At 52.5% G+C, this 64680-nt stretch overlaps 8 protein-coding genes and 2 long non-coding RNA genes across 34 annotated transcripts; 6 read left to right on the top strand and 4 right to left on the bottom strand.

Moving 5' to 3' along the window:
* Positions 1-2229: 2229 nt before the first annotated feature.
* LOC108582368 lies at positions 2230-6286 on the bottom strand. The gene is made up of 2 exons (XR_001895742.2): positions 6162-6286; positions 2230-3144 (listed from the first exon to the last, which is right to left on the bottom strand). It is a non-coding gene; the product is annotated as an uncharacterized LOC108582368 (long non-coding RNA).
* LOC101004755 lies at positions 5871-7136 on the top strand. 2 transcript variants are annotated; one of them, XM_009188595.3, is made up of 4 exons: positions 5871-5951; positions 6249-6316; positions 6557-6616; positions 6740-7136. In XM_009188595.3, the coding sequence occupies exons 1-4, from the start codon at positions 5871-5873 to the stop codon at positions 6894-6896; spliced, it is 366 nt and encodes a 121-aa protein (XP_009186859.2). In that variant the 3' UTR covers positions 6897-7136. The 2 variants fall into 2 exon arrangements, with proteins under 2 accessions (XP_009186859.2, XP_017805260.1); XM_017949771.1 differs by having other exon boundaries at positions 5892-5951; positions 6086-6316.
* Positions 7137-8432: 1296 nt separating this feature from the next.
* CCL27 (C-C motif chemokine ligand 27) lies at positions 8433-10021 on the top strand. The gene is made up of 3 exons (XM_021927433.1): positions 8433-9370; positions 9519-9651; positions 9838-10021. The coding sequence occupies exons 1-3, from the start codon at positions 9301-9303 to the stop codon at positions 9971-9973; spliced, it is 339 nt and encodes a 112-aa protein (XP_021783125.1). The 5' UTR covers positions 8433-9300; the 3' UTR covers positions 9974-10021.
* A 1-nt stretch (position 10022) lies between these two features.
* IL11RA (interleukin 11 receptor subunit alpha) lies at positions 10023-20441 on the bottom strand. Of its 10 annotated transcripts, none has more exons than XM_021927422.2 (13): positions 19692-20272; positions 16624-16723; positions 16276-16336; positions 15030-15199; positions 14751-14903; positions 14603-14654; positions 14351-14517; positions 13238-13401; positions 12003-12144; positions 11510-11629; positions 11303-11399; positions 10967-11049; positions 10023-10428 (listed from the first exon to the last, which is right to left on the bottom strand). In XM_021927422.2, the coding sequence occupies exons 1-13, from the start codon at positions 19836-19838 to the stop codon at positions 10412-10414; spliced, it is 1473 nt and encodes a 490-aa protein (XP_021783114.1). In that variant the 5' UTR covers positions 19839-20272; the 3' UTR covers positions 10023-10411. The 10 variants fall into 10 exon arrangements, with proteins under 10 accessions (XP_021783114.1, XP_021783116.1, XP_021783117.1 ...); XM_021927424.2 differs by having other exon boundaries at positions 13226-13401; positions 14603-14635; positions 14789-14903; XM_021927425.2 differs by having other exon boundaries at positions 14603-14635; positions 14789-14903.
* GALT (galactose-1-phosphate uridylyltransferase) lies at positions 20392-32349 on the bottom strand. Of its 7 annotated transcripts, none has more exons than XM_021927420.2 (12): positions 32271-32349; positions 25141-25249; positions 24672-24841; positions 24363-24438; positions 24225-24273; positions 23968-24097; positions 23758-23814; positions 23473-23595; positions 23033-23165; positions 22848-22931; positions 22368-22522; positions 20392-20503 (listed from the first exon to the last, which is right to left on the bottom strand). In XM_021927420.2, exons 1-12 carry the CDS (start codon positions 32283-32285, stop codon positions 20456-20458), a joined length of 1149 nt encoding a protein of 382 aa, XP_021783112.2. In that variant the 5' UTR covers positions 32286-32349; the 3' UTR covers positions 20392-20455. The 7 variants fall into 7 exon arrangements, with proteins under 7 accessions (XP_021783112.2, XP_009186860.2, XP_009186862.1 ...); XM_009188596.4 differs by lacking the exon at positions 20392-20503 and adding an exon at positions 21331-21550; XM_021927416.2 differs by lacking the exon at positions 20392-20503 and having other exon boundaries at positions 21557-22522.
* A 567-nt stretch (positions 32350-32916) lies between these two features.
* Positions 32917-35671, top strand: SIGMAR1 (sigma non-opioid intracellular receptor 1). 5 transcript variants are annotated; one of them, XR_001895744.2, is made up of 4 exons: positions 32917-33196; positions 33323-33476; positions 33653-33745; positions 34558-35671. XR_001895744.2 is itself a non-coding variant. In XM_003911561.3 (4 exons), the coding sequence occupies exons 1-4, from the start codon at positions 33046-33048 to the stop codon at positions 34782-34784; spliced, it is 672 nt and encodes a 223-aa protein (XP_003911610.1). In that variant the 5' UTR covers positions 32921-33045; the 3' UTR covers positions 34785-35671. The 5 variants fall into 5 exon arrangements, 3 of the variants coding, with proteins under 3 accessions (XP_003911610.1, XP_021783122.1, XP_009186864.1); XR_002517537.1 differs by having other exon boundaries at positions 34476-34584; XM_003911561.3 differs by having other exon boundaries at positions 32921-33196; positions 33323-33523.
* Positions 35672-40518: 4847 nt separating this feature from the next.
* ARID3C (AT-rich interaction domain 3C) lies at positions 40519-49583 on the top strand. Its single transcript, XM_003911584.5, has 8 exons — positions 40519-41385; positions 42214-42600; positions 44785-44857; positions 46597-46780; positions 46931-47220; positions 48102-48284; positions 48522-48611; positions 49073-49583. Exons 1-8 carry the CDS (start codon positions 40705-40707, stop codon positions 49171-49173), a joined length of 1989 nt encoding a protein of 662 aa, XP_003911633.2. The 5' UTR covers positions 40519-40704; the 3' UTR covers positions 49174-49583.
* Positions 44130-49958, bottom strand: LOC116270038. Its single transcript, XR_004177923.1, has 3 exons — positions 49873-49958; positions 49341-49525; positions 44130-44214 (listed from the first exon to the last, which is right to left on the bottom strand). It is a non-coding gene; the product is annotated as an uncharacterized LOC116270038 (long non-coding RNA).
* A 154-nt stretch (positions 49959-50112) lies between these two features.
* On the top strand, positions 50113-57099 carry DCTN3 (dynactin subunit 3). 3 transcript variants are annotated; one of them, XM_003911565.3, is made up of 7 exons: positions 50113-50262; positions 51875-51959; positions 52664-52750; positions 54518-54601; positions 55871-55929; positions 56541-56600; positions 56771-57099. In XM_003911565.3, the coding sequence occupies exons 1-7, from the start codon at positions 50167-50169 to the stop codon at positions 56858-56860; spliced, it is 561 nt and encodes a 186-aa protein (XP_003911614.1). In that variant the 5' UTR covers positions 50113-50166; the 3' UTR covers positions 56861-57099. The 3 variants fall into 3 exon arrangements, with proteins under 3 accessions (XP_003911614.1, XP_021783127.1, XP_003911615.1); XM_021927435.2 differs by having other exon boundaries at positions 56509-56600; XM_003911566.3 differs by having other exon boundaries at positions 56444-56600.
* Positions 57100-58468: 1369 nt separating this feature from the next.
* On the top strand, positions 58469-60144 carry RPP25L (ribonuclease P/MRP subunit p25 like). 3 transcript variants are annotated; one of them, XM_003911567.3, is made up of 2 exons: positions 58469-58583; positions 59304-60144. In XM_003911567.3, the coding sequence occupies exons 1-2, from the start codon at positions 58473-58475 to the stop codon at positions 59829-59831; spliced, it is 639 nt and encodes a 212-aa protein (XP_003911616.2). In that variant the 5' UTR covers positions 58469-58472; the 3' UTR covers positions 59832-60144. The 3 variants fall into 3 exon arrangements, with proteins under 3 accessions (XP_003911616.2, XP_021783126.1, XP_009186866.1); XM_021927434.2 differs by having other exon boundaries at positions 58550-58787; XM_009188602.4 differs by lacking the exon at positions 58469-58583 and adding an exon at positions 58592-58833.
* Positions 60145-64680: the final 4536 nt, after the last annotated feature.

Genomic DNA, 64680 nt, shown 5'->3' with positions numbered 1-64680 from the left:
GTGTCTTCTGAAAGGTCTATCTCTTGGGTCTGGCAGAACAGTTCTCTGGGTGACTATACACTGACCCAGTTCTCCTCCCTTTCTCACTTGGAATGCAAAATCTTGAGATAAGGAAGAGGTGACAGAAACAGATAAAGAACAGGCTCTGTTCTAGTCCCACCCCAGAAACAGAATATCCTTCAATGTTTTAGCCTAAGAAGTCACATTGCCCTAGGGTATAAAACCCAAGGCAGGCTGCTTTCCGGAGTCCTTGGCTGCAGTGCAAGTGGAGCATAGGCTGGGCAGCTTTCCTGAGCCTCGGGGCTGCCTCACAATTAATCCTGGGGCTCTGTTTCCCTTGCTGCCTACCTGTAAGTAATAAATCCATTTCATATAACTTGTTGGATATGTTCTCCCACTGGACTCAGACAAATTGTACACAGTGAGCCTGCTTCGTTTCCCTGTTACTCTGTGAGCTGACCAGACCCTCTCCTCAAAACTCCCTCTCAATTTCCAGGATAGGGAAGCTACAGTAGAGAATGGGGGTGTTCTAGGCCAAGTTGTCCTCCAGCTATTTTAACTCAGCTCTGGAGCACAGGAAAATGGGTCAATAAGGGAGAGGGACAGTGCTGGCTGGGCCAGGAGGGTGAAGTCCTAGAGGCCAGAGATGAGAGATAGGGGAGCTGAACCTGCTTCCAAAGAATGTTCCCTTTAGCTTCACTTTGCAAAGGAGGAATAGATCTCAGATGGTGGATATGTAGGCACTGTGATGGGCCTAGGGAGATCTGGAGAATCTGGGAGGGGACCTTCTCATCCTTACCCTGCTCCTGTGATTGTCCTCAGGGAATCTAGGAGGTGGCTATGTCCCATCTTTCCCACTCCTCCTACCCCCAGGTGTCTTAGTACTACAGAGAAGAGCTGGCAGTGAGGAACCTAGGGAAGAGACACATTCCTACCTTTGACCCTAATCTTGAACCAAACCCTGACTCCCAGCCTTGAGACCGATGGCTCAAATGCCTCCAAAGGAGCAACATCACAAACCTTGCAAATCTTCCCTTAACGGTAATAGTGCAAACTCTCCTACCCTTGTCCAAACTGCTTATTGCTGAGATTCTCAGAGCTAAAGCCAAAAAGTTAAAAACAGGTGCAGCCTACTAAGGAGAGTTGTGAAAGAGAAAAGTTTCCTCCACAAAAAGGGAGAGAGAAACGATGCGGAGATATTCAGTGGGAAGGTATTCTGCTATCAACTCATGGACTGCAATTCACTTCTGACACTAGCCACGGAGAGTTAGCACCAGACTCCACAGGTTTAAGAGAAAGGTCCCCAACAAGACTGTCCCCAATTTAGATACCAGCCACAAGTAGGGTCTCCAAGCCACCCACATTTCTGGCCAACTGGCTACAAGTCTGGGAGGTTCCCAAAACCCCTGTCAGTTTTGATAATTTGCTAGAATGACTCACAGAACTCAGGAAAGTGCTGTGTTTAATTAGTTTATTAAGGGTGTAAATCTGAAACAGCCAAATGAAAAGACACACAGGATGAAGTCTAGGAGGGTCTCAAATGCAGAGCTTTTCTCAGTGGTTTCTCCCTGTGGAGACATAAGGTGCATCACCCTCCTGGCACATCAAAGTGTTCATCAACCAGAAAGTTTTTTTTGAGACGGAGTCTCCCTCTGTTGCCCAGGCTGGAGCGCAGTGGCAGGATCTCAGCTCAATGCAAGCTCCGCCTCCCGGGTTTACACCATTCTCCTGCCTCAGCCTCCCGAGTAGCTGGGACTACAGGAGCCCGCCACCTCACCCAGCTAGTTTTTTGTATTTTTTAGTAGAGATGGGGTTTCACTGTGTTAGCCAGGATGGTCTCGATCTCCCAACCTAGTGATCCGCCCGTCTCAGCCTCCCAGAGTGCTGGGATTACAGGCTTGAGCCACCGCGCCCGGCCCAACCAGAAAGTTTTATGAGTTTTGGTGTCCGGAGTTTTTATTGAGATTTCCTTACAACAGCATAACTGAATTATTGGCCACATAACTGAATTCAATCTCCAGCGCCCACTTCCACCCCAGAGGTCAGCCTGGCCCAAAGCCCAACCCTCTAATCACATGGTTGGTCTTTATGGTGACCAACCTCTAACCTGAGTCGTCTCATCTCTTAGCATAAACCCAGGTGAGTTCCAAAGGGCTCATGAGTAACAAAGACACTATTACTTGGGAAATTCCACAGGTTTAGTCTCCCTCTCAGGAGCCAGGGACAAAGGCCAGTCAAATTCTTTATTACACACCAGAAGGGGAGAAAGTTTCTGAACATAGAAAATGAAAGTTTTAGGGGGCCATAAACAGGAGACAGCCACAGCCCCCTGCAGATCCACACACACTCACTGACCCTCAGTCTTCCAAGGACTCCCTTGCCCTCATGATCATGATCCCTCTCCTGCTTGCTCTTCCCATCCAACTTCACACAGTCTCACAGACTCCAGACAAGCAGAAGGCCTCTTGCTGCTCTCAGTGACTCTACTCAATTGTCCATCTCTGCTCATCCTCCATGGCCTCCTGTGTGGCACCACTCCTCTTCTCGGCATACTGGTTTTCTTGCCAGGAGTGAGTAAAATGGGGCAGGGGTTAAACGGTAAGGTGAGGGGCATAGCAGGGATCAACACGCAGGTCTCACGGAGTCTGTAAAGGAAGCTGAGTTCATGTTGTGAACCCAAAAGTATCTGAGACAGGTCTCAATCAATTTAGAAAGTTTATTTTGCCAAGGTTGAGCACACGTTCATGAGATGACACAGCCTCAGGAGGTTCTGACAACACGTGCTAAAGGTGGTCGAGGCACAGCTTGGTTTTATACATTTTGCGGAGACATGAGACATCAATCAATACCTGTAAGATGTTACACTGGTTCAGTCTGGAAAGGCGGGACAACTCGAAGTGGTGGCTTCCAGGTCATAGGTAGATAAGAGACAAAAGGCTGCATTCTTTTGGGTCTTTGATCAATCTTTCACTGACTACACAATTTACATGGAGTGGGCAGTAAAGGAATAGTCACACTGATGCCTTAGTCTGGCTCAGTGAATCTGCATTTTTGCATAAACAATAGGGCAGAAGAAGCAATTAGATATGCATTTGTCTCAGGTGAGCAGAGGGATGACTTTGCGATCTGGCCATTGTACTGCACCTGTGAAGATAAGCTATCAGTTTACATTGTCAGGGTGAAATTCAACACAACTGTCTTAAGGTAAAGATCTTGAGGCCCACAAGGAATTTCCCTGTGGACCAATTGTGAGGGAGGTAAGTAGTTTTTTTTTATCTTTGTAGTTATCTCTCTTAGGAATAAAATGAGAGGCAGGTTTGCCTGACACAATTCCTAGCTTGACTTTCCCCTTGGCTTAATGATTTGGGGGTCCTGAGATTCATTCTCCTTTCACAATGTCAACATCCAGGTCCAAGTATGAACCTGAGACTGTACATATGCCAAATGGATGTGCCCTTGTGATGACTGTACATCCTGTGTGACATGGGTATACCTGTGCATTGTGTGTATTCCTTTGCAGTCTATGTGTGTGCCTGTGTGGTGTGGGTATGCCTTTGTGTGCACCTGTGTGATATAGATGTGCCTGTACCCCAGCTGTTCCTGTATGTATCAGTGCCTGGATGGGTCCTGGAGCCATCTGGCTGCTCTTCTCTTTATAGGCTCTGTCTCTCTAGCCTGCTCTTCCCAGAGGAAGAAGAGAACAGTGCATGTGGGTGGAGTAGAGAGCAACACTAAAGCTCTGGACACAGATATCCCAAGTTCCAGTCAGGGCTGTGGCCTTCCCATCTTAAGCCCTAAAGCTAATACTCACTCCCTAGCTCTGGGTGATACCAACAATTCTGAGGACTCTGCCTCTTACCAAATCAACACCCAATTCCTGGGGACATTTTTGGTGCCTTCTGCTACCTCCTCTTCAGGGATGGCTGCAGGGCACTTTGTCCTATGAGTTGGGGTGGAGAATGTCCAGTCTCCTCCCCTCCCAATCACTTCCTCCATCATCCAGGTCTCCATTCACCATCTTACTTCCTTCACTTCTCCTTGCCCAATCCCTCCCACAAGGAATCCCCTAAAACAGGTTCCCAGATGTGGTCCCCAGCATCTGCCCCTCACACCAGGGCCTTTCAGGAAGATGAGTTCTATGGCTCCATTCTCTCTGACTCCAAATTCACCACACTGAGAGGCAGCCTCTAGACCAGCCCTGGATGGATTGTACCATCTGGAGACTGCAGAAGACCTCTGCCAAGGCAAGCCTGGCCCTCCCCAGTCCTGTCTGCCCCCTCTGAGCCCCATCTAAGATTACAGCCCATGGCCCTTTCTCTCCTTCCTTTCCCAGAGCAAGAGCCACAGCAGTTAGGCCATGGGAGTGCCAGAGAGAGCCCTGGCCTGGGAAACAAAGGACCAGAAGAGAAGACCAGGCCTCTAGTTCCTCGGCACCAGACCTGACTCAGCCAGGCCTGGAGTGTCAACGTGAGTGTGAATGTGAGTGAAAGGGTGAACGTTGTGAAAAGCACAGATTCACAACTCCCAGACTGCAGTGCTTCCAATAAAACCACCTAGCACCTATGAATCTGTCTGTCTTGCTATCTGTATGTGGCCCAGGTAGGGGAAGTCAACTATGAGAGGGAGAAAGAGGGCGAGATGGGTGAGAGAAGACAGGTATCCATTCCTCACATTTCAACCAGAGGAAACTTTCACCCCACTTATTTCTGGTCACTCCCTCCTATACAGTCGGCCTAGCCCCAAGACTGTCTTTCCCCTTACTCAAACCAACTATGGCTCAGTATCAGGCCTTGGCTGGGATGTTAGAGGTCTGGGGCAGCTATTTCCAACCTCCCACACTGGGTTAATTGCCCTTTCTTGGCACCTTCTACTTCTTCCCGCCAGTCTGCCCCATTTATTGTAAGAATCTGACTATTCTCTTTTGATCCTCCCAGCTCTACCCCTACCTCTCAGAGGGCAGAGGTGGTGCCTGTCTTGTTTGTTGTTTGTGGGGTTTTTTTGTTTTTTTGGTTTTTTTTTGAGACAGAGTCTCGCTCTGTGGCCCATGCTAGAATGCAGTGGCATGCTCTCAACTCACTGCAACCTCCACCTCCCAGGTTCAAGCAATTCTCTGCCTCAGCCTCCCAAGTAGCTGGGATTACACATGCCTGCCACCACGCCCAGCTAATTTTTGTATTTTTAGTAGAAACAGGGTTTCACCATCTTGGCAGGCAGGTCTTGAACTCCTGACCTTGTGATCCACCCACTTTGGCCTCCCAAAGTGCTGGGATTAAAGGCGTGAGCCACCGCGCCCGGTCACCTGTCTTCTTTACTACTACATTCTCATGCCCAGCACAGTGCCTGACACACAGATGGTCATTCAGCAAATATCTGTTGATTGACTGTAGGGAAAAAAAACATATCACAGGAAGATAGGTCTCAGGCCAGAGAGGAAGGGCAATGACCCTCTGGACATTCAGTGGCTTAGCTGAGGCCACTCAACCAGGTATTTCCGTAGCCTGGCCTTTTCTAGACTGGACTCTCTCTGAGGACCTATTCCTCCACAGCCCAGGGTCATACAAGACCTCTCTCGGCAGGCAAGAGAGGCACTTGGCAGGGCAGAAGTCAGGGACGGGTAGAGGAGACGTGGGGATTGGGAAAACTTTTCTTGCTGCCTGGTGCGGAAGCCTCGGCCTCCCAAGGTGTAGCTCCAAAACCTGACTCCACACCTGTAAAAGAGGGTCCTTTGCCCGCATCTTAAACAAGCAACTCCGCCCCTGGCCTCACACCCTAAGATGACGTTTCGACTTCGCCTCCTCTGGGAGACATGCAGACCCCACCCCTTCCGGGGGGCAGGCAAATCTAGTGCGCGACAGCATCCCTGTGACGTAATGGTAACGGTCCGTTTCCGGGGTGGAGCCAGGGAGGGCGGGAGTTTAGGCTGCGCTGACCCCTCTCAGCCCCCCCTCCAGGTGACCCCAGCCCCTGAAAATCCTCACCCAGGGCCCCAAATCTCCCAGCCCCATGACCGCCAAACCTCTCGCCCTGGCCCCCTAAATGCCCCAGGCCCCGGAGATGACCGGCCTCCTCACCCCTTAACTTCCAGTGCCTCCCAAATCTCCAAGCCCACCCTGTCCAGTGGTGGCAACTGAGGCTTCCCGGGGGCATCGGCCTCAGATTACCTGAGAACTGGGCAGCCTCGTCCTGAGCATGACGGAGAAGGGGACCTGGGGCTAGGGAATCCCTGATTCAATCATGCCGCTCCCCAGGAGACGTTCGGAGCCCAGGACATGTCGGGAATGAGGAGATACGAAGTGGCGCTGGAGGCGGAGGAGGAGTGAGTGGAGGCGGGTTCTGCGGAGGAGGAACCAGGCGGCTCCGGGGTGGGGGAGGGTGGAGTTCTGCGGGGGCGAGGGGTGGGCGGGGCGAGCCTCCGAGGGGCGTGGGCTGCGAAGGGTGCCGATTTTAGGGGCGGGGCGGAGCCTTCCTCGAGGGCGAGGCGCCGTGGGGCGGAGTCTGTGGGGTCAGCTCCGCCCCGCCCCGCCCCGCCCCGCCCGCCTCTGCCCTCTCTCTGCAGGATCTACTGGGGCTGTTTCTACTTTTTCCCCTGGCTGCGCATGTGGCGGAGGGAGCGGAGGTGAGGGGGCTGCGATACCGCGGGCCAGCCCCGGGCATGGACGAGACTCAGTCTCTGAGGACCCATCGGGGGGATTCCGGTAGCTCCCGCCCCGCCTCATGCCAGTGTCGGGTCGCCCCACAGCTCGGCGCACCCCGGGGAGCAGAAGCTGGAGCCTCTGCGAGGCCTGATGAGCTGTCTGTCCAGCGGGCTGGGCCCTGCTCCCCAGCGCTCGGGTCGTAGCCTCCCCCGCCGCAGCCCCACCGCCGCTGCCCAGCCAGCCAGTGCATTAAAGATTTAAACCGAAGCCCACCGTACTGACCTCCTGACTCTGCCGCCGCTGTCGCCATTCGAGCCGAGCGCCCCTCCCCACACTGGCTCTGTTCCGTACTGACAGGGCGTCCCTCCCTAAAAGGGTGCCCTTCCACGTCAAAGCCCCTCATCAGTGTCAGGCCTCCTGTTACTATCAATGACTGTCTCCCCCAACCCCATGCCCCAAAAACCCATACTGTGAATAGCCTATATGAAGAGAACTAAATAATCCTGCCTGTTACTCCCTTCCTCCGAGCCAGGACTTTGCCAACTGTCTGAAGAATCTTCTCTGCTGGGAGTGTATCTCAAACATTTTAAGCAGAGGTGTAGGATGCAGGCTGTAAATGAGAAGAGGGGGAGATTCCTAGAAGCTGCCTGCCACAGAGGAGGGACTTGGGTTGGTGACCTTTCCTGCAGTTCATACCCCAACTTTTGGCTCCTCCAGTCTGATCCCAAGTTTAGAGATCCTTGGCATCAGCCTACCTAGCAGTTCTTGCTCCCTCCCTAGGAGAGTTCAAGGGCCTCTGCTCTCTGCCGCCCCCTTCTGTCACCCAATCAGTCCGGGACCCACTAACTCAAGTGATGAGAATCAGAGGCTGCTATGTGGGCCTACCTTCAGTTAGGGACTGGACCCAGCACCAGAAAGGGCACCACAAGATTAAGTTAAAGAAAGAGACAGCCCAGTTTCTGGCTGGGGCCAAAGCTTTCAGCCTGCAGCTACCCCTGCTACTGCAGATTTTGGCTAGGGAGAAGACTTGGTCTTAAAGGGGAGAGGTGGGTGCACACCCAGAAGCATTTGCTTTCTGCCTTCCGAAGGCCTCTGGACCAAGTCCAGGAAAGACCACAAAGTATGTATCGCACAGCCAACTGATGGAGAAGGTCTTTGATAAGACCGAGGAACCTGGGAGATTTCCTTGGGATTTCCTCAGTGGCTACACCCAAGCCTTGGAGCGCAAGAGAAAGGCCTAAGCCCTATCCCAAGAGAAAGCCTACTCCATAGAGAGTGGCTGACCCTACAACAGATGACTGCAACAAGATAAGGGCTGGATTACTGCTTTATGACTTAGTTTATGTTTCAAATATAGAGCAGGACTTGCAGATTGAGATCCCTGGACCAGGAGTGGGAAATACTTCAAGGAGCCAGGGGCACTGAACTTGGCAGCATACCCCCACCCTAGGCAGTTCCCAGCTTCCTGGAAAGGACTGGATAAAGATGAATAGGAGCTTTGCATTGAGGGAGGGGGTAAAGAACAGCTGGGTATGGGATTAGGAGAGAAGTGGCTATAGCTGGAGGGTGGGATGCAGGGGGGGTATAGGAATTGGACATGAGGGTGTGACTGAACCTGGGTAGGGAGGGGGGATGTTCCTCCAGGCCCAGGAAAGGGCTGGAATTTGAGTAGAACAAAGATGTAATTGAGTACTTGAGTCTGATGTCTTCAACAAGTCAGGGACTGGATCTGGAGACCCCAGGCCCCTGCTGGCAAGAGGTTGGCATTCCTGGAACAGGACTAGACAAAAACAGGAAGGTAAGATTCATTGGGCCTTTTACCTGTTTTGACAACAGTAACCTAGCACCAAAGAGCTTTTATCTTCCCTCCTCATCTACCCCACCTTTCCTCCTTGTCTCATCATCCTGGGGAAAGCTGCCACACCTCAGCATCTCCAAAGCACCCTCAATATTACCAAAAAGGGCCTTCCCCCAGCTTCTCTGAATGTGGCTGGCCTCAGCCAAGACCCATCCTCAGCCAGAAGAGCCTGCTCTAGGAACGCATTCCCATCAGTTTCTCCTGATAAGACAGTCAGGTCAGGCCAGGAAGTGGGGAGAAGATGAAGGCAAGCTGGTGCTCGCCTGCCCGCTGCTCCCACCCCACCCAGAACTCCCCTATCAGAATCTGTGTGTGCTAGTGTGAATTTGCTTGTGATTGGATGACTGTGAAAACACAACTGGGTGGGATTGGGACTTTGAGTATAACTGGGGCTATATAATTTTGTCTATGGTTGTCTGATCACGAGTATGACTTTGTGAGGTTGATCGAGTGATTGAGGAGTGACTTCGAATGTGTGGCTATGCATATTTGAGTGTGAATGTCTATCATTAGAGGTTGCTGTGGATGCTTGACTGCCCTTACTCACTGTTCTATCAGTCCCTACATCACACACTAATCCTTCCCTCAGCTTCACTGCCCAGAGCTTAGGAACACATGGGAAATGGCTGTCCTAGATGAGGAAGGAATCTGTGGCAACAGACCAAGAATTAGGGCCCAGGAATGTCACAGGATACACAATACATCTCCAACCACCTCTGACTCACCTAGTGCCCCAGGTAAAAGGCACCCAGATAAAAGGTAGGGGAGGAGGAGAGAGAGAGAAGGAAGAGTCTAGGCTGAGCAAACATGAAGGGGCCCTCAACCTTCTGCAGTCTCCTGCTCCTGTCATTGCTCCTGAGCCCAGACCCTACAGCAGGTGAGTACTTGGGGGTATAGAAAGCTGGGGGTCTGGGTGAATGGGATGAAGTTGAAAAGAACCAGGAAATCCAACCTAACCTCCAGCTGTCTGGCAGAGAGGTTCTTGGTCAGGATCCCTCTGAACACATGGCCCTGTTGCCCTCTAGCATTCCTACTGCCACCCAGCACTGCCTGCTGTACTCAGCTCTACCGAAAACCACTCTCATACAAGCTACTGAGGAAGGTCATCCGGGTGGAACTGCAGGAGGCTGATGGGGACTGTCATCTCCAGGCTTTCGTGTGAGCTCCCACCCCTGACACCCCTGACTCTGACCTCAGTCCCAACCCCTAATGCTGATCCCAACCCCAGCCCTAACTGCTAATTCTGATGCAAACTCAGGTTTTCATCTGGTCCTTGCTCCTAACCCCTGGACCCTAATCTCATCCCCAAGCTATGGCCATAGCTTTGTACCTTTCTCTACCCAGGCTTCACCTGGCTCAACGCAGCATCTGCATCCACCCCCAGAACCCCAGCCTGTCACAGTGGTTTGAGCACCAAGAGAGAAAGCTCCACGGGACTCTGCCCAACCTGAATTTTGGGATGCTAAGGAAAATGGGCTGAAGCCCCCAATAGCCAAATAATAAAGCAGCATTGGACAATAATCTCTAAGTACAATCTCCAAGAACTTCCTTATTCTCTTTATTCACACCTGCACAACCCCTGCAAGGGGAAAGGCCAAGAGCCAAGGACCCACACACACTCCCCAGGCACCTACATACATGCATGCAGAGAATATATGTTCCCTGCCTCACAGACACATGGTCACACATGGACACAGATGTACACATTACACACATTCCTCGAGCAGAACTCCAACTCTGGGGTGAAATCAGAGGTACAGGAACCTTTCAGCTGGCAAATTTGAAATACAGGGTCTCACAGAAATGGGCTCCACACAGAACTTCCAGCTGAGACCCAACCATAGGGATCTACTGTCCATCCATCCACACCAGCAAGACAGAATTATAGGTGGACTCTGCCGAAGCCCTCCTGGGTCCTCTATAGGTTTGGAGCTCCTAAAAGAAGCAGGAGGCAAATCAGGACAGACAGTAGGACTGGATCTTGGCCCAGACACCCTGAGAATGAAGGAGGTGACTCAGTTCTAAGCTTAACACTCTGAAGATGAGTAGAGGAGCCCAGCTCTGAGGGAGCCTCTTCAACACGCTGAAGATAAGGGAGTGGACCTAGCTGTGGGCCCAGGCACATTAGGAATGAGGGAGGGGACCCAGCACTGATCCAAGACACCTGGAAAAAAAAGGATGAATATCCAGCTCTGAGTCTAATACCCTGGAGGAGTATTAATACTAATACCCTGGAGGGGAGTCCATCTGGGGTCCTTCCTCGGTACCCTGAGAAAAGGGGAAGTGACCCACTTCTTAGCCCAGGGACTCAAGAATGAAAGGCCTAGCCCTCAGCCTAGACATCATTAAAATGAGGAGACCCAACTTGGATTCCCAGCATTTTAAAAATGACTAGGGCAGCCAGCTTTTAATCTGGACACTCAAAATAGGGGCACACATATCCAAGTACAAATCTCCTGGATGTCCTACTCACCTGGACGCCTGTCCACTGGAATCATTGGGGCCAAGAACCCAGGCTTTGGGGATCCATCCTTCCCGCCCCGTCTCATCCTCAGCCTGGGGCATAGAAAGGTAGCTGTCTCTCCAACAATGTGGGGTATCTCAGTCTCCTCCAAAGGGTTTATTAGTAAAGGGTCAGGAGAGGAATCAGTTAAAATCAAGTGGGGCATGGGGGATGGAGGTGTGGGGAGGTAGTTCCAGAATCAGACAGGTTCAGTGGGCAGTCATGAAGGGTGGAGATGAATGTGGTCTATGGACATCAGAGCATTTGTGAGGATCAGAGGCTGAGGGACCGATGGCAGTCACTTACCAGAGCCCCAGTGCCAGGGCTCCAGCCATCAGTCCCAGGAAAGAAAGGATTCCCAAAGACGCCAGCACAGCTACCTGCTCCACAGAGTCCCTGTGATCTAAGAGGGAGGGCCACATGTTACTGAGAGCAAGGCTGACCAAGCTTGGTGTCCCCTTTTCTCTGGGGTTTTCACTCCTTTACAACTCTTGCCCATCTGCCCAAGCTCACCAAGTAGCCGAGGGTGTGGTTGGAGGGAGGGGCTTGGAGGAGCAGGGCTGTCCACCTGAGGCTCCACCTCTGGCTGCATGTGTAGCTGGCCCCAAGCTGGTACCTCCTTTGGTACGGTCCCTAAAGGAAGGCAAGACACAATAAGTGTCCATACGCTGGTGGGGATGGGGGTCACGTCCTGCGCTCAAGGCCAAGGCCTAGATTGGAAGTCAACCCTTCTAGGAGGAGGAGCCTGATAGGGCATGGCCAGTTCCTAGGGAGCATCGCAAGCTCCAAGCTTGTAGAAGTGGAGCCTGTAACTGCAGGGGTGGAGGCCAAGGGGAAGGACTTAAGCTAAGACAGGGCTGTAGGCAAACAAGAATGAAGTCTGGGACAGTAACTGCGGTGCCTGCATGGGCAGGGCATATGTCACCTGGCTGTCTTTTGGAATTGGTTCAGCTGATAGATGCTTTGGGGTGGGACCTCTGCCCTTTTCTTTGGCTTTGTTTCTCACCAGTGCTCGGAGTTCCCCAGGCCTCCGGGCTCCAGGTGCTCCAGGTGCCAGCATCCAGAAAGTCCCGGGCACTGACTCGTACGGCATGGGGCAGCCCAGCCACAGCATCTGTGATCATCTCCTCCAGTCCAGCTGGCTCCACCTAGGGGTAAACATGACTCATTGTTACCCAGCTTGTAAGTGCAGGGCCTTCCCAGCCACCGTCTGCAAAGAGCACCCCTTGCTCCCAGTCTCATCCTAAAGCCTAGTAGAGCTGTCCAGGTCTCATGTTGGGTGTCTGGTAGGGCTGAGTCTACACCTAGTGTTTGTAAGACAGCAGTAGTGATTACTTAGAGAGGCTGTGGCATCAGGCAGCCTGGGTTCAAATCTTTGGTGAACCACATATTGAATGACCCTTTGGGCCTCTCTGTGACTCAGTTTCTTCATTTGTAAAATAGAGGTGAATATACCTAAACAAAACAATGTATGCAAAAAGTGTAGCCAGGAACCCCACAGGAAGGCAGCACTAAGTAAATATTAGTTATTATCTGATGCTGCTGCTCCCCAGTCCTGATACCAGCCAACCTTTAACATCTCCTGAGATTCTAATTCACTGCTATCCTCAGCTGGGGATATGAGTGTTTGTAGGAGACGTGCCTCTAGGTAAGGCACTCCTTTTCCTAAGAGTTATTTTTAGGCTGGGCACCATGTCTCACACCTGTAATCCCAGCACTTTGGGAGGCCGAGGTGGGCAGATCATGAGGTCATGAGTTCGAGACCAGCCTGGCCAATATGGTGAAACCCCGTCTCTACTAAAAATACAAAAATTAGCCAGGCATGGTGGCAGGCACCTGTAGTCCCAGTTACTCAGGAGGCTGAGGCAGGAGAATTGCTTAAACCCAGGAAGCGGAGGTTGCAGTGAGCCGAGATCATGCCACTGCACTCCAGCCTGGGTGACAGAGCGAGACTCCTTCTCAAAAAAAAAAAAAAAAAAAAAAAAAAGAGTGATTTTTTTTTTTTAAAGCCATTGCTATCTTCCCACAGATGGGCTTCACATCTTAGTTATAGCCCCACAGGACAGACACTCCATCTGTCAGTCACCACTGCAACCCAGCACCCAGTACAAAGCCTGGCCCACAGGGAAGTGTTGGGTCTTCAGTGACCTGCCAGCGCTGGGAAGCTACACAGAACACCCAGGATCATGAAATCAGAGATAGGACCCACAGCCGCGGGTTGGGACGCACTCCAGGCCTCACCGTGGACCAGGCTGGATGCTGTGCCGGACGGTACTGCAAACGGAACTTGAGCAGGAAGTGGGGCTGGCGCGGCCAGGAGGCAGGGTATGTCCAGCTGGCTCGCAGGCGTCGGGGGAAACCTGGTACCGACTCTACCCGCAGGCCCTGGGGTGGGTCAGGGCGCACTAAGGGCGTCAAGACACAAAGTCAGGGTAGGCTATGGGTCCCTGTCACTTCCCTACCACTTTCCAAAGTGTGTGTTTAAAGGAGCCTTAGCCAGACACTCCTGAGAGGGGAGGGGAAATCTTAAACCTGATCATTCATTAGACTCAGACCGGTCATCTGTATTATGAAATGGGCTGAGGCTGGGTGTGGTGGCTCATGCCTGTAATCCCAGCACTTTCGAAGGCCAAGGTGAGAGGTTTACTTGATGCCAGGAGTTTGAGACCAGTGTGGGCAACATAGCAAAACCCTGTCTCCACAAAAAATTTTAAAAATTAGCCAGACATGGTGGCACATGCCTGTAATCCCAGCTACTTGGGAGGTTGAGGTAAGGGGATAGCTTGAGCCCAGGAGTTGGAGGCTGCAGTGAGCCAAGATCACGCCACTGAACTTCATCCAGGCTGGGCACAAAGTAAGACCCTATATCAACAAACAAAGGAAGAAAAAGAAAAAAAGAAACCACCTGAGATCTGTGGGTGGGCTTTTGAAATGCTTGTTGAGTGAATAAAAGAGCAATTCTTATTTTCATCCAAGGAAGATGAATTGGCCCAAATTCCAGCTAGAGTTTTAGTGTCCCACTCCCATGCACAGGTCAAGGAAGGAGGGGCTAGCAAGGCAGGACATGACATATGGCTGCATTCAGTACAGGGCCCAGAGCAGGGCCTGCTCTGCGGCTAGGCAGCCAGTCAGGCAGTGTGGGTAGCAGTAGCGGCCTCTAGAGTGTGTGCTGAAATAACCATGCCTCCTGGGCTCTGATCCCTTTGCCTTCTCAGGCTCCACAGGGCCTTCTGTGTGTGAAATGGCGTCTATGTTGGGAGGAAACTGTTTGGGATCTCTGGGAGTGGAGAGATCTGAGTCCATTTGGGGTCTCTGTGATGGGGGTCTGGGGGAGGTCTAGGGGTGGGTACTCACAGATGCTCTGCAAGCTCACATCCAGCAGGCGTGTGCTGGCGCCCAGTGGGTTCACCTCAGTCACATTAATCCGGTACTGGCTCCAGAACTCAGCCCCGTGGACAACACAGCGGGCAGCACCTAAGGGATCCTGTGGGCATGGCCAGGGCCCTGTGGATGGACTCCTCCTAGAAGGGAGGACATGGTCTTGGGCTCTGAAAATGCCTACTGTGGGACCCAGCTGGAGCCCCCACATGCTCCCTCATGTCCTACCTCTGGCTATCAGCTCCTAGAACTGTCTTCTTCCTGGTGGGGAGGGGGCCGTCTGAAGTCATGAAGGAAAAGAGGGCCTTTTGCCCTCTCTGAGGCTTTCCTCAGAAACTACCTCCCTGCTTCCCACACCCATGTTGTGCCAGCATACCCAAATGTGTAGGCATCCACACCCGATCACGCACACACCTGTAGGAGGTGAGGTAGCGGGTGGGTAAACCGCTGATCTGGCTGGGACTCCAAGTGCAAGAGAAGTTCTCATAGTCAGCTGCTTGGCAGGAGACAACAGGGCGGGCTGGAGGGTCTAGAGGCAGAGGGTACACCTGGAGACTGAGCAGTCCTCAGGTCCTCCTGGTCCCAGAGGGCTTATTCAGGTCCCATACTCCCTCAGGATCCTCTTGTGTCATCACTGCCACCCTCCCCAACTCACAGCCCAGCTGCAGGGTCACTGTGCCCCCAAGTGCACCATCCAGCGTCTGGCAGATGTAGGTGCCCTCATCAGTGCTGTCTGCCTGGGTCAGGACCAGTTCATGCCCTAGCCCAGAGTCAGGTCCCTGGAGCAGCCTTGGCTCCCCGTCCCGAAACCAGGACACTGGGTCCCTGGAAGTAAGATGAGGTGACAATGGACAAAGACAAGATGTCAAGCATAAGTCAGACCATGCCACAGCTCTCCATTGGCTTCTAACTGCATTTGCAATAGAACCCAAATTCCTTTTACTGGCTTTCAAAGCCCCTTGTGAGCCAGCCCTTGCCTTCCTTTCCTTCTTCAGCTCCTCTCTGTCTCCCCCTCACCCACTGAAAACTCCAGCTACATTGGTCTTCTTTCTATTCCTTGCGAGTATTGAGCTCATTCCCACCTCAGGGCATTTTGCACTAGCTGTTCCCTCTGTCAGGAGCACTTATACCTTAATGTGTGCACGGCTGCCTCCTTCCTGACCTTCAGAAATCAGCTTCAACATCACCTCCTCAGAGAGACGTTTCCTAACTACCAATTAAAAAGTAACCACAGGCCAGGCGCAGTGGCTCACGCCTGTAATCCAGCACTTTGCAAGGCTGAGGCGGGTGGATTACTTTAAATCAGGATTTCGAAGCCTGACCAACATGGTGAAATCCCGTGTCTACTAAAAATACAAAAAAATTAGCAGGACCTGGTGGTGCGTGCCTGCAATCCCAGCTACTTGGGAGGCTGAGGCAGGAGAATCACTTGAATCCAGGAGGCAGAGGTTGCAGTGAGCCCAGATTGCACCACTGCACTCCAGCCTGGGCAACAGAGTGAGACTGTCTCAAAAAAATAAATAAATAAATAAGGTAACCACTCAGTTGTCCTCTTCAACATCCCTCTCTTTGGCTTTTCTGCCCTGCAGGTATTACTATCTGGCAAGATTCTCCTTTGCTTATTGTCTTCCCCACTAAGATGTAAGCTCCGTGAAGGCAGGCACCTTGCCTGGCATTAGCACTGCTGTATCCCAGAGCCTAGAATAGACCTGGCACTTGGCAGGTGCTCAAAACATACCAGCTGAATTTTCTGTTGAATAAGGATGGTTAGAGGGTTAGGACAGATAAGAGAGGTGAGGATTACGGACAGAGCAGGCAAGGATGGGAGGAGTGGGACATGAGGACTAGGCAAAGTCAAGAAGGGGTCATGAGTGTCAGACCAACAGGCAGGGGGCACTTACCCAGCAGTCACTCCAGGACAACACAGCTTCACGGACCTGCCGGGCTGCCCATACTGGACCCCTGTGGAGGGCACTTCTGAGGTGAGGCTCTTCCTTTACCCCCCTCCCCACTTTGTGAGAATGGCAGATAAGAAGCAGACTGTTAAAACCTGGGTGGTGGGGGGCTCACTGGATCAAAGCATCATGTTATAATCTGGAGACAGAGGTCAGAGAACAGGGTAGAGAGGGGACCTAGGTTGGATGACAGGGGCAGCGGTGGTGTCACAAGTTAGGCATGGGAAGGGGCCACAGTGAGGGTGGCAAGTCACAAGTCAGAGTTGGGGGGTTGTAGAGCAGGGTTCTTCTCACCTGGGGGGCCCCAGGCCTGGGGGCAGGAGGAGGAGGCAGACACCAGGGCTGTAGCCACGGCCACCAGGACCCTGCTCAGCCCTGAGCAGCCGCTGCTCATCTGTGGGGAGAGGTAGAGTCAGAAATCCCCGACCCCTGAGAAGGGAGGCTAAAGCCTGGCTCTTCCTCTCCAAAACTGAGCCTTCCTAGAGAAAAACTGATGGATCAAGTGGGGTAAGGCTGTTAGAAATCACTGGGGGAACTGATCTGAGGTCCCCTTTCCCACCGTATACCCAGTGCTTTGCATGTGCGCACACACACACACACACGGACACACACACCCCCTCACACCCTCCATCTCAGTCCTGGGCTTAGGGCCCAGAACAAAAGCCGGAGGCAACAGACTGTGCCAGCAACTCCCCCTCCACCGCCCTTGGCGCCCACCCCTGGCACCAAGCACTGGCACCAGCTCAGCCACTCCCATTAACCCCTCCAGTCCAGCTGTTGGGAATTCTGGTATTTACCCCCACCTGGTCCAGGGCTTATCACCACCGCTGATTAACCCGGGCAGACCTTATCACCCTGGGGGAAGGCTGTCATCATGGATCTGAGCCCATCTGGCACTCCCACCCTGAGGCCTACCCCTGCTCTGGCTGCCAGGCTTCTCGCCTGAACCTGGCTCCTTGCTCTGGCTACTTGGGCCACTCAGCTGGGCCTGGCTCTGACACTTCGTTGGTCTCCAGTCTGTGAAGCTGGATGGGGCTAGGGTGCAGGCTGGGGCTGTGTAGTTAAGCAGATCCAGATGCCCTGGCTGCTGCCAGAGGCTGGGGGTGGGTGAGGAGCCAGCAGATGGAGATGGAGACAGGGTGGCGGGGAGGGGAGGGGAGGGAAGGGGATGGGAGGCTGAGAGGAACTGGGAGCCTGCAGGAACAGCCATGGGGGCCACAGCACCAAGAGATACTCAGAGATCAGGACTAGGAGGTGATGGGGCAGTGTGGGAAGTGTTGGAAAGACTGGATTGGGGTCGGCAGAAACTCAAAAAGCTAACAGTGTGTCTATATTGCAGGTGGGGGATGCTAGGAGAGAGAGATTCTGGACGAGGGGGAGCAGAAGGAGGAAGGCAGTGGTGAAGTGGATGGAGAAGGAAGGGGCAGACAGGGAAAAGGTTCTGGGTACAAGACCAGAAGAGGAAGAGCACGGACCCTTCAGGAGTAGTAGAGCAGAGCAGGGCCTCCATGTGTCTGTGTGTCTGTCTGAGTGTGTCCAGTTGGCTCACCCCTGGCCACCCAGCCACACTTACCCTGCTTAGCCCCACCCTACCTCGGTGATCCCAGCGGCAGAGTGTCCATGGCCTCCAGGACTTCCTCTCACCAGCTACAGCCCCCGTCTCCTACTCCACTCAGTTCTGGGACCCCAAAGCCATCCCCTCCTTCCCCTTCCCTGCCCCGCCCCCTCTAAGCCCTGGAGCTCCGCCGCCCCTAGCCAGGCCCCCTCCCCGCTTCTGCCTCCTCCCTCCTTCCCTCCCACCCAAGGCCCTGTGAAGGGAAGAGGCCTCCCCCAAGTCTGGAAAGGAAGCCACAGACACAGCCAAGGCCAGCAAGAGGGAAAGGAGGGTGGCTAATACTTATGTCCCTGTCAGTGAGAGATGCCCTGTGTTTTCACACAGCCAGACATAGTCACATTCACACATGGACTCATGACGCACAGTTAACAAAAGGGCATGCCTTTGAACACACGTGGACACAATCAAATGAAAAATCAGATACAAACTCCTCCTCTTTTCACTCCTCACCAAATGTTTCCTTAGGGCACAGCTGGCTGTGCTTCCAGGGGAAAGGAGGCCCCAAGTTGGGGGATATAAGGAGAGGCCAAAGAGTGCAGTTCCCCCTCCCCTGGAAGTTCCAGCCATTTCTCACCTCCCCCTCCACTCTTTGGGCCCCAGCACCAGGAAATGCCTTTGGTCCCTTGGTGCCAGATACACAAGACCCACAGTTACCCTCAGACGTACACACTCTCACATGCGGTCACTCACAGTCACACAGGCACAGCCACACAGCCTCAGACTCAGATACACTTACACATATTCATAAACTCACGCAGTCACACACATACACAGCCCCTACCAGGGCTCACAGCACCACCTAAAAGCAACTCCTCATCATGGTCTAAGCCCCCTCTCTCAGGGAGCTCTTAGCAGTGGCAGACCTGCATCTCATCACTGTTACAGGCCCCCAACTAGCCAAAGAGATCAAGATCAGCAGGGAAGGCAGGCATAGGGGCACAGGGAGAAACAAAGAGACAGGAGAGGCAAAACTGGAAATGCACCCACACAGAGACCAGGGGAACAAAGCTATGAAGAAACACGCAGAGATATCTCTAGTAAGACAGCAACAGGGAGAGAAAAAGGCATGTAAGGGAAACTGAGTCAAGCAGGGAAACAGAAAGTAAGGAGCAGTAGACCTGATGCTGGGGATTCTTGAGCAGAGGAAGAAGGAGGGGAAGCCACGTGTGTTGTGGGTGTGTCCGTCCATGCTGGACACTTAAGAGAAAGGTCAGTCCCATGGGCTCTTGAAGTAGGTCCCCCAATACATGAATACAGCTGTACTCCCACACGGTTTAAGTTAGGACCCAGCACACACACATAGTCACAAACCTCACTTTTGCTCTGCTACTGCTGAAGTCACACATTGGCACACACAAAGCCAGCCACCCACTCTCATGCTGTCAGACATGGTCTCAAACCCCACAGAGACCTTCCCAAAACACATTCCCTAATGTGATCACAGTCCCTCTCACACAAACACACAACCCAGTCCCACCAAAAATGTGCATTGACAGATACACACATAATCCCACACTTGCACAGCCACATGCAGCCCCAGCTCCATGCACACTGACACACGCAGTCACATTAGCTGACAGCTGCACCAAGTGACACTCAGAATCGCACACAATGATACTGTCACACAGACACAGACTCACAGGCACACACACACTGACAGTCGTCAGTCACTCTCGGCCTTTCAGATCATACATCACCCTGCCCCGCCCACTCGTGACAGGACTTTGGCGTCTACACCAGGCCTCACCTTCCGCGGCCGCTGCCGCCAGCGCCCTCTGCCCTCGCCCTCTGCCCCGGCCTCTACTCCCTCCCGCCCTGGGCCCCCGCAGTGGGGGCGGCTCCGCCCAGACGCCAATGGAAGGAGAGGAGTGAAATAGGGGGGCTCCTGGCCCATTGGAGACTCCAACTGCCAATCACCTCCACCCCCACCTCCGCCGGACACTTCCTGTCCCGTCCCGGACTGAAGAGGCTGCCGGGGACAGAGTCTGGAGCTGGATTCCTGGGTCTCCGCCTGAAGGCCTACCCACCCTGGAACAGCAGGACTGGAAACAAGAGCCACTGGCCAGGTGATTGGAGAAGCTGAAGGTGCCCCTGACTCCAGATAAGGAAGAAGGAGGGCTGTGTAGGGCAGTGGTTCTCAAAGTTTGCTGGATATTGTGGTTTGAAAACTGCAAAACCCCACCCCATACCAATTAAATCATAATCTCTGGAGGTTGGACCTAGACATCAGTATTGTTTAAAACTTCCCAGATGATTCCAAAATGCAGCCAAATCAGAGATGTAAGGTGTGTCGGGTATATGTATACCTCAAGAAACCAGCCACCCACCCAGGGCTCTCATCTACTCCCCAGTCACGGGAAGCTCGAGGGAAATGTGTGCATACTGTGTCTATCAGATCTTCCAGACCGGAGCAACACGCCCAAGTTCCAGGTACTTCCCCTTCAGGATCTCAGGGAAGAAAGATCCTGGTCTGGAAGGCAGGCAGCCAAGGTTCTCCTGGGCAGGATTCAGTCACTGTCCAGCCTTAGTGTGATTTCCCCACCCACAGGCTTGGTTCCCCTGGGAAAAGAATGAAGGCAAAAACCATTCTGGCCATCCCTGCATCATTCACAGTCCCTGTCTTCACCTTAAAATTTGGAGGACCCCAGGTGGCATCAGGTCTGCTGTGTTGCATAGACTGTTGTTCCCACAGCATTGCCAGGGAAACAGGTCCAGAGGGGACAGAATAGACCCCAGGTCACTCTGAGAGCCATACCTTCCTTCCAGGCCCTGGGGTTCCTAACTCTAGCAGTCCCTTCCCTGTCAGAGCTGTTTCTGTTTGTGCAATGATTGGGGCACAAGGGCAGCAGAAGTATATGGTGCCCGCACATGTGAGAGTCTGGAGGAGCCAAGGACACAAAGCCACGTACACGCTCCCTACATGCTCTCTACCCGCCCCTTTAGCCCCTGTGGGCTGGAGCAGAGCCAAGCTGCAGCCACTCACAAAGCCAGGGTTCTGGCCAGCAGCCCAGGATCTGGCCACTGACCACTGGGATCAGGATCTAGCTCATCCGCTCCCTGTCAAACCCCCAGGCCCAGGCTTGGAGCTGACACCCTAGGTGTGGTGGCAAAGGGGGCTCTGGCCTTCCCAAAGCCTCAGCCACAACCAAGACACAAGATTTTAAAACAGTTTCCTAAACTGGGATACTGTCATTACACCAAGAGTAAGAGAATCTATAGGCTAGATGTAATACTGAATATTAATTTTGTTCAGAAATTTGGGTGGAATTTTTGCATCAAGATTTTACACATTTGTAAACAAAGAAAAGTTGTAGCCGGAGCTATGCCTTTAGCTTTTAACCCTGTATCTCTGAAGGTTCACACTCCTCTGATACTAGAGTACGTGATTAAAGTTTGAGATGCACAGTTTTATTAATGCTATATCTGCCCAAATTCCAGGCCAGGATTCAAGGCCCTTTCTGCTTAATTCAGCAAGACTGTTGAAAAAAAAAAAAAAAAGGACTCAAGGCCCTGTGGTCGGCATGGTCAGGCGATGGTTGCTGTCTCCCTGTCCTTCTGCCCCAGGCTGTAATGAACATCAGGAAGTGCCCTTAGTCTCTCCGCAGCCTGGAAAAGGGACAGGGAGCAATTAAGGAGGATAAGGGCTGGGCTGCCAAGAATGGTGGTATGGACTTCTTTTCTTCTTTTTCTTTTTCTTTTTTTTTGAGACAAGGTCTCGCTCTGTTACCCAGGCTGGAATGCCATCATGCCATGATCATAGCTCACTGCAGCCTCAAACTCCTGGGCCCAAGTGATCCTATCTCAGCCTCCCAAGTATCTGGGACCACAGGTATATGCCACCACACCTGGCTAACTTTTTAAATTTTTTTTTGTAGAGACAAGGTCTTCCTATGTTTCCCAGGCTAGTCTTGAACTTCTGGGCTCAAGCAATCCTCCCATCTTGACCTCCCAAAGTGCTGGGATTAAGGCGTGAGCCACCACACCTGGCCAATGGTATGGAGTTCTGGGTGCTCAGAAGATACTTTGCTGGATATTGTGGTTTGAAATATGAATATGAAATATGAATGCCACAGGCCCACTGGGGGTGGGCCTGTGGAATTGTGAGGCTGGTGATAAGGACTGCTGGAGCCTCGAGGGGATGAAAAAGTTGAGCAGCTCCTGAGTCCCAAGGAATGCCCAGGTTGTTATGGGAACTATCAGGGTCATGACTGTTGGGATCCCTGGAGGAAGCAGGAGAGAAAGGAGATCTGAGGACCATACTCTCCTTCCAGGCCCTAGGGCTCCTAACTTTGGCAGTGCCTTCCCTGCCAGAGCTGTTTTCTGCCTTGTGCAATGATTGGAGCACAAGGGCAACAGAAGTATCAGGTGCCTGCACATACTGCATGTGAGAGTCTGGAGAAGCCAGACTGCTCTGAGTCCTGACCTGCTCAGGGGTGAGGTCCCTCTGAGCCTGAGCAAGCATTTCGTAGCCAACCATGAATTTCCGGACAGTGGCAGAGCGCAGGAGCGGAGGGTAGTAATGAGCGTGCAGCTGCCAGTGGTCCCAGTTGGCCCCGGCCTCGGATCCTGTGGGAGCCCCTGACAGAAAGAAGAGAGATAATGGGGAGAGAGAGCCCTTTTTCAGTTATCCAGCTTAGCCCCTACCCCCAAACCCAGCCAGGTGTCTGAAAACTACATCTCCCAGGATCCCTGCCTGAGAAGAGCTGGCAGGAGATTAGAAAGCATATTGGAGACATATTTTCACCAAGTTTGCTGCTCCACCCTCAGTCCCAGCATCTCTGCTCTTGCCACACCCCCCAGCAACTGTTTCAAGGCTTGCTCCTTTGGGGTTGCAATTCACTGGGTTGGGCCCCAGGCCCAGAAATAGTGTTGGGGCTAGATACAGGTACTTGAAAAGCCTCACCATGCCAGCCCATGGAGTAGGGAAAGGACGTCTCAAAGAGGTTGTCGTACTTGGTCAAGAGCTTCTTCATGATGGAGGCTAGATCTGGAATCAGAGCCTGACTCAGCCTGGGGTCCAGATGCTGACCCTACTGGGAGCAACCCCCATCCAGTGCCTAGCCCCAGGATCCTACTTGGGAGACTGACCATCACGCTCAGCAGGGGTCAGCTCAGGTAGCCGCTGCACATGCCGACGGGGCAGCAGCAGTGTCTGGTAGGGCCATGTTGCCCAGAAGGGGACCAGTACTAACCAGTGCTCACTGGTTAGGACCAGACGTTCCTAGGCAGGCAGAATGGATAGGAAGTCATCAAGATGACATAAGAGCTGGGGTGGGGTCAGCAAATAGGCAGGGGAAGCAGAAGAAAAGTATGTGCCCAGAATCTGATGCCTTCTCACCACCTCCACCACTAACCACCCGAGTCTAAATCACCATCATCTTTCATTTAGATTACTGGATTATTGCTAAGGCCTCCTAGCAAGTCTCTCTCTCTACTAGTTCCCCTCTAGCTTTCTCCTTTACACACCCCTCTCGTGGGGTAAGAAAGTTAGGGACTCCTTGGGAACACAGGGCTTGGCTCTCTCCCACCTTCCTGAGTAGCTCCTGGCGGCTATACTCCATTAGCAGGGGCTCTCCATGCTGACTCTTATAGGTCTGCTGAGATCGCTCCTCACGCTGGGCAATATCTGGCAGGAAACTGCTGGCCCACACCTGTCAAGGGGCAAAAGCAGAGAAGAACAGACAGGTCCTTTACTTCCAAGCCTCCACATCATTGGCATATTTCCTTTGTCCCATCCATTAATCCAGTTCCTGTGTCCACAGTGCTGGCTCAGACTCAGCCAAGAAACCCACTGGAGCCCCTGACACCCTTACCTGGCAGTGGGGATGGGGGTTGGAACAGCCCATCATGGCACCTTTGTTTTCAAAGATCTGTCAGATAGGGATAGGGAGCTTTGTTACCCAAAAGACACCAAGTCAGCTCCCTCCTGACCACATCCTGTGGAAACAGAAATGTTACTCCCCAGAACCAAAGCTTCATCACCCCCTCCCTGCCCATCCAGGGGAAGGGGCGACCTCACAAACCTGCACCCAAGGGTACTGGGCACCCAGCTCCTCTGTGACTGAGGCCCATGCGTCAACAACAGCCCGGATCTCAGGGACCGACATGAGTGGCAGCGTTACATCCGACCAGGGGTGGAAGCACATGACCTTACTGGGTGGTGGGGAGGGGGGTAAAGATAACTGAGAGGTAGGGCTTGGCTCTGCTATGGGCAGGGCCCAGCCCCAATGCTAAGTCTCCAACCCTGGTTTGAAAGTTGTAAGGGGAAATCCATAGTTACCAGACTCCTCGAGCAGCCTTTGCTTGGAAAAGGGGATGATCACTGGGTCCTGAGGTAAAGGAGTATGACTCTCTGCAGCAGAAGTCCCTCAAGAGGTCTAGCCACCCTCCTCCCCAACAGCAGCTGGAGCCAGGTTACCTGGACTGGGGGCATCAGGCTGCAGAGCTGGGAAGTCGTTGTCAAACAGGAAGGTGCTATTGTAGTGGGGATTCACCTACTGACAAGGATGGGCTAGAAGCACTCACTGCCCCATACCACCAGTTACCTGGTGGGCTTCAAAGACTGGACAGGCTACAAGTGAGTAGGCAAGGCCCACTCTAGGGGACCAAAAAGCTTGGTGGGATATGACCCAGAAGGAGGTTCACTACCCCTGTGGGTGGAGGACAGCTCTAAGAGGGAATTACTCCCTGTGGCCCAGCCTGCAGATGCAGGGCTCTACAGGCTTACCTCTCCATTGGCTCGGGTGGCCCCGGGACACAGAGGGTTGAGGGGGTCATGGCGGGGCACTGTCTTCAGAAGCTGGGGCTCCACTTGACCCTGCCAGGGCCGCTTCATGCGGTGAGCTGACACCAGCACCCACTCATCCTGCAGCGGGTTGTAGCGTATATGCTGATGGTCTAGGGGCAGACAGTTAAGATCAGTCCTCAGAGCTCTCTAGCTCCCTTTCTCCTGGGTCTCACCCACCAGCAGGCCCAAGCTCGGAAGCGTCCTCTCCGCCCCGTCCCGCTCAGGAGCTAGAGGCCCAGGATTGGACCTTCCCAACGCCAATTGGCCTGCAGCTCGTACAGAGGCGACTGTATGCCTTGTCGGTCTGGCTCGGGATGAGCGTTCCAACCTTAGGTGGGGGCGAGAGCTTCCTAAAGAAGGGGAGGGCTAGGCTCCGCGCCCCAGGGAGTCCCTGCCGCGGTGCAGTTACCGCTTGCCCGGAAGGTTGCTGCTGCGGCGTCCGCCTCTGACGCCTGCTGGCGCTGCTCAGGATCGGTTCCGCTGCGCGACATGAGGCCACCGGGGATCCGCTGGAAAATCTACAGGGCAGTGCCTCACCCTTCACTTTCTCCGTCTACACCGCCCCTCCCCGCGCCGCCACCGATGATTGGCCAGCCGCCAGCACGTGACTGACGGCTGCCCTGCCACCTGGGGGCGGGGTTCAGAACAGCTATGAACCCTGGGGGCCGACATTGATGATCCCACTCCACCCAGAGCTGGAGCCACTGCACTGGAAGAACCTCTGTGAAAGCTGCCTACTGCAGAATCCTTGGGCTCCAGGATGCCTACAAGACTTGCTTGCTGCAATCATTCATTTGATCTTTCATTCAGCAAATATTTACCGAGCATCTACCATGTGCTAGACACCTAGGCTGTGTGAAGCATTGGGCTGCGCAAGTCAGGCATGGCCTCTGCCCTGGATCAACAGTGCCTCAGTCACCTGCTCAGTGGCTGTAGTGGAGGAGAGGCAAACTTGGTGGGGCTGTGTGGAGTACTATATCCATATCCTATCCCTAAAAGCAAAAACAGATTTCGGAAAAAGGGCTGAGTAACCATATTGCCTTTCTTTCTCTCACTCTTGCTCTGCTTCTTCCTCTCTCTCTCTCTCTCTCCTACACACACCAAGACAGCACAAGAAGTGGGAGGGGTAAAAGAGCTATAAAAAATCTACAAATGGCCGAGCTCGGTGGCTCACGCCTGTAATCCTAACACTTTGGGAGACCAAGGCGGGCGGATCACGAGGTCAAGAGATTGAGACCATCCTGGCCAACATGGTGAAATCCCGTCTCTAGTAAAAAAAAGAAAAAAAAAAAAGCTGGGCGTGGTGGCGCACACCTGTAGTCCCAGCTACTCAGGAGGCTGAGGCAGAAGAATCACTTGAACCCGGGAGGCAGAGGTTGCAGTGAGCCGAGATCGCGCCACTGAACTCCAGCCTGGCAACAGAGCGAGACCTCGTCTAAAAAAAAAAAAAAAAAAAAAAATCTGAAAATGTGGGGAGTACAGGACTATCAGAAGCTCCAGCCATCATCTAGGTGGGGCCTAGTGTTTCCTTTACACATCCCCTTCCCTTTTCTAAATTTTCCTTGGATCGGACCAATTGGCTAACACTAGGATAAAATTCAAATGAATTCCTCCCCTGGTACTTTTTTTTTTTTTTCTTTGAGACAGAGTCTCACTTTGCCACCCAGGCTGGAGTGCAGTGGTGTGATCTTGGCTCACTGCAGCCTCCACCTCCTGGGTTCAAGCAATTCTCCTGCCTCAGTCTCCCGAGTAGCTGGGATTACAGGTTCATGCCACCACACCCAGCTAATTTTTGTATTTTTAGTAGAGATGGGGTTTCACATGTTGGCCAGGCTGGTCTTGAACTCCTGACTTCAAGTGATCCTCCCGCCTCAGCCTTCCAAATGGCTGGCCCCCTGGTACTTTTAAAGAGCCATCTAAATATTGTCTAAACCTCTTCCCCATTTCACAGTGGGGACCAGAGGACTCAAGGTCACCCAGAGAATTCGTGGCCAAGCTGAGATTTGAATGCGAGTTTCCAAGACTCTTCCCAGTGCTGTGAGATGCCTCTGAGACTTCAGTGGAATGTAGGACAGAAACCCAGTGACTTAGAAGTTGAGCCATAGCAGGGACGTCCCTTCCCCCAGTCCAGGCCAAAGCAAGCTAGGTGTTTTGCAATTGAGCTGCAAAAACTAGGTCATGGGTCATTTACTTGATCTCTGCCCTAAGGTCCTCAGACTGTAGGAGACAGGGAGCTGGGGACTGAGAAACGGGGATTTTACCTGTCCCACTGGCTGTTCATATTACCCAAAGAGGTGAGACAGGAACAGGAGATTTGCTTTTCTGTTCTCTCAGTTATATTTGAGTGACTAGAGTTTGTAGATAGCTCCACTTTCCCAAGAACACTAGTGCTTCAGTGCCACACCCTGAATCATGCTAACTAAATCCTGATCCCCATCAGGAACATCTTTCAGGAGCATCTCCATAACTCTCCTCTGACTCCCCAAGGTCATTTTTTGGAGGAAGAGGAGAATGACTAAGATGGGGCCTACCCAGCTCCCTCCCTCCCAGATCCCAGAGGTGTTGTTACAGTAAAGGGATCCCAATCCAGACCCCAAGAGAGGATTCTTGGATCTCATGCAAGAAAGAATTCAAGGTGGGTCCATAGTGTGAAGTCAAAGCAAGTTTATTAGGAAAGTGAAGGAATAAAAAAATGGCTACTCCATAGACAGAGCACCTCTGAGGGCTGCTGGTTGACCATTTCTATAATTTTTATGTGGTTTTTTTTTTCTTTTTTTCTTTCTTTTTTTTTTTTGGAGACGGAGTTTCACTCTGTTGCCCAGGCTGGAATGCAGTGGCTTAATCTTGGCTCACCGCAACCTCTGCCTCCCAGGTTCAAGTGATCCTCCTGCCTCAGCCTCCTGAGTAGCTGGGATTACAGGCACCCACCATCATACTCAGCTAATTTTTGTATTTTTTAGAGACAGGATTTCCCCATGTTGGCCAGGCTGGTCTTGAACACCTGACCTCAGGTAATCTGCCCATCTTGGCCTTCCCAGAGTGCTGGGATTACAGGTGTAAGCCACTACACCTGGAAAAGCTTTCTGAAAGACCAGATAGGGGAGCTGTAGGCCCAGATGATCCCAGAAAGCTGTTCCTGGAATGGGGAGCAGAGACCAAATTTGGGGGCTAATCCCTGCTGCTCAGGGTTCTTAGTGAGTTGTCCAGTCAGAAATGCCACAGAAGCCAGAACCAATACAAAAGTATGTTCCCTCAATCCTTCATTCTCCTCTAGATAATCCCTTCTTTATCCTTAATTTCTCTCCCAAGTTTCTTTTTTTTTTTTTTTTTTTTTTTTTAGATGGAGTCTCACTCTGTCGCCCAGGCTAGAGTACAGTAGTGCAATCTAGGCTCACCGCCTCCTGGATTCAAGTGATTCTCCTGCCTCAGCCTCCCCAGTAGCTGGGATTACAGGCATGCACCACCACACCCGGCTAACTTTTGTATTTGTAGAAGAGACAGGGTTTCATCATGTTGGCCAGGCTGGTCTCAAACTCCTGACCTCAGGTGATCTGCCTGCCTCTGCCTCCCAAAGAACTGGGATTACAGGCATGAGCCACCATGCCCAGCCTGCTAAGTTTCTTAAAAGCATAGGCCATCTTCCTGGCCTCTACTCTTAGCTGCATGGTATATTGTAACGCATCTTTTGCCCTATATTTGTCAGGGTAAGTAATCTTAGTTGCTGTAACAAACACTCCCAAAACTCAATGGCTTAGCACTACAGTCAATTCTGGGGATAACAGGGAGGCCTGTTCCAAGCAGGATTTAGGGATCCAGGTGCCATCCATCTAGTAGCTATGCCATTTCCTAGGGTCTCAGAATACTCCACTAGAGATCCTCTATAACTACAGTAGTAGATGAGGGAAGAAAGAAAATGTAAAGAACATCAAGCTGGGCATGGTAGTATGTGCCTGTAGTCCCCCAGCTACTTGGGAAGCCAAGGTAGGAGATCACTTGAGCCCAAGAGTTTGATACCAGTCTGGGAGTGACATAGCACAATCCCGTCTCTTAAAAAGAGAGAGAGAGGAAAAAAAAAAAAAAAAAAAAAACAGAATTTCAGAGGAGACTTTAGGAGCCAGCCCTGGAAATGTCATACATCATTTCTATTTCTATCCATATTTCATTGGCCAGAATGCAATCACATGACCCAGAGTAGACTGTGGAATCTAATCTAGCGGTCCAAGAGCAAAAGGAAATGGATTTGTGAATGTATAGCATTGTCTCTGCCACATACCCCTACTGAGAAGTCTAATTATCATTTCCCATCATATTATTCAATCTCTCAATTATACTTCACTGTGTTAACCCTTCATTCCATTACTTTCTTTTTTTTTTCAGACGGAGTTTTGCTCTCGTTGCCCAGGCTGGAGTGCAATGGCATGATCTCAGCTCACTGCAACCTCCGCCTCCCAGGTTCAAGCGATTCTCTGGCCTTAGCCTCCCAAGTAGCTGGGATTACAGGTATGCGCCACCACGCCTGGCTAATTTTGTGTTTTTAGTACAGATGGGGTTTCTCCATGTTGGTCAGGCTGGTTTTGAACTGCCAACCTCAGGTGATCCGGCCACCTCAGCCTCCCAAAGGGCTGGGATTACAGGCGTGAGCCACCGCGCTTGGCCCATTCCATCACTCTTGAGAAAGTAAAGAAACTTTTTATCTGAGAAATGCCAGCCCCTTTTAATTATCAGGCCCAGAGGCATTAAAATGTGACAGCATGGGCCTGGCACAGTGGCTCACGCCTGTAATCCCAGCAATTTGGGAGGTTGAGGTGGGCGAATCACGAGGTCAGGAGTTCAAGACCAGCCTGGCCAACCTGGTGAAACCCTGTCTCTACTAAAAATACAAAAAAATTAGCTGGATGTGGTGGTGGGCGCCTGTAGTTCCAGTTACTCGGGAGGCTGAGGCAGGAGAATTGCTTGAACCAGGAGGCGGAGGTTGCAGTGAGCTGAGATTGTGCCACTGCACTCCAGCCTGGGCAACAGTGGAGACTCCGTCTCAAAAAAAAAAAAAAAAAAAAAAAAAAAATTAGGTTAAAATAAAGTGACCGGGCACAGTGGCTCATACCTGTAATCCCACACTTTGGGAAGCCAAGGAGGGTGGGTCACCTGAGGTCAGGAGTTAGAGACCAGCCTCAACATGGCAAAAACCTGTCTCCACTAAAAATACAAAAATTAGCCACGCATGGTGACGCACACCTGTGGTCCCAGCTACTCGGGAGGCTGAAGGAGGAGGATAGCTTGAACCTGGGAGGCGGGGGTTGCAGTGAGCCAAGATCGCACCACTGCACTCCAGCCTAGGCAACAGAGTAAGAATCTATCTCCAAGAAAATAAAAAATAAAAATAAAAACCACTTATAAAATAAAAATAAAAAATGCTTGTATCAACACTCCCCAAGGCAACTTGGAAGTGTGTCCCGAGCAGTTGCTCTCTACCTTGGCCCAAATAAACTCTCTATATTAATTTTGCCTCAGCTTTTTCTTTTTTTCCTCACTGTTGTTTTTGTTTGTTTGTTTTTCTCTTTTGAGACAGAGTCTCACTCTATTGCCCAGGCAGGAATGCAATGGCACAATCTCCGCTGACTGCAACCTCCACCTCCTGGGTTCAAACGATTCTCCTGCCTCAGCCTCCCGAGTATCTGGGCCAAGTGAGTGGCACGCGCCACCATGCTTGGCTAATTTTTGTATTTTTTAGTAGAGATGGGGTTTCACCATGTTGGTCAAGCTGGTCTCGAACTCCTGACCTCGTGATCCGCCTGCCTCGGCCTCCCAAAGGGCTGGGATTACAGGTGTGAGCCACTGCGCCCGGACTGTTTTGTTTGAGACGGAGTTTCGCTCTTTCACACCCAGGTTGGAATGCAATGGCGCGATCTCGGCTCACCACAACCTCCGCCTCCTGTGTTCAAGTGATTCTCCTGCCTCAGCCTCCCGAGTAGCTGGGATTATCAGCATATGCCACCATATGCCCAGCTAATTTTGTATTTTTAGTAGAGACAGGGTTTCTCCATGTTGGTCAGGCTGGTCTCAAACCCCTGACCTCAGGTGATCCACCTGCCTCGGCCTCCCAAAGTGTTGGGATTACAGGCGTGAGCCACTGTGCCCGGCCCCTTTTTCTTTTTCTTTCTGGAGACAGGGTCTCCCTCTGTTGCCCAGGCTGGAGTATAGTGGCATGATCTTGGCGTATTGCAACCTCCACCTTCTGGGTTCAAGCGATTCTCCTGCTTCAGCCTCCTGAGTAGCTGGGACTACAGGCACCTGCCACCACGCCCAGCTAATTTTTTGTATTTTAGTAGAGACAAGGTTTCACCATGTTGCCCAGGGTAGTTTCGAACTTCTAAGCTCAGGAAATCTGGCTGCCCGCCTTGGCCTCCCAAAGTGCTGGGATTACAGGCATATGCCACTGCGGCCAGCCCTTTTTTTTTTTTTTTTTTTTTTTTGAGGCAGGGTATTGCTCTGTTGGCTCACTGCAACCTCCACTTCCCAGGTTCAAGCGATCCTCGCACTTCAGCCTCCTGAGTAGCTGGGACTACAAGTGTGCGCACCTTCTCCTGACTAATTTTTGTACTTTTTGCAGAGATGGGGTTTCACCATGTTGCCCAGGCTGGTCTGGAATACCTGGACTCAAGTGTTCCGTCTGCCTCAGCCTCCCAAAGCGTTGGGATTACAGGTATGAACCACTTCGCCCAGCCTCAGTTTCCTTCTTTAAGGTCAAAAACGTATGAGGGTACTCTTTTCCAGTTCCTTTGTGTTTTATATATATAACCATCACGTAAAATGCTCACCATGTGGGGCACTAACTGCTTTACAAATATTAACACATCTAATCTCATCAAAATGAAGATATGTACTATGAGGTAGGTACTTTTGTCCATTCCATTTTACCGGTAAGAAAACTAAGTTACAGAGATTTTAAGTAACCTGCCCAAGATCAGACAACTAGTAGGTAGCAGGAGCCAGGCTTTGAACTCAGGCAGTCCAGCTCGAGTTTATTTCTTAATCACTGCACAACGCTGCCTCTTTTCTCTTTTGTTTCTTTTCCTTTTTGCTTTCTTCTTCCTTTGCTTACCCTTTGCTTTTGGTGATCTCCAGGGCTCTGTCTTTAGCCTTATCTTACTCTATTCTCTCTCCCTGTGAGATTTTATCAATTCTTAGAGGTTTTCTGTAGACTCTCCAGTGAGATCCCTAAGCTGGGGAGTGGGACCATTGTTTCTACCCATATCCCTAATGGTCACTACAGAACTTGGCACATACAAGTGCCAACAAAATATCTGAATGAATGACAACTCCCAGCTCTACCTCCAGACTGGAGCTGAGCTTCCAGACCTGGATGCTCAACTGCCCACTAGACATGCAAAGGATGTTAGCCAAATAAGGGGAAAGTGGGGATAGGGTAAAGGGGGAAAGAGTATTCCAGGAAGAAGAGATCAAGCCCTACTAACTTCATTTCCAGAGTTGTTAAGCTCATTTCTTTCTTCCATCTCCACTGACACAGACCTTCCCTCTTACCTGGCCCATGGTCATGGTCTCCCTGACTCATCTTGCTCCCCTCCACTCGGCAGTCCTGTGCCACTCGGTGGCAAAATCTAATCCCCTTCCTCCCCTGCTGATAACCCTCAGCTGGTTTACAAGGCCTTCTCTCACATTTTGTGCTGCATAACAGAGAAGGAATTGTAGGCCCCTGAAGACCCCAAGCTGTCGCTCCTCGGGGGCCTTTGCTCTAGGGGCCGGTCCCTGCGAACTGGCGTGCCCCCTCTGCGCGCTCTTAAAGACACAGTTCAGGTGTCACTGCCTCTGGAATGCCCACCCTAGGGCTCCCAGCTTGAACTGCCTCCCCTCCCCTTCAGTCCTGGTAAAGGAGGGCCCTAACAATCGTTGAGTCCCAGAAGGCTCCACTTCCGGGTTCGTCTGCTTCAACCAGCCAGTGAGCTCGGGCGAGCCAGTCCATTCTGGGTCTCACTACCCCCACCCCTATCCGTATGTAGAGTGGCGCTAGGTCAGACCTCGCCTGAAGACCCTGCCATCTGCAGCTGGGCGACTTAGCCCCGCCCCCTCGCCGCCCTTGCGCGGCACCGCCCCACTCTTCCGTGCTCCCCCCGAAGAAATGGTTCGACCAAAGGGGCGGTGCCAAGGTGACTGGCCGCTCCTATTGGTCAGGGCGAACCGTACCACGGCGGTGGCGGGGGAGCGCTTCGTGGGCAGCCGGCGGGCTCCGAGGCGGTGAGTGCAAAGCCTCAGACCCCGGCTCGCTCCTGCGTTGCGCCGTGCTAGGCCGCCCGCCGGGATGCAGTGGGCCGTGGGCCGGCGGTGGGCGTGGGCCGCGCTGCTCCTGGCTGTCGCAGCGGTGCTGACCCAGGTCGTCTGGCTCTGGCTGGGTACGCAGAGCTTCGTCTTCCAGCGCGAAGAGATAGCGCAGTTGGCGCGGCAGTACGCTGGTGAGCGGGCAGAGGGCGGGGAGGGGAGCGGCCGGCCCGGGAGCGGAGCCTAGGGTTCCGAAGGCGCCATCCCCGGACCCAGGACCGGTGCCGGCCCTGACTCCGCCGCCCCTCTGCCTCCGCCAGGGCTGGACCACGAGCTGGCCTTCTCTCGGCTGATCGTGGAGCTGCGGCGGCTGCACCCAGGCCACGTGCTGCCCGACGAGGAGCTGCAGTGGGTGTTCGTGAATGCGGGTGGCTGGATGGGCGCCATGTGCCTTCTGCACGCCTCGCTGTCCGAGTATGTGCTGCTCTTCGGCACCGCCCTAGGCTCCCGCGGCCACTCGGGTCAGTGCTAGCGGCGGGCCGGATTGGGAGGCTGGGGTTGTAGAGGGGCCCATGCCCTCCTGTCTGATGTTTGGCTGGGCCGTGCGATGGCGCGAATACCCTGATAGTGTCCATGCGATTGTCACTCAGGGCGCTACTGGGCTGAGATCTCGGATACCATCATCTCTGGCACCTTCCACCAGTGGAGAGAGGGCACCACCAAAAGTGAGGTCTTCTACCCAGGTGGGTAAGAAGGCTCTGTCAGAGAAGTGAGTGCCTTCACGCGGGGGGTGCCCACAATTGCGGGGAGCATGGCATGGAAAAGTAGTGTGTTGGGGGGCCCTCCTCATAGTTCCCTTCCTCCACCCTCCCATAAGCCACAGGTGATTGGTTGGGGCAGAGCTGAGGGACTCTTGCTTTCCTCCGTCAAGGGGAAACAAAACATAACAACTTCCTGTTAAACATGTCTGATTTTTATCTGCCCAGGCACAATTTTGCCCAGACAATATTCCAACAACTGTTGGGGAGACAGTGGGTAATCAGAAATGCTCTCAATACTCCAAAAGACAATACAGACAGTTATCTTTTTTTTTTAAATAGTGCAACAATTTGCTTAAGAAATAGAGCATTGGACTTCCCAGTACATTTGAGGTTGGGTGTATGCATCGCAGGCATGGTGGTTGAACAGCTACACTTTTCAGATAAAGCCTCACAAGTCCTGGAACTACCCCTTTCCTAGCTACAAGCCCAGCCCAGGTTTAGCTAAATTTCTGCTTGTTTCGAGTGAGGCTTGGGAGTGCAGACTTCCATACAGTGGGCCCGTGGCCAAGCGAGGTAGCCGTCTATGGCTTCCCCCAAGAGAGGACATGGGTCAGATGATGCCACAGAACATTTAGGAGTAGCCGTATGGGCCAGCCCAGTGAGGTAGGGCCTTTTGTTTTTCTGAAGCTCCCTCTCCATTCCCCACCCCTAGTTAGTCCATGGGCCAGGAAAGCAGCAGCCATGGAAGGGCAAGGCAGAGCTGGCTCTTCACTTGGGTGCTCCCTGTCCCCCAGGGGAGACGGTAGTGCATGGGCCTGGTGAGGCAACAGCTGTGGAGTGGGGGCCAAACACATGGATGGTGGAGTACGGCCGGGGTGTCATCCCATCCACCCTGGCCTTCGCGCTGGCCGACACTGTCTTCAGCACCCAGGACTTCCTCACCCTCTTCTATACTCTTCGCTCCTATGCTCGGGGCCTCCGGCTTGAGCTCACCACCTACCTCTTCGGCCAGGATCCTTGACCAGCCAGGCCTGAAGGAAGACCTGTGGATGGACAGGAGCGGGCAGGCCCGCACATATCCACTTGCTGGAGCCCATGTTTACAGACAGGGACATACACCATGCAGATCCTGAATTCCTGCTGTATGAGCAGGGATATCCATGCTCATGTATCCAAACACAGAGAACCATGGGAACTAATGAGACACATATAGATACTGAGACCTGTGTGTACAGTAGGACCATGCACTCATACCCATCTGGATAGGGAGCCCCTGGTATACCAAGGGAGCCAGTTGTGTTCAAATACACACATCACAAGCTTGACTCACTAACTCAGGCCTTTCCAGAGCTCCACAGCTTCCCACCCCCTCCCCACCAAACTGGGGTTCTGGAGTTAAGGATGGGGGAGGGTATTATACTGCCTCAGTCTGACTCCTCAACCCAGCAGCAATTTGAGGGGATGAGGGGGAAGAGGAGCTGCCTTTTGGAGGCCCCCTTCACCTGCAGCTATGATGCCCTTCCCCTTCTCCCCTGTCCTCACCATATGCCTTATCCCCATTCTACTCCCCTGCTATGCAAGTGCCCCTGTGGCTTGTCCCCAACCCCCTCGGCAACCAAGCTCCGCTGGGGAACCAGAGTAATGTGAAGAATGCTTGAAGTCAGCATCTTCCATTCCAGAAAGGCCCCCATTCTTCCTTTGGGGATATGATGCAGAAGCTGGTTTCAGCCCAGGACCCGCCACTGAGGAGGGGATCTAGGCAGGTGGGCCTGATTCCAAGGGGGCCTTCCTGGCCTGGAGAAGGCCTTTTACACACACAACACACACACATACATCACAGTTTTCAGACAGCCCCTGCTGCATTCTCTGTCCATCTTTCTGTTAATAAAGATTTGTTGATCTGTTCCATCTTTTTGTGTGTCTGAGCAGCCGGAAAAAGCCTCTGACTCCTGGGGACCTCAGGAAGATCTCTCTCTTGCTGTGTGATTCATGGTTTTGTTTTGTTTTGTTTTTTTAAGAGATGGGGTCTCCTCTGTTGCCCAGGCTGGAGAGTGGCACAGCGACATGATCATAGCTCCCTGCAGCCTTGAACTTGTGGTCCCAAACAATCTTCCTGCCTTAGCCTTATGAGTAGCTGGGACTATAGGCAAATGCCACCATACCTGGTTAGCTTTTTAAATTTTTTTTAGAGACGGGGTCTTGCTATGTTGCCCCAGCTGATCTCCAGCTCCTGGCCTCAAGTGATCTTCCCTTAGTCTCCAGAGTAACTGGGATAACAGAAACAAGCCACTGTGCCTTACAAGACAGTGGCTTTTGACTAGTAGGGACTATATACTTGAGTGTGCCTTAGAATCACCTAAGACACTCTTTGAGTCAGTAGCTCAGACTATTGAGCTCCATTGCCAGAGATCAGCCTGTTCACTGATTCTCTCCAACACAGCTGTGAATGCCACAATTTGAGAAATTCAGGGCAGGGTGGCCTGGAGTGTGTCTTGGCCTTACCTCTGCCGGTGGGATCCTGGGAACAGTCCTAAGAATCTTCCCCTGGATGGCCACAGGGTGGCAGTGTGCACCCACTTTTTAGCTGAAAGGCATAGTTGTTCTCAGTTGGCTTTTTTTCGGGGCTCCCAGCGTGGTGTCTGCCCCCACCCAGAACAGGAGTTCCTCCAGTCTATGGTCTACCTTCTTCAGGACCCACCACTAATGTGGAGGCTCCCACAGTGAAAGGCAGGCACACTACCTGGCAGTATGTGAGGTAGGTAGGGCCAGGATTCAGGTAAGGCAAGAGAGGTGCCTAAAGTGCATTCATTCCCAGAGACCCTGCTCTTGCCTTAACTTCTGCATCCTACACACCAAGTATGCCTCACCCTCATCCTGGCCCTGTTCTGAGGGTAAGGCATAGATCACTCCTGCTTCTCAGGATTCCTGGTATTTTAAAAACGGAAGAAACATGGTTATAAAAATTAGATATTTTAAGATTTTAATGAACACAAATCTGAAAGACTATATGTATAACTGCATTTAGAAACAACAACTGAATGTGGAGTCCAGGTAAGTTGGCCATCCTGACCCGGACTCTTCACCCCCATTACCACCGTGTCAGGCATAGTAGGCTCTGGCTGGCTCCTATCCATTGACCCCAGGTTGCAAAGCCATGCCTCCTTGGGGGATTCCTACTCTGTAACCCAGCTCTGCCTCTAGGCTCAGAGTCCACATGTCAGGGATGACCCAGCTTGCCCTGTCATTCCTCCCAAACGTCCACAAAGGGCTAGGCTCCCAGGCCCCTCCTAGTCTCTGCTGCTAAATCTGTTGGTCATTTCATAATTCTCAGCTTTCATTTGACACAGGTAATCACTCTGAAGGCACTCTTAGCTTCTGGGACACTACTCTTCCTTTTCTGGATTTTTTTTTTTTTTTTTAGTAGAGACAGAGTTTCACCACATTGGCCAGGCTGCTCTTAAACTCCTGACTTCAAGTGATCTGCCCGCTTGGCCTTACAAAGTGCTGGGATTACAGGTGTGAGCCACTGCACCCAGCTACTGGATTCCTATCTCCTCATTCTCTGACTTTCTTGGGCTTAGTCCTCAAACCTCTTCTCTGTTTACACCCCTTCCCAGGTGATTCTGTGACTTTACCATCTATATATCTTGACTTCTAAATTTCTGTCTCAGCCTAAATCTCTTCCCTGAGCACCGGAGTTGGAAATCTTACTGCCTTCATCTCTACTCAACATCTCCACTTGACTGTCTAATAAGGTATCTCAGATTTGAGATATCCAAAGCAAACCAAATTCCCAACCCCACACCACCACCATCTTGTAGTCTTTACTCTCTGAATTAAGGGCACCTACATTTACCCAGCTGCCCAGAGTCATTTTGGACACGTCTGTTTCACGTCCCAGATGCGATCCATCATCAAATACTGTTTTTGTCTGCAGAATATATCCAGACTCTAACCGTGTCTTCTCACCTCCACTGCCCCCACCCTGGTCTAAGACACCATCATCTGTTGCCTATAGACTATCGCAATGGTCCCTTAACTGATCACACATGCATCCTGTGTGGAGGGTTCTCCTTGCAGCAGCCAGTCAGACTTTCACTCTCTGCCGAGACATATCCAATGGCTTTCCATCTCATTCTGTCCTTTCACTCCTTACAAGGGCCTACTCCAAGGCCCATGTTTCCTCTGATCAGACATTCCAACCGCTCACCCCTTCAGTCCCCCTATTCCGACCCAGTGGCCTCCTTGCTTTTCTTCCAACACATCAAGCAAAATTCTGTCCCAGGATATTTGCACCTGCTATTCTGACCGCAGTGCTCGTCCCAAGGTATCCACATAGCCATAGCTGTCTTCCTCCCCTCCTTCAATTCCTGCTCACTGAGTTCTTCAACACTTATATAATATTATCTCTTGCATGGTGATTTTAAATACCTTCACAAAATTTTTGATGCTCTGTCCTTCAAGAGATGAAGCCTAAATTCCTTCCCCTTGAGTGGGCTAGACTCAATTATGTACTTTCACAAATAATGTGGCAGACATAACAGTGTGTGACTTCTAGGACTAGGCCATAAAAAGCATTGCTGCCTAAAGAGTCTCTCTTGGATCATTCTGGGGGAAACCAACTGCCATGTTGAGAGGACATACAACCAATCCTATGGAGAGGCCCACATTGCAGGGAAACAGGCCCCCTGCCAAGGGCCATGCAAGTGAGCCATCTTAGAAGTAGATCCTCCAGTCCCAGTCAAACCTTCAGATGACTGCAGCCCTGGCCAACCTTTTTACTACAGCACCTTAGAGGATAATGAGTCAGAACCATCCAGACCCACAGAATTGTGAGAAAATAAATGTTTTTTGTTTTAAGCTGCTAAATTATGGGGAGATTTGTCACACAGCAATAGGTAACTAATGCCCCCCTTCTGTTCCCCCCAACGCAGCTACATTTTTCTGCATGGTGCTTATCACTATCTGACACACTGTATATTTCCCCCACTTAGAATTGTACCATTATAATAAGGACTTTGTTTTATTTGCTCCTGTGTCCAACAGTGCCTGGCAAAAAAATAAAAATAATAATAAATATGTGTTGGATGAATGAAGCATGGGTCTCTGAAGGTCTAGGTCTGTCTCTGTCTCTGTGAGGTATAGGACCAGACTGTGGGTGTGAGAGGCAGCCTTTCCTTTTCACAGACGAAGAGAGATAAACCAAGTCCCAGTCAAGCATATTCCTTCCCCTCAGCCCTTCCCAGTTGTAGCCCTCCTGGCCCAGACCCCAAAAGTGGATTAACTTCGCTTGATTGATTTGGGAGCTGTGGGAGTGACTGCCCAGTCCCTTGCCCGTCAATCCAAACCCTACAAAGCACTCTCCAAACACTCAGAACTGGAATTTCCCCAAGCCAATTCCTACCTTTCCAGGAAGACTCTGACCACCTACCTTTGTCCATGCACCTTCTCTGAACAGCCAGGGGAAGCTGTGGTGGGGGAAAGGGAGCAAGCAGGGCACAAGGGTTCTGTGGATCGCTACCCTCTGCTCTCCAGTCTTCCAGTAGACTTCCGGGGCATGTCTGTCTGCCTGGCACATTCACTGATTCTCCCCTCCCAGCATCAGGGAGGGTTGGGCAGAGGAGGAGGCTTGGCTCTGCCCCAGGATACTCACACCAAACAAAGCCACGGGGGAGGAGGCGTCAGTACCGACAGGAGCTTCTGGAGGCTGGGGGGTTCTGATGGGCTCAGAGGTCTGAAATCTGAGGTGGAGGACACTGGGGCAGCCAAAGGTATGAATGGGGCTGAGCCTCAGCATGGCCAGGAATGGGCCATAGGGAACCAGGACTTAGTGCTGCAGTAGGAGCTGCGCATAGAAGGGTGCAGAGAAGGGTGGTGGCTGGAGGCAGGGAGAGCAGGGAGGAGGCACCCACCATGGGATCCTGGTCAGAAGAGCTGGTGGTTTGAGCCAGAGCAAGCTGAGGCTGAGAGAAGTGGACTGATTGGGGGAGGACAAGGGAGGAGGGAGGACACAAAGGTCGCGTCAGGATTCCTGCCTTCTGGGTGTGAGGTCAGAAGACAGTCCCTGGTGCCACAGTTTCGTACCTATGCAGGTGTCACCCCTACAGACACCTGCTGTTCACTTACACACTTGGCATAACCTCACCTCGCTTTGGTAGGTGGTCCCCTTGGGCACAGGAAGAAATAGGAAGTATGAGGATGCCTGGGAGGAGTGGGGTTCAGGCTGTTCAGAGCAGAAATTCTGAGAAGCCTGCCACTCAGAACCCCCAAATAAGGAACGGCATTTCAGCATCTTGGGAATAGTTTGGGGGAGGGCGTAAAGCAGTGGGCTGAGGGGGTCTGGAGATACACATGTGGGAGTCAGGCATACATGGGTGGAGAATGTGTGTGAACATGGGCGAAGTGCTGTTCACTGTTGAAACAAACCTATGATGAGTACCAGAGGTTCATTACACTATTCACTTGTCTGTGTTTCAAAATTTTCATAATACAGGCTGAGCACGGTAGCTCATGCCTGTATTCCCAGCACTTTGGGTGGCTGAGGTGGGTGGATCACTTGAGGTCAGGAGTTCAAGACCAGCCTAGCCAAAATGGTGAAACCCCATCTCTACTAAAAAGAGAAAAATTAACCGGGCCTGGTGTTGGGTGCCTGTAATCCCAGCTAATCCCAGCTATTCAGGAGGCCGAGGCAGGAGAATCACTTGAACCTGGGAGGCAGAGGCTGCAGTGAGCCCAGATTGCGCCACTGTACTCCAGCCTGGGTGACAGAGTAACACTCTGTCGCAAAAAAAAAAAGGAAAAGAAAATAAAATGTCCCTAATAGAATGTCAAAAGAGACAAAACCTGTGTGTGGCTGTGTATCTGCATGCGTTGAGTGTGCAGTCAGCTTAAAGACCTCTGAGTGTGTGTGAGTGCATCCTTGTGGGTCCACCACCGTGTGCATGCATGTGTGCAAACCGCAGCATGCCTGCAGTTGGGGACAGCGCGTGGGCAGGGCAGGGGTGGTCAAGGCAAGGGGAGAAGCTTCTATTCTGACCAGACCCTCCACGCACACCCAAGCATCTTGCAGAGGGATTCCCCTCCTGATCGCAGCCTGCCCAGGCCATTGGCACTGTGGTGACCATGTCACCGAACATGTGAGACTGGGCAGCTGTGCGCCTGAACTTGTGACAAGGTGCGTTGGTGTGTGGACGCGGCTGTTTGTGTGTGGAAGCCCAGTGCTGAGTGTGGGTGTCGGGGCACGACTTGTGAGGCTGGGCGGGGCTCTGGTCCAGAGTCCGGTGGCGGTGGAGCCCTCACTTTCGCACGATTCCCCTGCAGCTCTCCAGCGCCCCCTGCCCCCGAAGCTGGCTGGAAGGAAGGTGGGAGACACCTGTTGGGTGGCTGAGAGCGGCAGAGTCCGCAGGGGCCTCTCCCCATGCGCCCCGCCCGCCCTGTCCGGCTCGGGTCCCGCCCCCGCGGCCGCCGCAAGCAACGCGGCGAGTGAGCGCACAGCGGCCAGAGGAGCGCAGGGCGGCGGGAGCGCACCGCGGGGACCCAGCCGAGGCCAGGGCCGCCAGGGAGGCGGGCAGAGCAAAGGCAGCGCCGTGGAGACGCCGGGGGCAGCGGGCCACGCCAGGCAGGTGAGTGCGGCCGCGGGGCCCCCGGAGCGAGGGAGCGGGGCGTCGCGACTCCGCCGCCTCCTGCCCATCCGTGCCCGTCCCAGGCTCTGCCCCACCGCCCTCCATCCCGGCGACTCCTTGGTCCCTGTCCTCTGCCCCTCTCTCCGGCTGTTTTCCCCGTCCTGTCTCAGTCGGTCCCTCTCTATTTCACTATCTCTTTCTAATTTCTCTTTTCTGTCTGCTTCCTGCTGTCTTGGTCTTTTCCTGTCTCTCAACACCTGCCTCACTATTTGTCTATCTCCGCCTCTGTCTCTCCGTTTCTGTCCGTCTCTGAGTTACCTGTCACTTAGGTCTTTTATCTCTTGCTCCTCTACCTCTCTTACCCTCCCTGTCTCTCTACCCAATATTCTATCTCTCTCCATCTCTGTCTCTCTATCCTGTCTCTGCCTGATATTTCTGCCTCTCTGCATCTTGGTCCCTCTCAGTCTCTGTGTCACCCCACTTCTTTCTCTCCTGTCACCCTGTTCCATCTCTATTTTCACATCTTCCTGTCATTGTCTCTGTCGGACATCCCCCCTTCTCCTTTTCTTTCTCTCTCCCTCCCTTCACCATTTCCCGATGTCTCTTGGTCCCTGTCACCCTCTCTGATCTGCTCACTCTTCCAGTCCTCAGTCAATGGCCATTTCTGATTCCCAGGGTCTGGTCCTGTTTCTGTTCACCTCTGGGAAAGCCATCTTTCTGCCTCTTTCCTTGTGACTCCTGCACTTCCCTGAATCCATGACCACCTCCCCCTGTGTTGGGGACTATGGGGGCAGCAGGGCCCAGCACCCATAATTCCCTCCCCCACAGGCGGCCCTTTCCTCGGGGTCCCGCCTGGTACCAGGGCCCCCTTCAGCTGGGGGACTGCGCCTGGAAGCTGTCATGGAGGCCCTGCAGAAGCAGCAGGCAGCTCGGCTGGCCCAGGGGGTGGGGCCATTGGCCCCTTCACGCTCGCTGCTGCCACCCGGGCCTCCCCTGCCTGACCACCGGACCCTACAGGCCCCTGAGGGGGCCTTGGGGGAGGTTGGGACTGAGGAAGAGGAAGATGCTGAAGATGAGGAGGAGGGGGAGGAAGCCAGGGCAGAGGAGGAGGCAGCTGAGGAGAACCATCCAGGGGCCCAGGGCCCCAGCTCACCTTCTAGCCAGCCCCCTGGACTCCATCCCCACGAGTGGACCTACGAGGAACAATTCAAGCAGGTAGGACCTACGCCCTCGATGTCCGGCCCTCTCCCCTATCTCCCTCTTCTGGCGAAAGCAGAGCCAGGTGATAGCAGTCTCTGCAAGATGAAAAGAGACACAGAGACACGGAGACCTAGAGAAAGACAGAGGGAAGATTGGAGGATAGTGACAGGGAGGGAAAGACAGATGCCTGGCTAATTTTTTAAAATATCTTTTGTAAAGACAGGGTCTGGGCCGGGCGCGGTGGCTCAAGCCTGTAATCCCAGCACTTTGGGAGGCCGAGACGGGCGGATCACGAGGTCAGGAGATCGAGACCATCCTGGCTGACACGGTGAAACCCCATCTCTACTAAAAAAATACAAAAAACTAGCCGGGCGAGGTGGCGGGCGCCTGTAGTCCCAGCTACTCGGGAGGCTGAGGCAGGAGAATGGCGTGAACCTGGGAGGCAGAGCTTGCAGTGAGCTGAGATCCGGCCACTGCACTCCAGCCTGGGCGACAGAGCGAGACTCTGTCTCAAAAAAAAAAAAAAAAAAAAAAGACAGGGTCTCCTTGTATTGCCCAGGCTGGTCTTGAACTCTTGAGCTCAAGTGATCCTCCCACCTCGGCTTCCCAAAGTGCTGAGATTACAGGCATGAGCCACCATGCCCAGCCAGGTGTAGGGAAGGCAGTCTGGGGGCTGGGGATTCCTACCTACCACCCTACCTACCTTCTCACACATCAAGTCACAAGGTCATATTCCGGGGACCAGTGGGGGTGTCCCAGTTGCTTCCTCTGTCTTCGGAAGCAGAATGGAGGTTATCACTCCCTTGGCAGGTTGATACACCTCTCCTTTCTTTCCTGTCACATCCCCCTAACCCCAGCCCCATGCAAATCTTCTCCCTGGCCTGAGTTCCATGGATGATAGTTCCCAGCCTGTGATAGCCACTACAGCCGCAGTATGACTATAGGGCTCCTCTGCAACTCAGAATGACAAGACTTCATTCACAGGGCCTTAATCTGAGGTTCTTTCTCCCTGGAGAACCCCTCTGGGTGTTATTCTAAGGACACTACTCAAGGCTGTCACTACGAAGGTGTTACACAGGGCTATGACTCCAGGTGTGCCATTCTGGTGGTGTTAACTTGTAGGATGTTGGTCTGGGTATATTCGAAAAGTGTTAATCTGTGAGTAGTATTCTGGCATTGGTGTAAAACTGAGTGTTACTCAGGGCTCTGTTCTGGATATATGGCTCTAGAGACTGTTTCTCCTAGGTATAATTCTAGGGGTTATTACTTGGAGAGTGTATGTATTATTTGTGGGTATCCATCTAAGACTTAGGGCTCAGTTTTTGTGGGAATGTGGCTCTAAAGGTGGATCTGGGGCTTATTACTCATGGGTATTTTGTTTGTTTTTTATTCTGAGGATTCTTATGGGGATGATATGACAGAATATTATCTATAGGTGTTACTCAAGGACTGTTACTCTGGGTCAGTGACTCTAGGGGTGGTTCCCTTGGCTGGTATTCGGGAGTTGATACAGGAGGTGGGACTCCAGATTACCAGGAAGAGTTGAGCTGGTCTGTGGATCCTTCAAACTCTGACCCCACAGGGCCACTGCCTCTCTAGCAGCTTCCGTAGTAGGTAGGGTAACTGCCTCTGAAAGGAAATCAGACCAGAAGATGAGCTGAAGGGCACTGGGTGTCAACCCAGGAGCTTCTGAGCATCACCCTGCCTGAGGGGTGGGTTAGAAGCATCTCTGCCATTCACTCACCCCCAGCCCTGGCATACAGGGATGTGAACAGCATGAAGTCCTTGCATGAATGAATCAGAGCATCAGATATATGTTTGTCTCCTCAGTCTGGAATACAACCCCAGCCTAGCTTCCTTCCTGGGACTCTAAATTTCCCATGAGGGTGGGGGAAGACTGGGCCCCAGAGGGCAGGCTGAGCCTCCAAGCTCCATCCTGTTCCTCTCTTCCCTTACTCCCTAGATGGGTGGTTTGAATGGCCGAGGGCACCACTACCAGTACCAGTCTCTGTATGTACTAGAAAAGGCACCCCTGCCCGCCCCTAGGCGGAGAGAGCCTAATGCTAATGCCAGGGAGTCCACATTGAGATCCTACTGACTCCTTCAGCTAGGGACCCTTGTTCAGGGTACAACCTGAATTGGGGTCTAGGGAGGGAGGGGGGTCAGCAGAGCTGTAGAATGACCCCAATCCTTCCCCAGCTGTATGAGCTCGATGCAGACCCCAAGAGGAAGGAATTTCTGGATGACCTGTTTAGCTTCATGCAAAAGAGGGGTGAGTGGCATGACATGGGGGAAGGGCCCTGGAATTGCCCCCTTACCACGTTTGAGGAAACCCGGTTGGGTTCTCCCTGCAGAGGCCTGAGCTTGGCAGCACCTGTCCTTTGGGCCCTCAATAGCGTCTTTAACCTCTGACCCTGCCCCCCTCCTCCACCCCAGGATTAATTAGCGGCCAGCCCACTGGCAGGTTAATGAGTGTGGGATCAATTGGGAGGGTGGGAGGGGGAACTGATGGGAGGCTGGCCTGGGGTGGGAGGGTCCCAGAATCAGAGGGCTGAAAATGCCTTGGTTCTCTGTCAAGGGTCCTTCCTTCAGTCATGTCTTCCCTGTTTTCCCTTGATTAAGGCAGGTTGCACCTCATGTGCTCTACAGCAGGAAGGACTAGGATTAGACTGGAGGAAGGACTTCCCAAGGGGTGGGCTGGGGACTATGTGAGTTGAGGCTGTGCACTATGTGAGTTGAGGCTGTGCAGGAGGAGAAATTCCTTTCCAGGAATGTCAGAGCTGGAGGAGAACGCAAGAAGGGTCTAGGAGGGCATCAGGGTGGGTGGCAGTCCATCACTTCAGCTTCTCCCCAGATTCATGGGACGGAACACTGACTCATTATCTCTCTCTACAAAGCTAATTAACTCACTCAGAGCGCAACCTGATAAGCCGCTAATTAACTGGCTGCACTGTCCGCCCCCCCCCCCCCTTTTAGTGCAGCTGCTGGCCCACTTCCCGCCCCCGGCCCTCGCCCTAGCCCCAGCACCCCTTTCGGGTCCCTTGCTTCCCTGGGACCCTCAGTAGGGCCCTAAGTCCTTTTGGTTCCCAGGGAGGCCCATTCTGGTTCCAGTGTCCCCTCTCTGGCCCTTCCTCGAGGCCTCCCCTCCACTGGGGTAGCGGGTGTGAACCGATCTCAGCATTGCCTGCCCGCCCCTCCCCACTAGCTCTGCCTCCCTTCGGTCCCTGCCTCCCACCGCTCCAGTTGCAGGGGGAGGGGGTCCCGCGGGGCCGATAATTTTCCCCCATTAATCAGGCCGCAGCTAATTGTTCGGGTCCAAAGGCGCGGCGGAAGGGGACGGGATCGGTAAGGAATTAACTGGGGCCCATCGCTCAGCGCAGACAGGCCCCTTTGTCAGGACTGGCCGGCGGGGGCGGCGCGGGCTGCGGAGTCGGCGGGCCGAGGCGGGAGCTGATTCTTCTCCCGCCCGTCATCCCCCAGCCTTGGGCAGCCACCCGGGGGCTGCTGCTTAGGGGAGGCCGGCTCTTCAGCACTGTCCGGAAGTCCTTCCTGCGGTCTACCCCAGGGGACAGCAAACTAAAGTTTGCAGGCCAAACCCAGCTGCCTGCAAGATAAGAATGGTTTTTACTTATTTAAATAGTTGGGGGACAAAATTAAAAGATGAATAACATCTCCAGACTGGTGAAATTCGAATTTCAGAGTCTATATTATTGGAACACAGCCGCATCCATTCCTTTAGGTATTCTCTATGGCCGCCTTTAGGCTACAATGACAGCGTTGAGTAGTTGTGACAGAGATCATTTAGCCATCTGGCCTTTTACAGAACTTTGTCCATCCCTGTGCTAGCCTCCTGTCCTTCCTGCTAAAATAGAGGACCTGGGGTTCCGTGGGCTCTGACCAAGTCTCCCTCTTTCCCGCCCTCCCCGGGGCTCCCGCCCCGTATCAGTCCCCGGGGATGCTGTAGACAGGGTCTTAGTCTCAGTGTCCTGACTGCAGCCCGCTCCCCACCAGGGACGCCAGTGAACCGCGTGCCCATCATGGCGAAGCAGGTGCTGGACCTGTACGCTCTGTTTCGTCTGGTGACCGCCAAGGGCGGCCTGGTGGAAGTCATCAACCGCAAAGTGTGGCGGGAAGTCACGCGCGGCCTCAGCCTACCCACCACCATCACCTCGGCCGCCTTCACTCTACGCACCCAGTAAGGCCAGGGGCGCTAGCGGAAGGGAAGGGGGCACGGGGTCGGGCTGGGGCGGGGAGGGGAGGGTCCCCGGGCGGGCGTCCGGGTGTGGGACTTGACCAGCTGGGCCCAGACACTCCCACACACTCACCGCCCACTGTCCGCCCCTAGGTACATGAAGTACTTGTACCCGTACGAGTGCGAGACTCGAGCGCTCAGCTCCCCAGGGGAGCTCCAGGCCGCCATAGACAGCAATCGGCGCGAAGGCCGTCGCCAGGCTTACACCGCTACTCCACTCTTTGGCTTGGCAGGGCCGCCCCCTCGGGGCGCTCTGGGCCCTGCCTTGGGTGCCGGCCCCGCCCCTCGGGCGACCCCATCCAGCCCCGGCCCCGCCCAGGGTTCCGCCTCCGGCCTGCCAGCGCACGCATGCGCTCAGTTGAGTCCAAGCCCTATTAAGAAAGGTGCGAGGGGAGAATGGTGGAGGTTTAAGGGTCTCTGAGGTTTAGGTGGGCGCTAAGATATAGCAACCATTAAAATGTGGGGACTGAGGTCTGGGAGCAGTAAGGTCTGACGGGCCTCTGAAGTTTGGGGGTCGCAAAGGTTTAGGGGTCCTGAGGTTTGCGGTCAAATGAGCGCTTTGGGGTATGGGTTACTGAGGTGTGGGGGCTGAAGTTCAGGAAAAGGTCCTTTTTTTTTTTTTTTTTTTTTTTTTTGAGACGGCGTCTCGTTCCGTCGCCCAGGCTGGAGTGCAGTGGCGCGATCTCAGCTCACCGCAACCTCCGCCTCCCGGGTTCAAACGATTCTCCTGCCTCAGCCTCCCGAGTAGCTGGGACTACAGGCGCCCGCCACCACGCCCGGCTAATTTTTTTTTTTTTTCTTTGTATTTTTAGTAGAGATGGGGTTTCACCATGTTAGCCAGGATGGTCTCGATCTCCTGACCACGTGATCCGCTCGCCTCGGCCTCCCAAAGTGTTGGGATTACAGGCTTAGCCACCGCGCCCAGCCAGGAAAAGGTCTTTTAATCACAGCAGCTCCATTCCACACCTGTCCACCCAGTGCTCCTATTTGCATATAGTTTGTGCCTCTTGTGACCTGGATTATTTAATAACCAACAGTCGAAAACAACCCCCAAATTCTCTAGACATGTACATTGATCCTTTGGGCTCTAGAGAAAAGCTTCAGCGCTTCCAGACTGAGGCTCTGGATGGGAAGATAGATGGAATGAAGGATGAGAGATTGGTACATGAGCTTGAGTTACCTCTTTTGGTCCCAGGCCTGGGGGAGAACCAAATGCAGAGATGGGTTGGTTTGGCCAGGGGAGCTGAATAACCTGTTCTTCCAGAGGAGAGTGGAATTCCAACCCCTCGCCTGGCACTGCCTGTGGGCCTGGCATTGGGACCTACACGGGAGAAACTGGCACCAGAGGAGCCCCCAGAAAAGAGAGCTGTGCTGATGGGGCCCATGGACCCACCTCGACCTGGCATGCCCCCCAGTTTCCTGCCCCGTGGCAAGGTTCCCCTGAGGGGTGAGGAGGGGTTTGTTGTGAGGGGGCTTCGGGACTGTACACTGAGGGAGGATTGACCCATCACCTGATAGGTGTTAGAGACGGGGCAGACAGATTCCTTTATAGACAATTGTGTGAGTATACGTGTGGGGCTGAAGTGGAATGGGGGCTGTCTACAGGGATGGAGGGGGGAAATTCTATTAATAAGTCTGAAGTCTGATTCTCCAAAATGTGATTCCTCTGCCCCCTCCTGGACAGAAGAGCGGCTGGATGGGCCTCTTAATCTGGCAGGCAGTGGCATCAGCAGTATCAACATGGCCCTAGAGATCAACGGGGTGGTCTACACTGGTATGGGTACTGCAGGCTGTCTACACTGGCATGGGGTCAGGGGTATTTAGGCTGGCATGGGGATTTTAGACTTCCTCTACTAGCATGAAGTTCAGGGATATCTAAACTTGCATGGGTAACGTGGGGTTCAGGGGATTGCTAGACTGGCATGGGTTAAAGGGGGTGCCTACATGGCATGGGATCCAAGGCATGACCTCTCTGGCATGAGTACCAGGGGATGTCTGCCTTGTCATGGGCCTATGTATCAGCATAAATATTATTGTTTACCTGTTTGAGGGTATCTACATTAGCAATGGAGTCTCTTACTGACCCAAGGAGCTTGTCCTCATTGGTTTGTGGCAGGGGTACGTGTGTAGTGTTCTAGCAACCAGAACACTTACTTTTGTTCCCCTCTTCTGTTTCCATATCCTACCCCCTCCTGCTTGTTTTTGCCCTCTACCATCTCCTCACCCCTTTGCCAGGTGTCCTCTTTGCCCGCCGCCAGCCTGTGCCAGCTTCCCAGGGTCCAACCAACCCTGCACCCCCACCCTCTACAGGGCCCCCTTCCAGCACCTTCCCCTAAGAGGTCCTACTTGAAACTAAGAGTCCCAGCCCCATTGCTGAGTGGGGAAGAGTCCCCCTGCTTTGATTCTTTCCGGCTGCCCACTCTGGGACCCAGCCCTGGGAGGGGACCATACCTCCCATGCCATGTAGACTTAAAACCAAAGTTTCTTTTGATGTTACACCTACCTCACTGTAAAGGGAGGGCACCTCCTCCCCGGCCAATTCCAGCAGCATCTACTAAAGTGTTCTTCCTCCAGTAACCACTATCATCTCCTCATGTGTCCCCTCTGTCAATGTCATCTCTAGAACCCTACCCCTTTGAGTCAGCCTTGCTTCTCTTCAGGAGCCAAGTGAAAGGTTGGGTTGGGGTACTGTGAAAGAGACATCCCTCAGGTCACATCTAGACAATAAAGCTGTGATCCCTCCCTCTCTGATGCCTCCTTTCTTGTTTGGGTATGGGAGGTGGGGAGGAATGATGTGGAACATGGGCTGCCTTGGGCCAGGGCCTTTCAGAGGGGAAGGCAGAATAGCAAAGTTCCGTGAGAATAGAAGAGCTCCGTCTCTTGAATCAGACAACCTGAGTTCAAGTCCCATTTCTGTCCCTATAGTGCTGGGTGACCTTGGGCAAGTTACTTAATCAACTGAACTTTAGAAGACTCCAAAAGTTTATGGTAACTCACGGAGCCTTCTAATGATGTATCTATGGGAATGGACCTACCCTGGAACACGTGCAAACTCAGGGAATGGAGTGGGGAAAGCTCTTTGGCACCCGAAAAGCAAAGGTTGTCTTGACAACCAGGCGCTGGAAGCCGGGGAGGGCTGGTACAGAGCCGTTGCCAAGGTAATCAGCTTTTCACAGCTCCAAGCAGTAAATTCGGGTACTGAAGGGCTGAATCATGACGTCACTTCCTGCATAAAGGGCTGCTCGTGCACTCGGATTGGCTAGCCTTCCTATTTGGACGGACGTCCCACCCTCTGGCCGTTTCCCGGCTGAAGTGGGTCGTTTGTGGAGATGGCGGGTCTGACTGACGTGCAGCGGCTGCAGGCCCGAGTGGAAGAGCTGGAACGCTGGGTGTACGGGCCGGGCGGGGCGCGCGGCTCGCGGAAGGTGAGTAGTCTGGTCCGGTGGTCCCTTTCTGGAACAGAGCAAGAGCGGTCCACTGTCCCGGCCCTCGGGATGCAACCGCTCCAGTCCTGTTCTCCGCAGCCCCGCCTTTGAAATAACAAAGGTCTGGAACCTCCCAGAGCTGATTGGACCCTCGGGGTCCATTGTCATAGGGGGCACTGCGGGTGGTTAAGCCAGCCTGAGAGTGGGCTCGGTACCTACTGTGGCTGAGACTCCACCCTTGCCCTCGCGGGCTGTAGTTGGGGAGACCTGACACACTCGAGAAGCTGACTAATGAGAGTTTCAATAAAAGCTGAAGTCCACGATAGGAAGTCCCGTCATGGAGCCCTGCGTAATTAATTGCTAAATGAATTGTGCAGGAAGAGGTCCATGGGACCCATGAGGAGGCAGAGCAGAGGTGGATAAGGAAAGCTCCAAAGGGTGAGAGGTGAGGTCTGAAAGGACCAGGATTAGGAAGGGAAGAGATTGGGTACTGGGGTTCAGATGTGGACTAGCACTGCTTTATACCAGTGACAGAATTTTGACAACTACGAAGCTCAGGTGCTCTCGCCTCACCTTTCTACTATGGGAAGACCTTTTACTGAAGAACTTCTAATTGCGTGTCAGGCATGTCCTGGAGCTAAGTGCGTCCAAGGTAATGATGTCTGTTTGTACACTGAATGAGGAATTAGTTGTCACTAGCAGACTGTGCTCCCATTTCAGAACTAACTTCTCAAACATTCTCTTCCGTTGGAATCAATGACACTGACCCTCCTGGTTTTCCTTCTACCTCTTAACTACTGCTTCTCAGTGTTATTTGCCTGCTCCCTGGCATTCCTCATCCTCTACTCTAAAAACTGGGTGAGTGCAGTCACTTCCTTAGTCTCCTCCTCTATTTGACCCTTTAATATTGGGATTCTTTACATTCTACCCCTAAACGTTAGGTAGGCTTACTCGCTTCCATGGTGTCAATTACTATTTACATGTCAATATGTCTCAAATGTATATCTCTGGTCCAGATTTCTGTTCTGAGAACCAGACTTTCATGTCCAGTTGTCTACTGGATTTTTCCACTTGGTTATCCAATAGTCATCTCAAACTCAATCTGTATGCTCTTAACTGTACTCTTTTTCTCCCCTAACCTGATTCTCTTCTGTATTCCCTAAGTCAGTGATTGTACCATCATTGGGATCCCAGTTGTTTGGACTCTTCCATCTCTCACACTAAATTTGATGTGGAGGGGATAGGGCTGGAGGTAGGCCAGCCAATCTAGAGGTCATGAAGGCTTGAATGAGGATGCTTGCATTTCTCATGCCCAAACCCAGGGCTTAGGAACCAGAAAATATATTGTGTATACTATATATTCCATAGACTCTAAAATAGTTCATTATCTTCCCCATCAGACTTGAAACTCCCCAAGGAGTACATGATTCTCTGTCTCCACTTTGAGGATTCCTGGAAGGTGGGGCTGCATCTCTTTTAATGTTAGAGAAGGGAGGCCAACCTAGATTACTGGGATTCAGGTTTGACAGTCTAGGAGAATGAGGGTTATTTAACTCTTCCAAGCCTTGAGCCAGGTAGTATATCTTGGAATTAACCACCACTTCCCTTACAGGTGGCTGACGGCCTGGTCAAGGTGCAGGTGGCTTTGGGGAACATTGCCAGCAAGAGGGAGAGGGTGAAGATTCTCTACAAAAAGAGTAAGTGCTTCCATGATGTGCCTGCTTGCCTGACATCCCATCCCTAGGCTTCCTGGGACCTGGCCCTAGCCTTTCAGTTCATTAAGTCACTGGAATAGCCCTTTGGGGATAGAAAGATTATGAGGACATTTACCTGCACCCAATTCGATTGGTAAATTGGGGTGTGCTTTTCTACCTTGTGGCTAAACTTCAAGCCCATGACAGTGTCCTTAGTTTTGAGGTAAGAGCTCTACCTGAAAGCTTCTCTTGGTGAAGGAGGGTAGAAAGGGTATGGGATTTCCCAGGCAAAGTTAAGAGGCAGGAAACAAATTAGACACTGAGAGCCTGGTTATGTCAGAGCTAGTAACCTGCTTAGTAACTAGAAATTAGACAAAGCTCTGGCTTGTCTTGTTGACATCTAGGAGAAAAGAGGCCTTCTACCCTTGATAAGGATAGGTCAGTGAGAATGCTGAGGGCCCAGAGTGGTGGTGGCAATTGTGTTTTCAGCTCTGAAGCTTGATGTCAGAAGAGACCTCAAGAGAAGAGAGTGGAGAGATAGGGAAGTGGGGATAGGGAGCCTGGTGGAGCCCTGCTCAAGCAGCACTGTTGGGTATCAGCTCCTCATTGAAGGCTGTCCTCAAGGCTGACCACTTGTCAAACATCCTTCATAAGGCAGTGTTCTACTGCCCAACCCTATTCCATTTCCCATCTCGCTACTTTTCTAGTTGAAGATCTGATCAAGTACCTGGATCCGGAGTACATCGACCGCATTGCCATACCTGATGCTTCTAAGCTGCAATTCATCTTAGCAGGTAATGCTGGACTACATGTGTACATGCATCTGAGGATATGGGTCATTGGGGAGGTTAAGCACAGAGATGGCCTCCCCATCCAGTCTTCTGATGGATACAACCCCTGGATGCTGCTCTCTGGAATTGTGGCCTGGTTCTGGGTTGAGGATCCAGTGGATCCTCTAGTAGACATTGAGTACAGTATACCTCTGGGCCAGCTGCAGGCCATGGTGCCAGCCATAGTGGGAGCTAGTCCAGTGTTCTATCAATAGCCTGCCTCTTGGATTTTCCTTCAGAACCTTCCTCACTTCTGCTGACTAGACAGAGGAGCTTCTAGGAAAGGATAGGGGCAGAGAGCATTGCCATTAAAGAAAAGAGAGAGTACTGGCATGAGTTTCAACATCTTTCTTTCATGTGAGAAAGCTCTGCAGTTTCAGAGTTCTAGGCAGGAACTATTGCCTTGGCAATGTCTGCTAATCAGTCAGCCATTCTATAAGCTAGGGTTTTCTGAGCTTTGTTATTCATCCAAAAGATGTATAATGATCATCTACTCTGATCCAGGTTTTTTCCTAGGTGAGGAGGCATACACTGGTGAACCAGAAAGTCCCTGCCCTCGTGTGTACAGCCAGAGCTAGGGGAGACAGGGTCTCTGCTTCAGGGACCTGAGCTTATAACCCAGATGGGAGATCAGTCTCCCAGGAGACTGATCAGTGCAATGCAGCACTGAGGACTGGGTAAGGATGGGCCACTCCTGCTAAAAGGGCCGTCAGAGTTCCCAAAGGGCTCTTGATCAATTGCCATGGCTCAAGCACCAAGTTTAGATATTCTCCTGCACTGACTCTTGAGTCCAGCCTCTCCATCCCTCCCTGTGGCACTGCCTCAGGAATTGTACATCCACTTGCACATGAATGGTTGCACAGTCTCCTAAATCATACTGTCGACCCTAATCTTTCCCTTCCTGCATATGGTTCAGTCTCACCTTCACAAAAACATGTTTCCAGCATGTCACTTGGCCTACTTTGGAACCTCAGTGTCTTCTGCCTTGTTAGGATAAATTCCTAATTCCATAGTCTGCCATTCACAACCTTTCAGTCTGCCGGGTCTACCTTCCCATCCAACTCTGTTTCCTGTGCTCTCCTTGCTCCAGTTCAGCTAATGGAATTCTTTCTCATCTACTAATTGACAAGCATTCCTGCCTCTAAGCATTTGCACATAACAGTCATCTCTCTTGAATAACCTTCTCACTCTGTGGATTTCAGTGCATTAAAATCCCCTGTGCATATAGGGCCTAGCCCAGATCCTGCTTTCCTCAGTGGACTCTTCCATTACTGTCCCAGCAATCCTCCAGCATATAATTGTCTATACCTCTGAGAGCCCCTGAGCAGAACCTGCCTGGCATAGTCTGCCAATATCTCCTCTTTTAGACCTTCCCAGGGACCCTTGGGTGTGGGGATCCAAGTCTGAAGTACTTTGTATCCTGTGGCGTAAGAGGTGCTCCCTGAGTTTGTTGATAGGAGGCTAGAAAAAGAGGCCTTAAAGTTAAACCTTGGAGAAAGGTGGGATTTGGAGAAATTGAGAGGCTCCTTAGGCTCAGATGGGTCAGACCTGAGGCATCCAGGAGAGTTGGGGGCAGGATGGAAATGTGCACCTAGAGAAGGGGGTAGTGGACAGAGTCACTGTCCAAAGCTCTAGGGCCTAGCCATCTCCCTTGCCAGGTCCTCAGGCCCTTACATGGGCTGAGTAGCAATGTTTTCTTCACTGCAACTATCTTGTCCATTTTTGCTTTAGAGGAGCAGTTTATCCTCTCCCAGGTTGCACTCCTGGAGCAGGTGAATGCCTTGGTGCCCATGCTGGACAGTGCTCACATCAAAGGTATCTCTCTGGGGTTGTAGCTTCCCTACTCTGGTTGGGGAGGTAGGTGGATGGATGGGCAGGACTTTCCTGTGTTTCAGGTTATGTGGATTCGGGTTGGGTCTGTTCCTTATCTTTTTTTCTTTTTCTTTTTTTTTGGACAGAGTCTTACTCTGTCACCCAGGCTGGAGTGCAGTGGCATGATCTTGACTCACTGCAACCTCTGCCTCCCGGTTCAAACAAACCTCCCACCTCAGCCTCCCAAGTAGCTAGGATTACAGGTGTGTGCCACCACACCCAGCTATTTTTAGTAGAGATGGGGTTTCACCATGTTGGCCAGGCTAGTCTCAAACTCCTGGCCCCATGTGATCCACCCGCCTCGGCTTCCCAGAGTGCTGGGATTATAGGTGTAAGCTACTGTGCCTGGCCTGTTCCTTATCTTTATCCTCACCCTGAGGTACTTGCCACATCCATGAATTAAAATTACCAGGGTAGAGAGCCCAGTTTTAGGACCTCAGACAATTTGGGCCTGAGAACACTAGCCTAAGTTCTAGCAGTCCCCAGCTCTGAGAATTCCTTCTACCTTCTACCTACCCCCAAGCATCTCTCCTTCAAGGTGCTGCAGAACCCAGATTTTACTATCAGAGTCTCTGCCAGGTCCGTGAATGTATGTGAATTCTTTTTGCTGCACTGCTGAGACAGTCCCTGGGCCTGGACTTTGACAAGCAGACAGTGGCTTTAATTGAATCCAGATATCCATCTTGTCTGTCTCTGGAGGTATTTTTCCCAGCTCCCCCTCCCTACTCCTGATCAGCTGCCTGCTGAATATCTGACAGCCTTAAGCTTTGAGCCCAGCATGGTGGCCAACCCTCGGGCTGTTGGATTCCAGCTTAGGGACCTGGCATCCATCTTCAGGCTCCCTGTTCCCTAGACCAGGCAGACCTGGTCCCACTGGGCTGAGAGCAAAGGGACAGGTCCTATGATAGCCAAAGCTCTCTTTACCTGGTCCTGCTTATAGCACTGGGGTGGTGGTAGGGAGCAACACTGGGAACCCCAAGGTTTTGTCTTCTCCTTAGGACATGTATCTTCCCCTTCCCTATGGGTACTGGAGTAAGACTGGAGTGGGCAGGGAGCCCCCACCGCCACCTCCAGCTGCAGCAGTCAATGAAGTCTGGCGTTTGTTTAGCTTCTCCACTCAATACTCTAATCCTGCCAAAGACCTAATAGACTATTGAGCAGTCCCGGGGGAGGGCACAAGCATCATCCAGCAGTGTGCGTTGTGTTTTACAGCCGTTCCTGAGCATGCCGCCCGCCTGCAGCACTTGGCCCAGATCCACATTCAGCAGCAGGTATGGGAGGGGAGAGGACTAGAAGGGAAGATAGAGGTGGCACAGCACCTCATCCCCACTCATGCCACCTGGGGAAGCAGCTTCAGGCCCTTCTGTTGTAAGCTCAGAAGAAACTTTGAGGTTTATCCTTTATCTTGCATGTGCCCCAGGGAGGTAGAGGGACTTGCCTAGGTTCATGTCCAAACCTTCTGCCTCCCAGAGCAGGACTTTACTGAGACACTATAAGGTTGAGGCTGGGAGGTACCCAAGAATTCCTGGGGATTGTATGTCCTTGACTGTGGGTAGAGGAGCTCTTTTTTCACTATTCCCAGGCCCTAGTGTAAAGTTCAAAGAGAGTTCAGAAATAAGGACAGAAGAGGAGACATATACTAGGGGGAATGTTTACTTAATGTATGGCCACTCCCTTTCCCATCAGTCTTTGGACTGCTGTTAGGGCACCCATCCTGGAGCCTGCAAGTGCTCCCATAGCCATTTGCTCCTTTGGCTTTGGGGTTAAGCATCATCTTTTTTTTAGGCTCCATGGGGAGTGGGAGTCCCTGATAAGGCAGGAAGTTTAGTGGAAGATGTGGGCTTTGCCAGGCTCCTTTCTGTGCTACACTTTGGCCCTACAGGACCAGTGTGTGGAGATCACTGAGGAGTCCAAGGCTCTCCTGGAGGAATACAACAAGACTGTATCCTTTCTGCTCAACTAGGACCCTAATGGGTGCTGTCCCTAAGCCCTGTCCTTTTGTTCCACCTCTAGCGTTCTCTCATCCTATCCCACCCACCTATGTTTGCCTGTTCCCCACTTTCCATGCACTTCCTCACTCAGACTCCTATTCTCACCTTGACCTACAACCAGACAATGCTTCTATCCAAGCAATTTGTGCAGTGGGATGAGCTACTTTGCCAGCTAGAGGCTGCCAAGCAAGTGAAGCCAGCAGAGGAATGACAGCTGCTCCCCATCCCAAGGTGGGCCTGGGCAGTCAGGCTCCAGGGCCCTATGCCAACCTGTCTTTGTTACAAGGCAGAGGAAGCTTTGTATTTATTGGATTCAAGGCCCACCTCTCTACTTAGGTGGAGCTCTAAAGTTGGAGGTCAGGTGACCTGAGGTTTGCGGTTTGCAACACCCACCCTCCCCCCCCATCAGTGTTCTTATTCCAGTGACAATAAACCATAGAGATGACTGGAGGAGTGTGCTAGCTTCTTGGTCTAGGATGGGGGTGGTGGGGGGCAGAAGTGGCAACCTGCCTAATCGTTGGACTGGGAACTAAACTCATCCTGGTTTGGCTTTCTGACAGGTGTAGAGCTCTCAAGATGAAGGCTCTCATTTGATTGTGTGACTAGGATATTCGTTTATCCCATATTTACCAAGAAGAGACCTCCAAATATCAGATGATGGGAGTAGATAGGGCTCACCTAATCCCTGCCCTGCACAGGCTAGCAGGATAGACAGTACAGGAAAAGGGCGGTCCTATCAGGTGGACACAGAAGAAAAAAGGGACTGAAGGGACCTGGTGAGTGATATCCAGGGACTTTCAGAGCCAAGGGAGCAGCATGTGCAAAGGCCTTTAAATTTCTCTCTTGGGAGGCTACCTGCTACCACTAGCCGAGAAGGGCAGCCTAAGAAGTTTGGATGCAGGAAGTTTTGGTCCTGGGGAGGAGAATTGGGGAAGTAGGGGCGCTGCGGCAAGCATGTTGAGAAACAGATTGGCACCGTACTCCACCAAATGTTTGCTGCCCCCTTGTGGTCTCAGGGAGTGCTCTGGCTCCAGACCCTTTTTCCAACGGCCCGCTGGCCGCCCTGCCTGTGCGACCGAGTCTCCGGCACCTCAAATTCAGCGTGTCCAAACCGCTCTGAAATCTGGGAGTCATCCTAGCTCGGAATTTCCTACTTCTCTGTCCAAACAGTGGCCAGCTCGTCACTGAACCTACCTACTAGTATCTCCCAACTTAATCTTTTTTCCATTCCCACTGCGATTTCTCTGGTTCATTAATGTAACAAATCATTTAACAAATATTTGAGCGCCGGTCATACGCCAGGCACCATACTAGGCTCCGTGGGCACCCCCGCCCCCTCAGCCCCCAGACTCCGTGGCAGGTGTCGTCAGGGGCTGCGGCCCGATTTCCCCATCACTCCCTCCTGGGCTCCCTTCACAAGATCTGGTTCGACTGGCCCCTGGAGAACCTCCGTGGTCTGCCAGCGCCCACAGGATGAGGTCGAAGTTCAGAAGTCGGTAACTAAGGCTCTTGCCCGTGCAACAGCAGCCACTCCAAACTGACGCCTTTGTTCGCACCCACTGTGAAACCCACTGCTCCCGCTTTGCTCAACAGCTAACACCAGCCCTCCCATCTTCTAAAGTCCAGATCCCCCTCCTTAAGATGCAGGAGTTCCCTGACGGCCGCTCCTTTCTACGGCAGGGAACTACCCTGCCTCCTTCCGGGCGTAACAGCGGAGGCTGCGCTCGTTTTCCCACATCCACTGGGACTGGTCCGGGGCGCCCTGGCCGGCGGGTTTCCCGGGCGGAGATACCTACGGTCCAGTCCCTCATGCCCCGCCCCTCATGCCCCGCCCCTCATGCCCCGCCCCCTCGGGGCGTGCGCGGCCCCGCGGCCTTAGTGCACTCCGGGCCCGTGCGCCATCTTGGCTCCGGATCGTGCGTGAGGCGGATTCGGTGAGAGCCGGAACCGGGCGGGCAGAGGGATACTCGGAGGGTGGGAGGACGCCTGCTGCTTGGCTGCAGCGGCCAGCAGGACCCTGGAAGCGACCGTGGCTATGGAAACGGCCAAGGCTGTCTTGGAATAGCCTGAGCAGCCCTCCGAGTCGAGCCTCTGCCCCCGAGTTTCTGAGTGACCTGGGTTGATACGGATCGACCCTGGTAATCTCTGGGAGAGGGGCTCAGTTCTGTTTGGGGGCAGCACTGGGTAAGAGTTCTTGGCTGTTTCCCGGGGGGGCCTGGGGCTAAGGGCCTTGTCCCTGTCCTTGTGAGGAGCGCTCTCTATTGGTATTAATCTGGGGTGAGGGTTCCAGGCCCTGTTCCAAGGAGTCCAGGATAAGGGGGGCTAGGCCCCAGTCCGGGAGAGTTTGGGATAAGGGGGCCTGGCACTATCCCAAAGAGCTCAGTGTTTGGGGAGTTTGGTCGTGCCTCTGGGACTCCAGGATTGGAGGTGGGGGTGTTATGGCCCTTGTAGAGGAACGGAGTGTATGGGGTACAGCCCTTTCCCGGATGGCGGCAGGCATGGCCCTTGTCACAAGATGCTAAGGACGAGGGGACATGATCCTGTTTCTGGGAAGTCTGGAACAGGGAGCAGGGCCATATCCTGAATGGAGATAGGGGATGGTGGACAGTGACTTGGGGCATATTGCTTAGCACTCATCTGATGCTTCCCTGCAGTGGGCAGCGAGAGTCACATTCAAGACAGCAAGCAGGATGGAGCACTACCGGAAAGCTGGCTCTGTAGAGCTCCCAGCGCCTTCCCCAATGCCCCAGCTACCTCCTGATACCCTTGAGATGCGGGTCCGAGATGGCAGCAAAATTCGCAACCTTCTGGGACTGGCTCTGGGTCGGTTGGAGGGCGGCAGTGCACGGCATGTGGTGTTCTCAGGTTCTGGCAGGGCTGCAGGAAAGGCTGTCAGCTGCGCTGAGATTGTCAAGCGGAGGGTCCCAGGCCTGCACCAGCTCACGAAGCTACGTTTCCTGCAGACTGAGGACAGCTGGGTCCCAGCCTCACCTGACACAGGGCTAGACCCCCTCACAGTGCGCCGCCATGTGCCTGCAGTGTGGGTACTGCTCAGCCGGGACCCCCTGGACCCCAATGAGTGTGGCTACCAACCCCCAGGGGCACCCCCTGGCCTGGGTTCCATGCCGAGCTCCAGCTGTGGCCCTCGTTCCCGAAGAAGGGCTCGAGACACCCGATCGTGAAGACCTGCTGAGCCAGCCTGTTCTCCAGGCCTGAATGTCTGGGATGCTTGTGCCTTTTCTGAGAAGCCCTGTGACTGTGCAAATCCCCATCAAGGTTTGAGTCCACAGAAGTGGACTTCCCTGTCATGCTTTCCCTTCCCTCTAGCATGTGGGAAGGGACTGCTGTGAAGAGTGACAGGTGTGGGGCCTCTGCCAAGTTTCGCGTTGCTCAATAAGGGCTTACTCTGCCTTCTACCTACAATGCATCTGAACTGCCTTCTGAAAGAGGTCCAGGGAGGGATTTAGGAAATAAAGTTTCTACCTATTTGATGAGCCTCTACTCAGCCTGCTATGTGGAGTGGGATTAGAGAAATGGGAGTCCCTAGCCTTACCCCCTGGGAGCTGATCCGGTGAAGACAGAGGAAGAGTAGGCTCAGGATGTTGCTGGGAGAATCTAGTGTGGACAAGAAGCCTCAGTCAGTACTAAATATATCTAATTCCCTGGGTAGTTATTTAATCCTGCTTTGGCCTGGTTTAGGAACACTGCCAGGTCAGACATTTCTCTCCATCTGCAACTTACAGTATAGTATAGTGGTTGTGAGCATGGACTCTGGTACCAGTCTGCCTGCGTTTCAATTCTGGTCTGCCACTTACTAGCAAGTTACTGCTCTGTGTCTTAGTGGTCTTATCCATAAAACAGGAATACAATAGTGCTTATCACATAGGGTTGTTATGAGATTAAATAAGGAAATATACATATATGACATTTAGATATCACCTTGGCACATAGTGCTATTAAGTGTTAATTGCTATTATCGTTATTAATGATTTACCTATCCCAAATGCATCAACTGTTTCACACCTCCTTCCCTCCAGCTTCCTTGTCCCAGTCTCAGCTATGGAGCTGGACTCCTGCTTTAAAGAGATAGAGGTCTTCCGAACTCCCTCATGTTCCATCTTCACCTACAGACCTATCTGTATAAACATTTATCCTCAACTCCACTAGTTTGCAAACATGCTTTTTCCTGTCTTAGAAACATATCTTTGGGTTGGGCACAGTGGCTGATGCCTGTAATCCCAGCACTTTGGGAGGCTGAGGCAGGAGGATTGCTTGATCCCAGGAGTTGGGGACCAGCCTGGGCAACATAGTAGTGAGACCCTGTCTCTACAAAAACATCTAAAAATTAGCTAGGCACCTTTAGTGCCAGCTACTTGGGAGGCTGAGGTGAGAGGATTGCTTGAGCCCGGGAGGTTGAGGCTGCAGTGAGCCATGATTGTGCTACTGCACTTTGGCCTGGATGACAGAGTGAGACCCTGTCTCAAAAACAGAAAATAGGCTGGGCGCAGTGGCTCACACCTGTAGTCCCAGCACTTTGGGAGGCCAAGACCAGCCTGGTCAACTTGGTGAAACCCCATCTCTACTTAAAATACAAAAAATTAGCTGGGCATGGTGGTGCGTGCCTGTAATCCCAGTTACTTCGGAGGCTGAGGCAGGAGAATAGCTTGAACCCAGGAGGCGGAGGTTGCAGTGAGCTGGGATTGCACCACTGCACTCCAGCCTGAGTGACAGAGCAAGACTCCGTCTTGAAAAGACAAAATAGGCCTGGCCTGGTGGCTCACCCCTGTAATCCCAGCACTTTGGGAGGCCAAGGAGGGTGGATCATGAGGTCAGGAGTTCAAGACCAGCCTCGCCAACATGGTGAAACCCCCTCCCTACTAAAATACAAAAATTAGCTGGGCACGGTGGTGTGCACCTGTAATCCCAGCTACTTGGGAGGCTGAGGCAGGAGAATCGCTTGAACCCAGGAGGCAGAGGTTGCAGTGAGCCGAGATCATGCCATTGCACTCCAGCCTGGGCAATAGAGTGAGACTCCATCTTTAAAAAAAAAAAAAAAACAAGACTGGGCGCGGTGGCTCACGCCTGTAATTCCAGCACTTTGGGAGGCTGCAGTGGGCAGATAACAAGGTCAGGAGTTCGAGACCACCCCGACCAACATGGTGAAACCCTGTCTCTACTAAAAATACAAAAAAAATTAGCCAGACCTGGTGGTGGGCGCCTGTTATCCCAGCTACTTGGGAGACTGAGGCAGGAGAATCGCTTGAACCCAGGAGGCAGAGGTTGCAGTGAGCCGGTGAGATTGCACCACTGCACTCCAGCCTGGGCAACAGAGCAAGACTCCGCAAACAAAACAAAAAAGGCCGGACACGGTGGCTCATGCCTGTAATCCTAGCACTTTGGGAGGCCAAGGCAGGCGGATCACCAGGTCAGGAGATCGAGACCATCCTGCCTAAGACAGTGAAACCCCATCTCTACTAAAAATATAAAAAACTAGCCAGGCGTGGTGGTGGGCGCTTGTAGTCCCAGCTACTCGGGAGGCTGAGGCGGGAGAATGGCGTGAACCCTGGAGGCGGAGCTTGCAGTGAGCCGAGATTGCGCCACTACACTCCAGCCTGGGCGACAAAGCGAGACTCCGTCTCAAAACAGAAAGAAAAACAAAACAAAAAAACCCCACCTCAATCCCACATATCTCTCCAGGTCTCATCCTTGCCTTTTTTCCCTTTGCTGCTCCTTTTCTGCTTCACCTTGGCCTTAAACTCTCAGGGTCAGGGGCATGAGAAGAGAAGTGAAGGTTGCATTAGTAGCAGGGGGTGCTGCGGGAACTAGAGCAGGATTATAGGCAGTAGTGAACTCTGAAGAATTGAATCGGTTGGATCTCCCATGGATCTTGAGATTTTCTCCAATGTGTCCAGCAGCCTGGGTGTCCAGTCAGGAAAGCAGAAGGTTGGGGTTCTTCTGGGCTCACATTGTAGTAGAATGTGTAGTAGAATGTGTAGTAGAATGGGCCTAGCAATGTAAGGATGTTGCACTTAGCTGAGACCAGGCAGGAGGGATTGAGAGGGAGAGAGAATTGGAGGACTGAAGGCCTTGATAAGGGCTTAGAGGAGGGGTGAGGTGACCACAGGGCCAGCAGGCAGTGGTCAAAACTTTAAATACTGCATCCTTTGCTTTCAAAGATAGGTTAGCTCTGAGTGATATGGAGGACACTGGGGAAGGGGTACGTGATGAGGATTCAGAGGAGATTAGGAGAGAAAACCTCAGTGGCTGCCGAGCCAGATCTCTCAAATGCACAGGGTCATGAAGCATCTCATACACTCCTAAAGGGAATTATGGCTGTAGTGGCAGTGACTCAGGTGTCTTGCTGCCAGCAACTGACTGACTTCCCCCATTCTCCTCTCAGCTAATTCAGGGATTTTGTTCCCTCTCCGCTTCTGCATACTGCTTTTTCTCTGAACATCTTCACTTGTGTGTCTTCTGCCATCAGCAGTTCTGTGAGTAGCATTGGATCTCCGGAGCTTTGAGGCCAGGCTACCTTGCAGACTATTGACCTTTGGCTGATGATCTCATCCCATCTGCTGATGGCCAAGGTGGAGGGATCACATGGAATAATCATGGTGATCTGTGCCGAAGGTGGCATTGCGAGCTCTGGAGTCCCAGGAGGGGCATTTTCTCTCCCTCTTTGGTCTCTACAGGGCCCAGCTGGGGCCTGCAGGAGGAATGGCAGGGAGGGGACCAGAGACATGAGCCCTTTGGAGTCAGAAAGGCTGATCAACTTTACAAGAGAGCACAAGAGTTGTGTCTAGTTCTGTCCACTTTCTCCTTAATTCACTGCAGTGTGGCTTCTGCCACCATAAGGTCATGTCTTGGCACAAAAGGTAAGGAAGTAGAGACAGCTCTTTCAAGAAATTGGATTGTGAATGGGTGGAAAGGGGTGATAGACAGCAGGAGAGGAATGTGGAGTACAGAGTGTTGGGTTTTGTTTTTGTTGTTATTATGGTTGTTGTAGTTTTTAATATACTAGCAGGGACTTGAGCATGTTTATAGGCTGACAGACGGAAGAAGCCAGTAGGGAAAGAAATGAAGGATGCAGGAGATTGTGGATAACTCACAGCATGAGGTTCCTGAGCAGGTAAAAGTGAATGGGATCCAGAAGCATGGAGGTAAGGGCCTCCCAAGCGAAGAGGAGGGATGACTTCCTGTAACAGGAGGGATGGAGTTGAGGGGACAGATATGTATGCAGATAGGTCTAGAGGTGAAGATGGGATATGAGGGAGTTCAGAAGGCCTCTATCTCCTCAAAGCAGGAGTCCAACTCCATAGCTGAGAGTGAGAGTGGGGCGAGCAAGCTAGAGGGAAGGATGTGTGAGATAGTTGTTGCAGTTGGGAGAGGTGACTAGGGAGAGATGACTAGGAGAGGTACAGGAGGATGACCAGGCAGGGCTAAAAGCCCAATGTAGGCTTTTGACCATGAACTTGTAGGGTCATTGGTCAGGGTGTGTGAGCTCTAGCAGCACCCACAGGATAGGTGAGTACTCAGAAAAAGCACAGTTACATTCTTCCAGACTGACTTTAAGACAGGTAGGAATGATGGAAAATGCATGAGGAGACTAGCAAGAGAGTACATGTAGTGAAGGACCGAGGCATCCAAACTGGGCCAGGAGGGAAGTGAGGGAAAGGGGACAGGAGTCAGTGGCCTGGAGATCCCCATGAAGATGGGGTGGAGTGAGATGGACTATCCTAGGACAGGAACGTTGTAGCTGTATGGTTTCCTAGGCTGCCGTAACAAAGTGCCACAAACTGGGGGGCTTAGAACAACAGAATTTATTGTCTCACAGTTCTGGAGCTGGAAGTCTGAAATCAAGTTGTTGGCAGGGCCACACTCTCTCTGAAATCTGTGGGGGAATCCTTTCTTGCCTCGTCCTGGTGATTTGCAAGCATCCTTTGGCATGCTTGACTTACAGGTGCATCATGCCAATCTTCATGTGGCATTTTCCCTGTGTCTCCACCCCATCTTCCCTTTTTGTGTGTCTTT

The sequence above is a fragment of the Papio anubis genome, chromosome 13 (assembly GCF_008728515.1).
Source record: "Papio anubis isolate 15944 chromosome 13, Panubis1.0, whole genome shotgun sequence".
In the NCBI taxonomy this organism is placed as follows: domain Eukaryota; kingdom Metazoa; phylum Chordata; class Mammalia; order Primates; family Cercopithecidae; genus Papio; species Papio anubis.
Note: the sequence above shows the minus strand (reverse complement) of the source record. Positions and strands in the feature narration are given on the sequence as shown.

What these genes read in the sequence shown, in the direction of transcription:
- RPP25L (XM_003911567.3), top strand. Translation starts at nt 58,473, where the DNA reads ATGCCCCGCCCCTCATGCCCCGCCCCCTCGGGGCGTGCGCGGCCCCGC. An exon ending in TCGTGCGTGAGGCGGATTCG is followed by an intron (nt 58,584 to 59,303) that starts GTGAGAGCCGGA and finishes GCTTCCCTGCAG; the next exon opens with TGGGCAGCGAGAGTCACATT.
- DCTN3 (XM_003911565.3), top strand. Translation starts at nt 50,167, where the DNA reads ATGGCGGGTCTGACTGACGTGCAGCGGCTGCAGGCCCGAGTGGAAGAG. An exon ending in AGATCCACATTCAGCAGCAG is followed by an intron (nt 55,930 to 56,540) that starts GTATGGGAGGGG and finishes TTGGCCCTACAG; the next exon opens with GACCAGTGTGTGGAGATCAC. An exon ending in TGGAGGAATACAACAAGACT is followed by an intron (nt 56,601 to 56,770) that starts GTATCCTTTCTG and finishes ACCTACAACCAG; the next exon opens with ACAATGCTTCTATCCAAGCA.
- CCL27 (XM_021927433.1), top strand. Translation starts at nt 9,301, where the DNA reads ATGAAGGGGCCCTCAACCTTCTGCAGTCTCCTGCTCCTGTCATTGCTC. An exon ending in GAGCCCAGACCCTACAGCAG is followed by an intron (nt 9,371 to 9,518) that starts GTGAGTACTTGG and finishes GTTGCCCTCTAG; the next exon opens with CATTCCTACTGCCACCCAGC. An exon ending in TGTCATCTCCAGGCTTTCGT is followed by an intron (nt 9,652 to 9,837) that starts GTGAGCTCCCAC and finishes TTCTCTACCCAG; the next exon opens with GCTTCACCTGGCTCAACGCA.
- GALT (XM_021927416.2), bottom strand. An exon ending in GCCAGGAGCTACTCAGGAAG is followed by an intron (nt 23,166 to 23,472) that starts GTGGGAGAGAGC and finishes CTGCCTGCCTAG; the next exon opens with GAACGTCTGGTCCTAACCAG. An exon ending in CTACTCCATGGGCTGGCATG is followed by an intron (nt 22,523 to 22,847) that starts GTGAGGCTTTTC and finishes TCTTTCTGTCAG; the next exon opens with GGGCTCCCACAGGATCCGAG.
- LOC101004755 (XM_009188595.3), top strand. Translation starts at nt 5,871, where the DNA reads ATGGTAACGGTCCGTTTCCGGGGTGGAGCCAGGGAGGGCGGGAGTTTA. An exon ending in CCTCTCAGCCCCCCCTCCAG is followed by an intron (nt 5,952 to 6,248) that starts GTGACCCCAGCC and finishes GCCGCTCCCCAG; the next exon opens with GAGACGTTCGGAGCCCAGGA. An exon ending in ATGTGGCGGAGGGAGCGGAG is followed by an intron (nt 6,617 to 6,739) that starts GTGAGGGGGCTG and finishes GTCGCCCCACAG; the next exon opens with CTCGGCGCACCCCGGGGAGC.
- SIGMAR1 (XM_003911561.3), top strand. Translation starts at nt 33,046, where the DNA reads ATGCAGTGGGCCGTGGGCCGGCGGTGGGCGTGGGCCGCGCTGCTCCTG. An exon ending in GTTGGCGCGGCAGTACGCTG is followed by an intron (nt 33,197 to 33,322) that starts GTGAGCGGGCAG and finishes TGCCTCCGCCAG; the next exon opens with GGCTGGACCACGAGCTGGCC. An exon ending in AAGTGAGGTCTTCTACCCAG is followed by an intron (nt 33,746 to 34,557) that starts GTGGGTAAGAAG and finishes CCTGTCCCCCAG; the next exon opens with GGGAGACGGTAGTGCATGGG.
- ARID3C (XM_003911584.5), top strand. Translation starts at nt 40,705, where the DNA reads ATGCATGTGTGCAAACCGCAGCATGCCTGCAGTTGGGGACAGCGCGTG. An exon ending in TAGCTTCATGCAAAAGAGGG is followed by an intron (nt 44,858 to 46,596) that starts GTGAGTGGCATG and finishes GCTCCCCACCAG; the next exon opens with GGACGCCAGTGAACCGCGTG. An exon ending in TGGCAAGGTTCCCCTGAGGG is followed by an intron (nt 48,285 to 48,521) that starts GTGAGGAGGGGT and finishes CCTCCTGGACAG; the next exon opens with AAGAGCGGCTGGATGGGCCT.
- IL11RA (XM_021927421.1), bottom strand. Translation starts at nt 19,838, where the DNA reads ATGGGCCAGGAGCCCCCCTATTTCACTCCTCTCCTTCCATTGGCGTCT. An exon ending in GGCGGCAGCGGCCGCGGAAG is followed by an intron (nt 16,724 to 19,691) that starts GTGAGGCCTGGT and finishes CTCTCCCCACAG; the next exon opens with ATGAGCAGCGGCTGCTCAGG. An exon ending in TGTGAGCTTGCAGAGCATCT is followed by an intron (nt 13,402 to 14,350) that starts GTGAGTACCCAC and finishes TGACGCCCTTAG; the next exon opens with TGCGCCCTGACCCACCCCAG.